The 72,089-nt window shown below is 29.2% G+C and overlaps 3 protein-coding genes across 7 annotated transcripts in view; all 3 read right to left on the bottom strand.

Moving 5' to 3' along the window:
• The window catches only part of LOC112597216 (neurogenic differentiation factor 1-like), a 19,988-nt gene extending 8,956 nt beyond the window's left edge, over positions 1-11,032 (bottom strand). The window contains exon 1 of one of the 5 annotated variants that reach the window (XM_025343174.1): positions 10,733-11,032. Coding sequence is in view for 2 of the 5 variants with exons in the window: in XM_025343170.1 (XP_025198955.1) it covers positions 4,134-4,150 (17 nt within the window). In the remaining 3 variants the exon portion in view is untranslated. Of the gene's footprint in view, positions 1-4,129; positions 4,258-4,917; positions 5,362-10,732 lie in introns of those variants that run through there. The other 4 variants (XM_025343172.1, XM_025343170.1, XM_025343171.1 and 1 more) reach the window with 4 other exon arrangements.
• Positions 11,033-17,395: 6,363 nt separating this feature from the next.
• On the bottom strand, positions 17,396-22,363 carry LOC112597240 (gastrula zinc finger protein XlCGF71.1-like). The gene is made up of 2 exons (XM_025343205.1): positions 21,526-22,363; positions 17,396-18,229 (listed from the first exon to the last, which is right to left on the bottom strand). The coding sequence occupies exon 2, from the start codon at positions 18,224-18,226 to the stop codon at positions 17,456-17,458; it is 771 nt and encodes a 256-aa protein (XP_025198990.1). The 5' UTR covers positions 18,227-18,229; positions 21,526-22,363; the 3' UTR covers positions 17,396-17,455.
• Positions 22,364-25,886: 3,523 nt separating this feature from the next.
• LOC112597238 lies at positions 25,887-26,963 on the bottom strand. The gene is made up of 2 exons (XM_025343203.1): positions 26,881-26,963; positions 25,887-26,385 (listed from the first exon to the last, which is right to left on the bottom strand). Exons 1-2 carry the CDS (start codon positions 26,890-26,892, stop codon positions 26,035-26,037), a joined length of 363 nt encoding a protein of 120 aa, XP_025198988.1. The 5' UTR covers positions 26,893-26,963; the 3' UTR covers positions 25,887-26,034.
• Between the last annotated feature and the right edge of the window lie 45,126 nt (positions 26,964-72,089).

A 72,089-nucleotide genomic window follows, 5' to 3' on the forward strand; every position in this document is an offset into this window, starting at 1 on the left:
ACTATAAAATATTGTTATTTCGATCACGAATGAAGTTTGTAGGTAGGTATAATAGAAGCATACTACCTAATACACCTATTACTATTTAAAGATAAAATAATAAGTACGCATTGTATGTAAATACAAATTTATCGCTGAGTATATACAAGTCTAAATTTTGATAGCTGTAATAGTTCAACATACTTGTTATAGATAAAATGAAAAACGAGGGAGTAAGGTATAAACCTATTTAGAATTAAAATATTTAAAATTATAATGAATAACCACAAAATAAATAATGTTAATTATATTAGTTTAAACTAATACTGAAGATATAAATATTCATATACACTTGATTGAAACAAGTATAATACTTATAAGTAGGGCCCGGAACTTGATGATCTAAAAATATATGAAAAATGCATAAAATGACGTAAAAATATTTAAAAAATGACACGAAAAAATGATATTAAAAATGTATATTTTACTGTAAAAATTAATAAATAGGTATTGTTTTGATACAAAAAATTAAAATATTAAAATAATTTTTATTTAACTAAATAAAAATATGTATAAAAAATACTACTATTGCGATTATTCGGTATCATTAACCGCGATAACTGATTTTAAGCATATGGATGTCCCGGGCCTAAAATAATATCTGCCTACAGTTTATTTAAAACAAGCTAATGGAAACTGCATGTGTTACAATAAAATGTAACTTTCAACAAGAAAAATGCAAATATTTGTAAAAAAAAAGTACAAAAATGAATAAAATGCACTAAAAATACTAAAAAATGACCGTAAAGTATAAAATTTCCTAAAAATGCAAAAAATGCAAAATAAAAATTGTACCATTAAATTCTATACTTCATGAATCAAATTTCTGTATAGACATGTATTAAATGTGAGCATTAGAAAAAAAGATGCGAATGCATCAAGTTCCGGGTCTTACTTATAAGTTATAATAATAATGATGATGATAGTAATATTTATTGTAACAACAAAATACACAATATAGAAAACAATATTTCAAATAAACATTAGTTGCAAGTTCATCTAATAAACATGTTTGCTTAAATATGGATGAACTGATGGACTAAGTTCGTGGTAAGAAATTATAAATAATTAATTATAAAGAAAATATCTCAACATCAGAGTACAATATTATAAAAAAATAATAAAAAATGAAATAAAGAAAATAATATTATTATTTTCATTTTTTTTGTAGTTGTTGAAAAATTATAAAAATTAGCTAAATGTGTATAGTATTTGCGTGATAAAAAAAAATACCTCTAATTATTGATCTCGAAGCTCGGAAATTAGTTTGATTTCCTAATAAGATTACTTAAGATGTATGTATGTTATATAAATTTTAATCTATAACCTGAACAATTCCAAATTAAAGAGGAAGGTATGCGTAGAATAATATACTATTTATTATTATTAAATTAACGACAATAAAATTGTACATGATAAATAGTCCTCGGTATTCTATAGTAATAGAATGTTTAAGCACATTTATAATTATTTGTATTCAATAAAATAAACAATTAATTTTTTATTGTTGATAAAAATCACAGTAATTATATTATGATAGTATATTCTAATTTAAGTTTGTGTTTTGTGGAAATCTATCAAATGGTACTGTATAATGTACTCGTATGTCTATTGTCTTTGATGTATAAAAAAATTGTACTATTTGAATATCATTTTGTCATTTAAATACCTACATAGAACTGCGTGCAAAATGTAAACCACATGTTATGTTAATATCATACTCGACATGTATAATAGAATTTAGATACCGTTGTTCTAATACATCCTAAGGCCATATACGACCATGCTTGAATAAAACAAAAATTATTACCTTTAAACATAATATTTACAAAATTGTTCATGTGTTTATTAACATCAATTATACTATTCCATATTATGGTTTGTGGAAGGTTGTAAAACAACGAAAGGTTATCAACTATGCTCATCAAGTTCAAAACAAAATTACATTTCGCTTGTGTGATTAAACATTAAACAATATATTATTATAGGCTGTATAGCTTGCATGTAAGTAAACAATACAGTAAACAAGATATAATAGATACCAAAATTTTCGCGTTCGTCAAAAGATAATAAAAATGTATGGCATAGTAAAAATAAACATTAAAATTTCTTTTTGAAAAACTTTTCATACTGCCTATTGATGACCTGGTTAAATTCCATAGTCATTTAAATATAATACTAACTTTTCAACAGATAACCGCACCTACACAAGACGTAGGTATATTAGACACCTATTACTCTAATTCGTAATTATAACAATAAAATCACATATTATGGTCACAATATTATTTGAGAATGTAAAAAATAATAAAGTTTTAACCTATAATATTGTTTCAATTTATATTAGGTATAGATAACTTGGTATTTGTTTACTTATACATAGTATATTAAGCGATTCACGTAACCGTGTGCCACGTGGTGTAATTAATCCACACATTTATCGACACGTGTGATTTAAACAAGATATTATATACAGATAATTTGTTGGAATAACACGATCTCGTTTGGTTTATAAGACCTATGACCTTAACCGTTTTGTTTCTGCTGTCCCTATCGGGTCATTTGAATCCAATGACCACGACACAGATACTTAGATAATATTATACGACTTACCGTATTTTAGTATAAACCTATATTTTACAATATTACATGGAATATTATAATATATTAGCAAGATAATTTACTAACAAGCTCACCCTATTATTTTTTTTTCCTTAATAATTATTTCATTTGTTAAAATCCAAATTTTTAGATTTGTTACCAACGTGATTTAAGAAGTGTCCATTGGTAAAACTTTTATTTTTAAACGAGATTCGTTCTTCTTTTTTTTATTATAATTTATTAAACAGATAATTCTATAGATTTAAATTTAAAATTCACACGAATAGTTTTTTTTTTGAACGTTGTGTACTAATGAGATAATATAATAAGAAATATAAAGACTACTGTGATTTGAAAATTATAATAATTAATATAAATTTATAATATAACTTGTAAAAAATTTTGGGTAGCTATAATAAATACTAGATTCAATAATACATGATATATTTTATATTTTTCTAAAACCATTTTTAAGAATCATTATCCTTAGTGAATACATTTGTGTGACTAATATTTTTCATTCGTTCACATTTCAATGAAATTATAGATATTTTAATTTTTAGAAAACTAGTAAAGTAATAATTCACAATGTCAAAGCGTGGTTCTCATTTAAAAGATAAAATTTGTATCATTATTGATACTCTTTATAAACGCAATTTGAGTATTTTAAAATATAGGCTTTAAGTGTAACTTTAAATTTCATCATTTCAATAAAATCATTATTAGAGGATCAATACGATTGATTATTAAGCATGCTTGGTGTATATATAATCACTATTATGATAAAATTATCATAATTTAATAATATTTACAATATAATGGCGAAAAGTCACGATTTTGCGCCAAATTGTATTTATATGCCTCCCACTGAACACTGCATATAAAACTAAGTAGTAAAAAATAATTACAAAAATTAATGGAAAATGGTTAGAGAATCATACTTCGCTGTTTCAAATGACTATTGTGTATTACATTATTATCATAACAATTTATATTATTATTATTTTTATATTGGTATATAGACTCAAGGTTGAGATATAAACGTAGTGTATAATTTTTTAGCCATTTATAACAACAAACTTAACGAGTCGTTTATTGTTGCAATAGTGTAATGTAATTTCGAATTTGTTGAAAAATAAATAGATTTATTTTCTTAACGTGTTTCAATCACTATTATCTAGATATTGAACAAATAACATTTTTTTTTAAATTACACCTAATATTAACTTGAAGGGTTTTCTCATCATAGGTATAATTATTGAATTTCCGTAGTAAATTTTCTTTGAAGATGCAAGACGTGTGAAAATTAAAATTAAAAATCTTAACTATTATAATCATACTCGTGCCTAACTTATAATTAATTATATTTAAAAACGTTTTATAACACTGCCACTATTATTTTATAATATATTATATGTATTATATCTGATGCAATAATAAACATTAAGTATTTATGTATGTATAAGTACTGCGTGCTATTTTTATATACCTACATAGCATGCACAATCATAATATGGCAAGGTCTGACGTTTCCTGGAAATGTCGGACATAGGTAATACACATTATTTATATTACTGCTGCGGTGGCGGCTTAAGCACCCCTTCTTCACTGGAGACTATAACTCTTGTCGTCCGTATCGTAAATCCTTCCGGTTTCCAAAAGAAATATGCAAATCCACGACCCGACCGGACGGCCGTGAGGCGTGGACGAGAGGACGTAACAGGTCGACCGGGCTTTGCAGCAGCAGATAAGTCTATACAGGCGTATTCGTTGGGATACTTCATTATTAGAGCTGCCCACGCGCTATTAAAATGGCTCTTAAAGTCTTAAATAGCCGACAGCGCATATTATTATCATAGCTTCATTACCTGCGTAATGGTTCAATGCGTGAGCTTTCCTCTTGCTACCTGCTATTTATACTCGTACTACTAGCAGCGAACCACTGCAAGGACGCGTTGTTATAATAAGAGTGCCTACGTTTGCGCATGACGCGAAAACTTACCCCGAACGATCGTCATAGAATATCGTGCGTACAACACAACGTAAATCATATTATAATTTAATCGATTTTTATTTTGTATTTTCACACGACCCGGCGTATTGTCTGCCTCACTAATCGACTGCCGGCAATCTCGTTGATCGCGCGATCCGATGGACAGAAATGCCGCGTCGAAAATACAATGTAAATAATATTACATCGAATCAAAAAAGTCGTCTAAACGCAATATTATCATACGATGAAATCGCTTATATAATAATATACAATAGGTTATATACCTCGTGATGCTAGTCGATGTATAGGTACTGCCTCAGTCGCTCTTCCGGTTCCGGTCAGCAATACCGTGATATTATTATGTAACTATTGCTGTTATCGTTACTCAGAGATATTTTAAACGATCGCAACTTATCGAAGGCGGACTCTTGTGCGACTTTCGTGTCCATGTGTGTGATCCACAGTGATAATATTATGATATTTCAACGTTCGTTTTCCAGGCGCGACCACACGTATACCGGCGTTATAATGTGCTCGTCCGTGTACAGCGCACCGTTGTTATATTGTTATACCAACACGCGAGATATGCAATTTTCCGAGTGCATATAAAATATGTAAAAAAACGAACAACAATAATTTTATACAGATAAACGAAACCGAACGGATGTAACGACAAAACCGCACTCGTGCACACTACACAAACGCGCTCGCAAATGGCTATGGGCAGACTTTTTAGTTTTCGGCATAATATTATTATTATTATTATTATTATTATTATCATCAACGGCGTCGTTGTCGCTGTCGTCGGTGGTGTATGAGGAGGAGGAGGAATCAAATAAACTGCAGGCGTCTATGATATACGCTACCGTGTGCCGATGGCTGTGCTCGCGGTGGTATAATACGCGAAACCGCTTGCGTTTAACACTTTCTTCAGACACCGCGTTTTTCCATTGTTATTATTGTTACTATTACTATATTGTTGTCATTATATTTTATGTATTACATTGGGTTATCATAGTGGGAGACTCTGTGGCAGTGGTTCGAAACGGATACGCCGAAATAAACAGCCACCGTTTTAGAACGCGTAACGTTATTCTACAACGCACTTACAATAATAACAATATAATATATTGTATATAAATTATCACTATAGGAGATTTAGTCAAATTTTAAGGGAGTTAATATTTAAATAATTAAATAAATTGACATAATCGTCCCCGTACACCTGTGACCTATCGATGTTTTGAATAGTTTCCCCCTTTTCATAAACATTATTACCTGCCCATAAAGTGATTATAATAGAGCAGTTATTAATAAAATAATAAGCTGCATAATACAACAGAAAAACTAAAAAATGTGATAAACTTTTCTATTTTTATTGAATATTTTTAATAAAATATACTATAAAGACGGTTGTGCTGTGACCTACTAACATAAAACAAAGTAAGACATAAGCCGCACCGCACTTCGTGGGCATGACGATTCTTTAACCCGTTCGTTTGCAATAAAATCATTATATAGCTAACATCAAATTATTCAAATTTATTTGTTAATGAAAAACAGGATGTGGAAAAACTGTTAAGTTAAAAAAGTTTAAGCAGATAAAATGTTTTTATATCCGGTATGAAACGGTTCGAACTAAAGATAAAAATTATTTACCACAAAAATAAACTAAAATAGATTTAAATTAAAAAAAAAAAAAATAATAATAATACGTCGAAGAATTGTTCAATTAGTGTATGTTTTTAGTTTTTTACTATATAATTTATAGATATTTCTCAAATATCAAACTCGTCAAATTTTTTGGGAGGCTTAAGAATTATTTTAGTAATTTTTTGTAAAAATAATATTATTTACTATTTATTACAATTAAATAAACAAATATTTTTAGTTGTCTCTGACGATTTTGCTAGTTACTATATTCATTTTTTATTATGTAATCATAATAAAATATGTCATAATTATGTTATATTTTTACGAAATAATAATAATATCACTTTCAGTATTGACTTCACGTGTACGTATTTGGTAGACGGGCACATTTAAATAAAGGATAGTGTAATGCTATAATATTACCATTACATATTGTGTGATGGTACTAGCGAAGAGACTGTCGGCTATAGCACGTATAGGTAGCCGGTACATAATAAAGGTAAAAGTCTCACTAAATTCGAAACCAAATATAATGCGATCACGGCCCCTTCTTCTCATTCAAACTAAAAAAAAAAAAAAATATACTATACATAATGATAAGTGACATCAATGTTCAGAAGCCACGATTTTTATTGTACAAATCGTATCCGTGTCAATAGAATTATGGCCTGGAAAAAAAGCGTGCACAGTGATCAAATCACAACTTAACTCTAAAACTCGTATGCCTATTATGTTTAATGAGTCTATTTCATTCGTACCTTCATAATGTGCTGTGTGACGTGTGTGTATTATTTCCAAACAATATATACCTATTTCAAATGAGATGTATACAGTTTAAAATATATTATAAAAATATATGTTACCTGTAAATTCACTGTAAGCGTGCTAGCAAATAGTACCGAGTGTGAATTTTGTTCACTATAAACTGTTAAGTCGACGTTTATCGTTTATTACTAATTTTTTTATTTAATCGATGATATAGTCGAATTCGCTTATAATGATGCCGTTTACAACGATATTTCGGGTAAAACGATTCTAAGAAATGTATTTGGTTGGTTTTTATCTTATGTGTTGTTACATTTTATAATCCGGATATAACGAAGTTTGGTTATAACGATCAGATTCTCTTGATCCCTTGAAGATCGTAACAAGCGAATTGACTGTACATTCAAATATCTACGCCACCTAAACGTGTCAATTAAAAGTTTTATGGACGTTTCAGGGTATAATCCAGGTATTTGGCAGTGTTTTTACCTCTGAAATCGAGTTAGATTTATTTCAGGAATCAATTCAGCGTAGAATTGCAATAATACAATTTTTAAATATGTCAATCATATATATATAGACAGGTATAGTATATACAAAAACCGTTCTTTGTATTTTTTCACTATTTCCTTACACCTGCTTGCATCATTTCTTGGACAAAAAAATAACTGAAAGCTTGAAATGAAAAATATAGGTACTAGGTAATAATTTTATCAACAAAAAAAATATTTATAATTAATAAATAGGTATACGAGTTTACCGTATACGCATTATTTTATAATAATAAACGTTCGTTACTTCGTGAAGCCCATTTCTCAGTTTAGTAAATACAATACAATTGAGAATGAATGAAAATGAAAATAAAATAATAACGAATTATATGAAACAAGAATCTTAGTTACATAATATATAGTAACTAAACATAAATCATAATAGATAAGTCTTCGATTAATTTAATAACTTGCACTCCTTAAAATATTATCTAACGTCTAAACCATTAACTTTTATAGGTTAGGTTAGTTTGTTCTACAAATATATAAGCAATCAACGTAAAACGTATTATTGTGCTTTTTCAGATGTTCTTAGATATTTCAGAGAACGGTTTAATGGGACTAGGTAAATTGGGTCATTGAAAATGTCTGTTTGTTTTGAAAGCAGAAAATTGAGTCTTGTGTATAAAAGGTAGGTAATAACTATTAGGTTAGTAACTGGGTCCCGACTATAAGCCCACTTAATTGCCTAGCTATTCAAACCTTTCATGCGTACTTCTATTTGAACATGCTGTAAAGAGTTGTGCGCAATATCAATTAACATTTTATCTTAATGTAGTATTTATTGACTTTGAGATTACTATATATACGGCTGCAAAACTTATTTAGCCTAAAATCGATATAGAAAGATGCTGTTTCCATTTAGGATGAAAGTGGTAAAAAAAAATTCAAAATCTTGGTTTAATAAACTCATAAAAAAGTTCTAAACACTGTAAAAAGCAATTAAAAAAAAAAAAATTTGGTTTGCATTCTTAAGATCTGAATGTTTTGTAGAAGATTTGATGACTATACAATCAAATGGTAAGAAAATACAGTTGTTTTTTGATTATAAACTAGACACTTATGCCTCACCTGATTTTAAATTTCCCCCAAATATTTGCTCTGAATTTGCAGCTACCATCGTGCGTTTAACAAATAGTTATGAATAATATCATTCTCGATTAAACTGGCGCTTTTACAGCCCTTATCCAAATATTTTTAATTTTATTGACGAACTATAAGAAGTACAGTTAATAGACGCATATAAAATTACAAAACACAAAACAAAAAGAAAAGTACGCTTGATAAAGAATAACACTTAAGGGAACAAACAAAAAAATACACTATTAATATGAAAATCCAATAAGACTGAATACTTAACATTGTTTTTACCGAATACATAATATTATTTTTAAAAAACACATGCATTTTAATTGAATTATTATAATAGAAATTACATTTATTTTTTAATTTATACTATAATTATAAAATTTTACTTCTAATAAAGATTATTAGATATTAAAAAAATAGAATAAAGTACTAACATTTTTATCCGAGACTATTAATTTGTACCTATAAATACCCTTTTTCCCCCGGAACTCAATTTATTAAAATAATTAATTTCACATTTGGGATCCGATTTGAAAATCCTAGGAATTTTCGGGATTGCCATCATTTTACATGGTTAGTATATTTATAATTAATAATTAGTTATTTTGTATTTTATAATTGTTATTGAAATTAGGTACATGTCTAGATAGTATGATATTATTGATAATTAGTATTTTTTTTCAATATTCATCAATTACGTTCGACTCTCTCTCTCTCTATATATATATATATATATATATATATATACAATATACATTATGTACAATATTAAGTATTATTATGCATCGCCCAAAACCTAATAAGCAACAACCATATTTTACTTAGGCACAGAAATTAAACCACAAATAAATAAATAGAACTTGGTCATTAAATATGCGTGAGTATATTATACACCTACAGCTGCGTTTAATAGATATGATCAATTAGTATGTGTAACATGGTCATGTACTGTGAAGAGTCTACCAGGTGTACCTGTTAAGTGTAGTGTGACATAAAATTTGTTTAAACAGATAATAGGATGAAATATTACTATATTATACCTATATGGCCATACATATTTAATATTTATATATAACAATTGCTTAATATCATAGTGTGTATGTCTCGTCGATTTCGCTAAAAATAAAAACTGGCTAAACATTACAATTCGTTTGACCTAATAAGTGTATACGTACACAGTTAAATTGTATGTAACGTACCTATGTATAAGTACTTTATAATTTACTGTTCTGTTAGTTTATTGGTTTACAAACTTCTGATAAGCTGGTAGGTATTATAAAAATGTTTTGATAAAAAAAAAAAAAAATACAAATAGCATTTTAACATTTATTTCTCGTTGACGGATAGATAACCCCTAAAATATATTAATTACATAGGCATTGAGTATAGGTATTACCCTACCTAGTTCAGTTCGAGAAAAAAATCGTTTGAAAAAAATGCCTGCAAATGTGATTCGAGGACATTAATTTAACGAAAAGGTGTCTGAACACACTGCACAAAACACGAATCCACGACGCCCCTGCTACAAAAAAAAAAAAAAAAAACACTGCGTTTTTACGTAACGACCACGCGCAAAATGTTATACGCTCCGTTGTTCCGACACATTGAACGTAATAAGGTCGCATACAAAAACGTTTCCACAGAATAAATATGTGCTTACATTATGCATACATCGACCGTCTTTATTAAAGGCCTTGAGCTATGGCACGACCGCCACGACCGCGCGACACGTTCGTTTACGCGTGTGATGTCGCAGTATACTATAACAGCACGTAAGTACTTACTGTCAAACAAGTGAAAATGTAATGTGTATATTACCCAAGTGTGTGATCAGACTTTTTTTTTAAGGGGGGGGGGGGGGGGGGGGGTCAGCATTTGTGTGCGCGAATAGACCACGCGGACTTCTATCTGATATGACGGACCGCATATTTTTCCGCGGACACTGTGCATGACCTAAACGTATAATGTACCTACGTACAATTTAATATTATTATATTATTACGCACAGCAATCTCGCGGACATCGCAGCCACCGTACTTACCTAATATATCGGTGCGGTGATCGATTTCGGACGTCTCCGCGAGTTCGACATTTTTTGTTCGCCGACGCCGGCGGAGCTACGTGTTTATATTATTAAATTACAATAACCGTTTCCCTAACACGCCGCGATCCGCATACATACATCGGTCGACATTTTTACACCGTACAGTCTCTTCTCGTTTTCAGCATTTTGCACTGTGTATCATACATTATACAACACATACGTGTAATATGTAGATATCTATTGGCCGCGGCGTACCTAATATACCGTTTATCTGCTATACGATGTTGTCGTAGTCACAAACACCTTTACACGTTATACATTAAGTCGTACTGCGTGTATACGAGTCGCTTGTCACGTAGGTACCTCCTACCTGTACGCGTGTAGTACTTCGGGCACGTCCGGAGTAAATGTGCGACGTGCGGCATTCCCGGATCAAAAGTCATTAAACATCCGCCTATAAACCCGTAGTATATATATATATATATAAATATAGGCGTTGTAATGATACAACATCCTTTCTCTCGTGCCTGCAAAATCTAACACGGAAAATCTGGTTTTCCTCTCCGAACTACACGGACAGATAATAAAGCACAAAGTAATATGTAGTGTGTATTTTAACATTAAAATAACATAAACAAATCGCCGTCATTATTTTAACGTCGAGTGTTGACTAATAAATAGGTAATAAGTAATAAGTATCATCTGCGAAAGATTTGATATAAACTGCAGTTAACAAACTTATTTATCCTTTTCATAACCATCGTTTTTGGTACGTCGCTTGGCAAATGCACTTACATTGATATTAGTATAAAAATATCACGCGTAAATCATTTAACTTAATACCTATCTGTTGGTTATTTATTTTTTTCTGAGAAAACTATAAATAAGTACATTTTCCCAACTAATAATGATTACAATTTAAAATTTAATGAAATATGTTCCATACTGCATACTTATTGAAATTAAATTACAGAACAAAGTTAATTAAGTCGTTTTTTGAAATGATAAACATATGTATTTACCTGCAGTGTTGGATGGGACATACGCCGTGTAACGGAATATGCTCGCGTGCGTAATGAGTGGTATTACTAAAATCACTTTTATTATTTTGTAATGTTGTAATATTATAATCTAAAATAAGAAATAACCTTGACCTTAAAACATGATTCCCCTTAGTGGCCGCGTATTATTTGGAATTAAAGCTAACCTGTCGAGTTGCGTCGTGATGCATGTATATTATACGGGTAGGTATAGGTAAGTAATTCGTATAATGTGAGGAGTAGAAAAACAATTATTAATTCCGTGGGACGACGAAATACGTCATTATCAATGTATATGCGCGTAGTTCGACTAGAGTTCGATGAAAAGTCTCTGTGGGAACTTAAACGAACTGCAGTTGACCTCACCTAACCTCGAACGGCTTATGACCGTCGATATAAAATCATAATAATAATAATAATAATAATACATTATTGTTTATCGATTCGTAAACTTAATTTTCTTGAAAGTCTTTTCGTTATTGTTTAAATAACATGGTTTAATGACAACGCGCGCGCGCGCACACACACATACAACTACCCATACGGCCATACGCGATGTTCGCACGCAAACGTTTACTTCCAAAGTCCAAACCATTTGTTTTAAAATAGGCACCCGGACCGTAATGCGTATAATGTATAGCTACGCGCGTTGCGATCGATTTTTTGCTGTTAAACATTTATATTCATCGTGTCCCCGGACACGCGGTAAATACCAGGGTTACCGGTCACGATCCCGAGCGCGTCGACCGCGTTCGATCGCCATAATATATTATCATCGCACGCGTATATATTTAGGTATAACGTTTATAACAATCGCAAAATAAAAATAAAATGGTGGTCACTGCAGGCCGCGCGTTCGTATAGGTACCTGTATGGTGTTCGTGAGGGATATCTATACGCCGTCCTCGGATCGCGCGCAGATGTGTCGCGGATTACAGTGTCCGACTTGTTCCGAGTTAATTGGCCGGTTACACCTGTGGTGAACGACTTCATCACGCCTGTACGCAGGTACACCCAATCACACGAGGGTTCGGTCAGAATTTTTCTGCGGAATGTTTTTTCTGGAGACGACTATAACGTTCACTTCTAAATTTCTTTTTGTTTTTGTTTTAAAATGTGTGCAAAAAATATAATTTTGAGAGAGGTTTCTGGTAGAAAATTGGATCATCTAAATTCAAAAAAAAAAAAAAAAAATTAATATTATTATCATCATAATAATTGTTGAGCAACCGCGGTGTTCACCAAAAATTTTGACTTTCACCACTTACAGTCTCATTTTTCATTGTGTATAACGGTTATTATCATTGACCATCAAGTTTAACCACACTCATTACATCGGAAACCTACTCAATAATCAAGTACACTGGCCATTAACGACAAATAACTACTGTACAGCAGAACGATTACCGATTTTGTAGTACATTTTCCTGTAATTATACATTTTTATATATTTTTTTAATTAATCAAAATTTTAAAAACGTGTAGAATTTTTTGCACACCATGTGCAAACGTCTAATACATGCACACACAAACTATATGAATGATGCATCGGTGTACAGCACGAATTATTATACTGGCAGTATGTGTAAGCCGTGCACGGACACGCAAAAGTTATTCAAACACGCGGAAAAACAGCAACAATTGAAATCGGTGGAAAATTATATTATTATACGCGGTGACGAGATCACGCGCACTAAATAAGTATAACATTAATATATGTGTATCCAACTGCGGTGCGCCGAGACAGCCATCTCGAAAACTACACTTCGTGACCCGTCGCGTAGCCACTGGCCAATGTAGGTGTGTGACTATGTCGTAGGTATAGATAAACCGAACTTTAAAAAAAAAAAAAAACATTTAAAGCAAAAAACCATTGTTTCGTATTGATTTGAAAATTTGATGAGATGTCATCGAGTTTAGTAAGTATTTTTATGAGTATGGAAATCATATTTAAATAGGTATAGTTTAAAAAATAAATATTCAATGAAATTCTGCAGCTGCGACAATTGAGTAGGTATTAGTAGTTGGAATTGTGGTTTTAAGTAAGTATAATATCACAATTCTTCATAATATGTAATGATTTTCCATTGCTAACAAAACACGTATTGAACACCCAAACTAAAAAATTATCAAAGCCTGTTAATAAAATAAATTATTAGAAGCCTTAATGTATAGTAGATGGTATAGTAGGTATATAGATTATTTCATAATATTCTGAAAAAGGTTGGTAAATGTAAGATTAAATATTTAACAATAATAAAATTAGTTATATATGAATAATCAATAAATAACATGTTTACATAACGAAAATAGAAATGACTAAAAAACCAATGGCGTACACTGGGTTAGGAATTTACACCCCTCCCCCACACACCTCAAAATTTCTTTCCACTAAAATTAATCTTATTAGCGATTATATAAAATACATAGAGTAAATTAATGTTAGACACAGTATAAAATAAATTGCAAAATTGCAATTAAATAGAAAATCTTAGTTTTTGTTTTTTTTTTATTAAAATAATGAAAGAATATTGATAATTTACATCACGAATATGATAAAATTGATAACTATAGATGATTTTAGTTTTTACCATAAACTACTTTTCTACGTTAAAGCGAATGAAGTGCAAGCTATATCAACTAACCCGTTTATCGTTTAGTGATCACTTTATTATTTAAAAAAAAACTTGTGTTGCGGCGTAACGTATAGGCAATATAGGTACATTATCATACTTAAAAATATATTTTTTAAATATTCAATTATACTTTTTGATACTATAATTCAATTCTTGCTGAATTTGACAGTCCTTTTAACAAAAATAGTTGTTTACACTTACTGGAAATGAATGCATTAATTCGTATAATCGATAATAATTTATTATATTATATTAGTTAAGTATATATAAATATACTTAACCATACATAGGCAACTGTATACCGTTTTCAATGATTTTCATAGGTCTAAACTAATAAAACTAAAATTTAAAATTCAATAATATAGAGTTCAAATAAAATGAAAACTAATTTCATAAATGCTTTTATATTTCAAAGAATATTAATATAATAGTACCTACAATCGTATAAATTATCAACCGACGTCCACATTTCGGGGCTATATAAATACAAAAACTGTATTGTTTGAAGTAAAACCGAACAGTGATAATAGTTTCTGAGTATATAAAAATAAACGTTAAATACTGAAGTATATATAAATATATGTAATGATATGCTCACACATCATAATTTATTGTATATTTTATTATTTCATTAAATAAATAACGATGAAGTTGTCGCACGCAGGTAGTCCTCAATAAAAACCAATAATCCCTATTGATTATTATTAACCTAACCCTATTGTTTTAGAGAAACGATTTACATTGTTTGGTCTCATAAGAACTCACACGTTATTGCGACAATATGGTGCAAAGCGTGTGATCTATTTTCGTGTGCCGCCAGAGACAAAGGGATGGTCCAATGAGGCTTTCCGTCGTCAGGGAAAAAGCCAATTTTTCTAAGGACGCGGAGGCTTTTGTTGGAGCCTCATGCGACTCTGGCTGTCTTGACCACGTCGTCTTCTCTCAACAGACAAGCGAGCAGGAGCTCTACCTAAAAACCATCACACACCATACCCACAAGATTCTGCGAGCGACAGCTGAACTTCTTTTTTTATAAGTTAAATCAGAGTTGTTTTTTCTTATTTAAACTTAAGTTTTTCTTAATTCGTATCGTAATTTGTGTCACCTTACATCTTTCTCCAAGGAACGTACTTTAAGTATTCACTGCGGCAAATCAGGTAAGGTGCAAATCTAAAATACTTATTGTTAGTACAGATTCTTAATTTGCATAACGGTGTATTTGATCATATTCTCGAATCACGATCTCGAGAGCCCTCCGAAGAACACGAGGAAAGTAATAGCACGAGAATAAGTTTATTCAATAATTATTAATACTGGACTTACATACAAGGCGTGTGTACTTTTAGTCAGTCCGGCCGCATCTCCTCCCCTTTTTTGGCCTTAATTTTAACTTAAATATTTTTAACCTATTTTATCTTGTTTTTCTCGTTATTACATATATTTTGAATACTTCTCATTCTTGAAACAAAAATTATACAATAATTTCAAAAACGTAGGTTCATATTTAAATTAAATTAAAAATTGCCAAACATTTCATGTTTTATCATTTTTTTTTAATAGCAGAATAATAGATTGTATTAATTGGTCGTTCTTGAATTTTTTAGCAGTCTTTGATTGCATTGCAGTAAGAAACTAATATGAACAAACAAATCAGATGACAGTAGATATAAAATAAAATGTTGTTACCTAAAGAAAACTATTTGAAGACTTTTTTTTTATACCTGTTGTCACGTCTTTATAATATTAAAAATAATAATAATAACACATCATTGTAAAACCAATACATTTCTCATTCAGCTTGAATCTAAAATTATAAAATTAAAAATCTAAAAGGGTAGAATTTTAAATGATAGGTACATTTTTAATTGACATCTATATAATTTAATCAAAAATGATCATAAATATTAAATACCATTAACACATTGAGTAATTCTGATTCACAATAAAATGGGATATATTTATTTTAGATCTTAGATTTTTAAGAAAATATATTATTACATTGATGTTAAAAAAAAAATATATATACAACATTACGTATAATCCATTAAAAACAAAATATTTTTGACGTATTTCACTAATGTTGAAAAATTGATTATGGTACACTTACTCCAATTATTTTTGATGACATCACATATCACTTTGATTTTACTACAATAATATAAAAAATACTAACCATTATAATTACCATGAATTCAATATTTTCTCTGGATATTTTTACAGTAATATATTCTATTTAAAATAATGCGTTCCAAAATCAGTTATTACTAAATTAATAGATTTACGTGGTGGTTAACTTAATAATAATAGATACAATACATCTTAGATCATATAATAAAAGTATTATTAAAGACCAAAGCAATAAGTACGCCATGTTAAATATAATCCATACAGTTCATATTGGTCTAATGACTGCTCACTAAGAATGAATTACTCTTGACATGAATCAAACTAGAATTATTTCAGAATAGAATAGTAGTTATTTAAATATTATCAAAAACATGGTAGTTCATACGTATAAATATTTAATGACAACATTTGAATAAAAATGAGAAAATTGTCAAGTAAATTTAAATACTTATTTATCTTCAAAATATTTTATTCAAATAAGGTAGGTACATTAGCGCATATTATATATCCAAGAATTATCTCTCACAAATAGCATAATCCAAAGACCAAGATGAACTGTGATTATTACACTTTTAGGTTATATAAACCCAGTGTAGGACATAGGTTACTAAGTATTTAATATAATTTTATAATTACAAGTCAATAAAAATGCATTCACGCCATATAACTCTAACTCAAAAAATATAATATCAATAGTATTAAATTGTGTAAGCAAATAGTTCCAATAAAAAAAAGAAAATAAATGTAAAAATAATATAATGTATTGAGTATAACAATATTGTTATCATAGATTATTTGCACTAGCAAATTATTTTAAATTAATAAATAAATATAAACATACATTTAAGCATCAAAAATTATTTTTATTAGATGTTGAAAACTTATATTTAAGACAATTTATTGTTTTGAACAGTCAATTAATAAATATTACTGTTTAAATTAAAGGACTTTTTATAAGTCGACATCATACAATTAGCATTATCCTCAAGCATTCTTGGGTCTTCCTGAATTCTTGTATGTGATACAAGCTGACCGTTTTGGGGAAAACATTTTTTACATGGATCACAAGAAAACGGCTTCTTATCTGCATGGACTCTCATGTGTTTGATTAATGAACCGTTAACAGGAAATGATTTTAGACATACCTCACATGAAAACGATTTCTCTCCCGTGTGTGACTTCATGTGAGTAATTAGTTGCTGGTTAAGAGTAAATGATTTTAGACAGACCTCACATGAAAATGGTTTTTCTCCTGTGTGGGATCTCATATGAACTTTCAAATTGCCATTTGTAGAAAAGCATTTTAGACAGACCTCACAGGAAAATGGCTTCTCTCCAGTGTGAGACCTTTTGTGAGTAATTAGTTGCTGATTTAGCGTAAACGTTTTTAAGCAGACATCACATGAGAACGGTTTCTCTCCTGTGTGAGACCTCATGTGTATTTTTAAATTGCCATTTGTAGAGAAAGGTTTTAAACAAACCTCACATGAAAAAGGCTTCTCTCCTGTATGAGACCTCATATGAGTAATGAGTTGCTGGTTTAAAGTAAATGATTTAGAGCAAACTTCACATGTATATGGTTTCTCTCCCGTGCGAGAACTCATGTGTACATTTAAATTTGACATTAACCATGAAAAATTTGAATGGATCTTACATGGAAATGGCTTCTTTCCAGTTTGAGACCTCATGCACTGTAAAAAGAAAAAAATAATACTATATTAACATTGATCAACTCAACCTCAAGATAAATAAACTTTAAACAACATTTTATTAGGAATAATATAAATATTAATCAACATAAAAAACAAATATTATATTAATAAAATGTATTTTTTTAGATAACAAAATTTAATAAATATGAGCTACATTCTAAAAGCATATAGGTACTAATATATATTTTAAAATCAATATTTTTTAATTATTTTAATTTCAGCCTTTTAGTTTCAACATCATAGTACCTACTAGGGTACTACCTATATTTAATATGTAAGACAAAAAACAAATATTCCTTTATAAACACTATTTATTAAGTAAACAATAGCAAATTAGTATGTTGGGTATAATTTTTAAGTCATGAAAATTTCATGTTCTAATTGTTCTCATGTATATTGTTGTTTTTCATACCTAAGCATAATATAAAAAACATAATTTTTTGATTCATTTTTATTAATTTCAAAAGTTACTAATTAAATAAATAAGTACCATAAATAAATTATATCTCATATTATAAACATCTACATGTATGGGTTTGTAAAAATGGCACATTCAATTTAAATTACATTGGTCAATTTTTAGAATATAATAAATGCTCGAATAAATGTATTAGTTTCTATTTTTTTTTTTTTTTATGGTAAAATATAAGGTATTTGCCGGTTATCTTGACTACTGAAATATTTCAAGACTACATTGTATTTTTAAATAAAAAAATACACCTATATTTATATTATATTTTTGACATTTGATTAACATTCATAAATATATATGGTATAAGACTTATTGTATTTGCATATTCTTTAATAATGACTAGGTATTGAATAATCTAAGTAAGATATAAATTTGTTTTAAGATATAACGGATTAAAATACGAACTAGAAAAATTTTAGCAATATAATTGTTTTTTAGAACATATTTACATTTTATGTTAAATAAATTTATTTTAAAGGTTAATATTTTTTTTTACAGTCATGCGACAGTCAATATACCTATTCATAAAACAAGTCTTCGCATCATCATACGGAATACTAAAATAATATTTAATTGTTCCTATATATACTATCGTTTTGAGCATGTAAAAGGAAAATACGTGAAAAAAAAATTGTCTTAATTTAAATCGAATAAATTAGACTTTTGTAATCACTAATAAAAAAAATTTAGTTGCATATTTTTGCGCATACTTCAGGTATTTTAAGTGTATAATATGTGCATCCATATTTCCTACAATTTGTATGCAACAAGTCCTGAACCCTAGTTATATATTAAACTTTATATTTATCAGTTAAAAATAAAAAGTATACAAAATGTTTTTTCAATTCTAAACAAAAATTAAGTTATTAATTTTTCGTAATTTTTAGCTAATATTACTTATTATTCTCTTACCATAAAACAAAAATAGTTATCATTATTAATAATTTACAAATAAATCATTCTACTAACTAATAATTTGAATGTTTAAAAAAAATCAATAAATTTCAGTAATAAAAATGAAAAGAAAAAAATTAATAACCATTGAAATAATATTATTTATTTCCATAGGTACCTAGGCAGTTAAAAATTTGCTACAAGTACAATTGACTTTAATTATACAATGAGATATGAAATAACTAAGTGCACAAAATTATGAAATGCTTATTGAAATTGAATAGCTAAATAGTTATTAATAATTATTAAATGGATATATACCTATTTAAATCCAAATAATTATCATAGTCAAAGTAATGAAATTTCCGTGTGTTTATCATGATTTTGAAGCATATCAATTATATGAGAAATGAGAATGAATGTATAATAGTAAATAATGTATTTATAAAATAAATAATTTTAATGATCATCAAAAAATGTCATAGACACCAATTAAATAAATTAATGTTTAAAATAAAAGATATTTTATTTTAATTACTTATTAACGAATACATTATACAAGATATTAAATATATAAACTAACATACTGTACATACAGTTCTATTAATATGAAACTGCATTTAAATGTTTATTTAATAAAATTATACAATATGGTTTTAATGTGGGTATTGCAAAAAGTATTGTAAACAAATATTATAATTTAATTAGATATCTACCTACATAATATAATTATAAATAGTTAAATTTATATTAACCCAAAGTTGAATCAAACCTAATTTCTAAAAGTTTGGTAATTTGCCCGGTAATTTGTTTATTTTAAATAAAAATTTAGTACCTGCTTAAAGTTGATTAATACTTTTAAATGTAGAACATAAATTCAAAACATTTCATAAATAAATAGAAATTTATTAAAATTCTTTAACTGTTAAACATAAAAAATAAAACACTCATGACCCACTAAGAATTTATTTGTGACCCACTTTTGGCAATGAGTCGTGACCCACTATTAGTGCACTTCTAGATTTAGTTATTACATTATATTATTTAAATATCTTCATAATATATATTAAAATTGTAAAAAAGTATCTAGATTGTTATTTAATGTAAACATGCAGTCTAAACCTTTTAATTGTATTTGTTCAGGTAGGTAATATCATTAAGTATACTTTCTGTAGATGGGTTACCACTAGGTACTTGGATTATTTTTATTTACAGTTGTCAGTTTGTTTGTATAAATATAATATCTATCTAAATAGAAAATTTTTCTAAAAATGAAATCGTTTATACTGAAATTAAAATTTTAGTTTTTTTATTTGAACACATATTAACCAGTCATTTTAGCATACAGATAGTTAAATAAAAAATACTTTATTACAAGACAAGTATTAATTATTAGTTAAAAAATAAAACTAGGTATTAAGACAAAATATACTCGTTGTAATTACCAAATCGTAAGAATTTAAATTAAAAGTAACTGGTTGACAAATGCATATTTTGCGAATAAACATAAGATCATAATCGATTATACATGTCACAGTCATTGTTGATATGAGACAGATTAAATAGAACCCTTAGAGCTGGGTACGACCAAAGAGACAAATAAGGAGCGTCAATCAAAACTACCAATCCATACATACATAGCCAGAACTGGAAAGAACCAACAGAGATAGGACAAGACATAATCGCTTCACAACAACGGAGCAAAAGAGAAACATGCACTCCAAGGAACACAAAGTCAAATGTTCTCGACAGATTTTACTGTCGCTCATGATATCGTTGTGCCCAGGCCTTTATTAAGCTAATTTTTAGCTTATTAGGTGAGTGTCTGGGTCGACATCGCAACGACAATAGGTAATTACAATACGATGGGGGGGGCAAGTACGTTACTAAAAAAAATATAATGTCTAACCGTGTTTCGCGAGAGTATCTGGTCTGCGCACCGGAAGTCGGCCACTTGTTGTGTACGTGCCGCCCCCAACGAGAACGGTTTGCTGTAGACTGCCGAAGATCGTCGAGGTGACGACGCCGTCCGCGGCGGCCCCAACGACGGACGCCACTGATGAACGCAACACCCAAGACGTGGACCACTTCGTAGCGCACAGCGCCGATGACCGGAACACGGACGTGACGACGTAGAGTACGGGCGCGCGACGGATAACCGGAGACACCGCAGAACGTAAGATATTATTACGCCAGACGGACGCGGCGACAACGACAATAATAATTACAAGACACGGGCTTTGTGCTACGGTAGGACAACAACAACAACACCGCTGCGACACAATCGTAATGGACACGACGGACGATGATAACCGTTATCGTGGAACTTAAACCATGTGATCCGCGCAACCCGCACAACGATAATAATAATAATAATAATAATAATAATAATAATAATAATGTTAATAACGCACTGTATTAATAATAATAATAATACCGCGGATCGGTCTACGGGAGACGACGATATTGGAAAACATCAATCGGAATGATTAATAACAATATCATTATTACTATTATTAATCGATGGCTGGGGCGACTGTGGCGCGGCGGCGGACAATCGGACGCCGTTCGATAGCTGCCGCGGCTCTGCCGGTATAGCGCCGCCGCCGCGGTGAACAGAATATCGCCGCGATTCTGGACGTGCGCGATGGCGGCGGTCCGTGACGTGTCCCAGCGTCCTGGCGTCCGTCCGCTATCAACCACCTATCACCGACCGAATAGGGCAATAACAATATCAGTTCGTCGTGCAGTGTGCACGGTTGTCTCGCGGTCGGGGAAAAAAAAAAAAATTACGATCGCGGACGGCGGCGGCGGCGTTCGTTTCGCAAACGTTTTCGCCGTTTCCCGGCGGGCGACGGTAAAATATTTTGATGAGATGACGTGATATCTATATAATCCGCGTGTTTGAGACGAGACGTATTATTATTATTTCAATCGATCATGGTTTGGGCGCGGACCCGATGGCGTGGGCTGTGGGGATTCGAGGAACGGCGTTCCCGATCGCCGCGAACACTGCTGCGATGACCGTGTTCGGAACGTTCGGACACCGCCGGTCGAAACGATTTCCCTCGATTTCGAATCGACATCTCATCGAGAAGTGTATTTCGTTGTCAACGAAACGTTCGAATTTTTCGAAACGTGTCCCAGCGCTTATGACGATCGGTTTTGCGGTTCTAGCCGTTCAAACGGCGAGTCTGCGGTGTCAATCGTGTTGAAAGTTTCGGCCGCTATCGAGTTTTTTATTCGATAGTTTTTTCGATGGCGCCGTTCCGATCACTTTCTTGATATCTAATTTTGCAACACTGTACAATCAGTCAATGACGTTATTTTGTCGTTGTTTTTAGGGTGGGAGAAGACAACTCGATTTTTGTATCCGTCCGTCCATATAGGTAGCGTTGTAAGCATCATCATCATCATCATCATCATCGTTCCGAATTCGGGTTTCATCGGTTACCGGTTAACCACTCGTTTTGTTCACGTACCGTGGTCGGACGAGTGGAAGACTGCGGAGAAAAAAGTATCCGAGTCTTTAATTCCCGATAGGTAAGGTAGGAGGTATGTTATCCGTCGTGCGGTAAAACAACCCCGCTGGCCACTGTAATAGCCTTCGGTTGCAACAAGTATACGTAAACGAAATACGAACGACGTGTCGAATTTTTTATTTCAACAACTCGTAAATTGTCGATTAGATATCCAATTTTGTCAAAAATTAGAATTTCGATCGCTCATAAAAATGGATGTGGCCTTACACTAAATCTTTTTTTTTAATTTCTACTATTTATAAAATCGAAATTCTCGTTTTCTTTATTATTATTTTTTTTAATTGTTATTTTCGTTTATTCTGAAAATGCGTTGGTACCAAAGCATTTTTACTTTTGACATTCTTGTTCCTCCCACAAAATACTAAAAGATAGTTACTTTGAAGACTACAGTTAAGACTTAAATTAGAGTAAATATTATAAGGCTTTAAATTTTAGTTTTTTTTTTATTACATATTTCATGGCAAATAAATCGCGTATTTACTATTTTACTTTTAAAGTGCTATATATTCCAGTTTTCTGATGACTTTCTTTTTGATAATCTAGTTCTATAATACTTCAACTAAATTATAAAGTATAAGTAAAATATACGATTATTTGGTATAGTTAATATAAATATCAAAAAAATATTCAGATGTAATATTTGCTGCATATGCTGCCCCTGTACGTACTGTATAAGAGGGTATTATGAATTAACTTAAAACATATAATAATAATTATTAATTTAACTATTAGTCTATACTCTATATCATAATATTTCAAAATATTTTTCAAAAAATTATTTGAATTATGAAAAAAATTTAAAATGCATTTAGTGATATATATATATTACATAGTGTTCTTTTAAATTAAAAAAAAAAGTTAAATTTGAATAAAATATTGCTGTTTAGTGTCTACATAAAATACCGTGTGTCTATAGAAAAAGGGTCTACTTTAATTCAGCTCTCTGAATTTATTTTCAATTTTGTTTGCGGAAAATTAAACTAGACTACTGGATCATAGACTTCTTTGATTCACAATTTTTCTAACTCATATTTTGCGCATGTGCAGCACAAATATTTATTGATTTTATGGTAACCCCAATTTTAATTTTTAAGAACCATTTTTGAATTAATTGATTTTTTTAAGCCATTTTGATGTATCAACTTGTGTTCTGAAATCAAAATTGACAGAATGAGAGGTATGATAAAAATAAAACATAGTCAAATATGAATTTTTGAGTAATTTTTTTCTAACTGTACGAATTTTTTCCTTCTTAAGAGGACGCCATACCCCCATGTGTTATCTTCGTCTTACATACATAAACATTATCTAGACAACATAACAAATTTTTGTTCAGAAGAATCCATTTTATATTGTTAGCTTTAGTATTAGAGTAAATTTATCTATTATCAAACTTAAAGATAAGAATTTTATCTAGACCATCTCATGGGGCTTACATTAGTATTTTAATCTTAAGCTAAGTTATAGCTATGTAAAATATTAAAACTTTAATAAAATTATTATATTAATAAAAGCCTATGTGATAGCCTAAATAAAATATTTACCTTTAAGTTTGATAATGATTAAATTACTAAACAAAAGTAATACATTATACAAAAATATCAAAAATGTAGTTTATCTATTATGTGTATTTCGGAATGTAAACTTATACCTTTGAAATTTGATTTTGTAAAAGAACATTTTTTTTAAAAAACATTTTATACTTCATAGAAAGTGAAAAAAATATTGGTTTTTAAAGTGAAAATAGGACGTCTGATGGAATCACAATTTTCATTATTGCAAGTTTACCATCTAATAAGCTGTATAAATTATTGTTATAGTGTTATATTTTATTAATCACAAAATATAGATACTGACAATAAGTAGATAAAATATATTAAGATTTAAATATATAAGCAGATTTAATTTAAGCATATTTTTTTTTTATATCTATAAGTTACAATAAAATTGTTAAAATTATTATTCTTTTTTCAGATGTTATTAATTTCAAGATTTATAAGAAATTTAATTAATCTTAATTAACTATATGCTTCTTTTCTGTGAGGTATTCGTAAGAGCGCAATATAAATAGTATATACTAGACCAATACTGCAATGTCCTCTATAGACTATACTTATCTTATCCGTCATCCACTTAAAATATAATTTATTTATAGTTATAAGATAGGTATAATTTTTAACTTATAATTTAAAATTAAAATTTTATATATCGTAAAAATATAGGTTATATCCATTATTATCAATCAAAAAAGTAAATTAATGAAAAACGATGATCATAAAAAAAAAAAAAATAGAATTTTTTTTTAAATTCAAGTTTTTATTTTTTTATTATACAAAATATGAACCGACATATTGTGAATAGTATTTTTGGTTATTGTATATGTTACATGATGAAATATTTTTTCAAAGAACAATAAACTTTTATCACATTTAATAATTTGAAATGGTGTTATATGTTTATTTGTTTATATTTTATTAATATTTAGGTAGAACAAACTCGTTATCTAGTGGCTAACTAAGAAAAGTATGCTCAATATTGTATTTTGCTGTAATTTTTACATGGGTGCACCACTAGGATTATTCAATGTTTTCATATCACATACTTACTCTATCGTTATTGGTCGATGAATGTAAAACAATTAATAAACCACAAAAATTGTTTGATAAATTAAATTTTTATTTACACTTAAAAAAAAAAAAAAAACAACAATTTCGAGTACATTAAAATATTTTTTATTAATTTTTTAAAGAGTTACATAAAATATTGTACAGGGTATAATATTACAATAAATAAAATAATAAGTGATCGTCTTGGTCAAAGTAAATTGAAGTTAGTCGCATTAAATATAGATTTTGGTGTCTGATCTAGAGGACCTATTAAACGTAGTAAGCAGCTGTGTACGGGGAAGTCGTCAAGGTCTTGGCCACGTACGGGTAGGCGGAATAAGCGGAGTAAGCGGAGACGTACGGTGAAGGTACTGCAGCATATGGGGCGGCGACATAAGGGGCGGCCGCGTACCGTGCGGCCACGTAAGGCGATGCGGCCACGTAAGGCGATGCGGCTACGTAAGGCGAGGCAGCGGCGTATGTTGCAGCCACATAAGGTGAGGCGGCCAACGGGACTACCACTCCTCGTTTGCTGCGGTCGGTGTCTGATTGGGCAGACGACGGCGTCTTGGTTTCGGCGGCGGCGAAGCACACGACCATGGCGAGCAAAACGAAAGATGCCTGCAAATTGAATGACAAACGGTTTAATTTTAATGTTTTCTAGGTTATTAAATCACATACCCGCCTTTTAAAATGCTCGTATACTACGGTTATTTATCATCTACTCGAATAGATAACTACGGGAGGGCTGTACTTACCATTGGTTTTATAATAATTAATAGCGTACAATTTACAATATATGTTATATTTCGACGGTTATCAAAAACATGATTGAAAAAATAATTTCAAACGAATAATATATTACCCAAACGAATTGTTGTTGATAAATCGATCATTGAGATTCGCTCTCTCTCTCTCTCTCTCTCTTTACATTGAGAAAATCTTGTACAAAAATGCTCGTGGAAATAAATCACCATGTACTATAATACTGTTGATATACTCTGCTCTCTCAGTGTGTTAAATAAATAATAATATATTGTGATGTATTGCATACATCGTATATATACGTAAAATTTGTGTCAGTTACTTAAGCTTAAAATATGACTTAAGACTTACTTGGAATTGCATGGTGATTTCGTTGGTAGGTTGACTTTTGAATGTCTGTAGATGTACGACTGAAGACGGACGAAAGACTGATACTAACCACCGAACGGAAAGTCCGTTTTATACCGTCCGTTTGGCCTAGAGACACCCAATTAACGTTTTGCATACAATATGATATTCAATTACAAAACGGACATCGGTGCCAAAATATTAACAAACGATAATCATATAATGTTACATAGTATAATTGAAATTATATCTTTTAAACTGTCACACTCGTTTGCAATGCGCTTTACGTTCACATCGTGTTGGCCGACTGCACTGTTTCGAAATGTCACAGAAGTAATAGGTTTGTTACCAACTATAGCTATTAGTTGAAAATTTGATACATATGATTTTTTATCATTTTAAATCTATAAAACAATAATTTCGGGCTATATAATACTGTATTCTTATTTTATTTATTTAACTTTGTATTGGTTCGTTCAATTGAGTTTACCGATGTATTCATTGATATAAGCTATAACTTATAATACGTAGTAAATCAAATATAAATACCGATAAATAGATAAATATTGTTATCATTATTTTAAACTTACAAATCATTAAAATATAGAGAATCTTGTTGTTTATTTTATTTCAGAATAGATAAGGATTTTGTTCTGAATTTCTGAGATTATTATTTTATAACCTATATAAAATTAATACTGTGTATTACAACTGCGTGGTATTATTGAATCGTATTTTGTATTTCAATTTTAACAAATTAAGTATAGATAATTGCTACAAAATAGCTTATTATTTAAAATTATAAAAATATTTCATCACAGAAGAAATTTATCATTAAAATTACGTGTAACCATTAAATTTTATAATAATTTTATGAAAAATAAAATATTAATATGCTAGATTGCGTGTATATTTTTTAAATATAATTTATACCTTGAAATTTAATTAATTTTAAGATTAATTTTATTACATTGCACTATTATATGTTATTCTAATCTTACAAATTAAAATATCTACTCCCGAAATAAAAACAAGTGTAGAATGTTATTTTGACAATAGCGAACAGGTTAAATGTGTAAACACACTTAATTCATAGGAAAAATATTTGACATTTTCAACGGTATTAAAAAATTATATTGAAAAAATGTAAAAATATGAGGCTGTGAGAGTATTAAAACAAATAATATGACGAACTCCCCCGCAGAAAATCATTAAAAATATTTTTTTTGACATAAAATTAAATGGGTTCTCGTAGTAATATTAATATATTGGCAATAAAATTTAATTTCGAGTATAATATAGGTAAATACAATGTTATGTAAGATGTAATAGTTCGAGAATTATTTGCTATTTCGACAGATTACTCCGGATTTTTAAGGTTACCGATATGACGGAGGCTTTTTGAATCCGAAATTGTTTTTAAGTTCAGAACCCGATAGCTAATATGGTACGAAACTTGTATTAAATCTGTCCACTGAAAACGTTTTTAAATATTTTGCAAACTGAAAACAATAACGGTCGAAGATTATAGATGGTAATGCGTATAATAACAATCGAGGCCGGGATAAAGGGTGCTATAAGTTCTAGTAATATATAATATAATGTAATTATAAATTTTAGCCAAAGTCATTCGATAATAATAATATTGTTCCGTTTATCGTATAACGTGCACTGCACACTTCCGTGCAGAATCATGTGCAGTTATGTATATCATATTATACATCATAAATTCATAACTACATATATTTAATTAGTATATACAGTACTTATATACAATTGTTGAAATCGTATATTGTAACGTCAACGTATACCCCTCGCGTGGTGCGTATTTTTATAGTACTTTGCTGTACGCCCTGACCGTTTCTCATCCGTTACGCACAATTCATAAATCGTATATAAATCGTGTTAAACGCTTTAATATTATTATATTATTGCTATGATGCGTACTATGATATTCACATTACCCGCAACTACTTCAAAACGCGAGAGACGTCTTGTGCAACGTCCGCGCTCGTCGTTCACCTAATCCTTTTGCGATTCGGCACGCCTTTATACTATACATATAATACGATGGATATATATGAATATCGAAATACACACATTTCTATATTTATTGCGTGTACCGTATATAAGTATAATATATTGTACATCGTATAATGTCGAAATACAATATGTACCTAATAACATAATATTATGTGCACGCTATACGTTATGTATATACCTATATAGACGTTAGATATTAAACAAATAGTTCGCCGACCGCCCGCCCGCCCACCCACTAGGGTTGGACCACCGCTGTCTCTGCACTGTACACACGCTACCCCGTTATTCCCACGTATTTATGTGTTTGTGCGGCTAAGTCATTTTTATCGGAGGGCTGCGCGCATAGGCATTGTGAATGAAGATGTGCGAATTGCAAAAAAGTTGGAAAAAAATTCACCTCGCAGACGTTTATAATACGGCGTGGTAGGTATATATACCTGCACCGGTATTATGTACGATCGAGCGATTGCTCGGAAATATAAAAAAAAAACCATCTTAACCCCTCGTCAGACAAATGCATGCGCATATTTAGTCTCGGGTACCGTTTTTAAGAAGTATATCGCCCCTCGGCGTACATCCATTATCCGTATATATGATGTATATGCACACTATACCAGCAGTCCGCACAGTATTATATTATTATTATTACAATGAAAAGTCTCAGTACAACGAGTTTTGCATACTCTCGTATAATAATATACCTGATCGTTTATTATAATATCGCGAAATAACAATAATTACAACGATAGTAATTATTAATTAGTTATATAATGTATTGCGTGATGGCTATTTGGGAGTTCGTAATTTGCACCACTTCACAGGCAGCCAAAAATAGTGTTTATAATTTGCACCAAAATTAAAATCTATTATTATAAGATAGATACTATCGAAAGAATAATCGTACAAGTTTCGATATTTGAGAAAATTTTTTACTTTATTAAAGTTCTCACTGACTTTCAAACAAATACGTACATAAAACTATTGAGTTTACATAAACTTAACCGAATGATTTCTTAAACAAGTGAATGAACAAATCAAATTCAAGTTGCTTTGGACCATTATAATAATATAAATTGATATCAAAAACTTCATTTATTTAATTATTAGTTGCATTCAATTCATTCAAATAAAAAAAACCTGCTAGTATTAAAACATAAGTTGCAATCTAACTAATCTAACAATCAATGCAACATCAGTTTGTTTTATTATTTTTATATTTTTATTTTTTTTAAATATATTATACTCAAATATTGAAAATTGTACGATTATGCTTCCGATAGTATCTATCTTATATTAAACGATTTTGATTTTTATGCTAATTAAATTTCCTATTTATTATTACCTGAGATGGTGTAAATTACATATATTTATTTTGATGAAAATTATTAACGAAGTTTAAAAGCTTTGGTGCAAGTTACACATGTTGTAAATGTTTAGGGTCAATTTTGGTGCAAATTGATTACACATGAGAATTGAGATTTTTAGGACTGTAAATGAAGCTTGTATATTATACAATAAATATTTATACGGTGTTTCAAATAAAAATACATACTAATTATTGTATACTATTGGAATTATGTAAAAATCGAATAAGATTACAATTAAACAAAAGACGATTAAGTTTTATATAATAATAAAAAAAAAAAAAATTGTTACCGAATTTTTGCCCTACGTACACGGGCGTACAGTTGTTTTGTTTATTTGAAGTGTTTTAATTTTGTACGATAACTTTCGTCACGTTTTTTTTTTTACCATTATTAGCAAGTGAATACCTGTACGCAACGGTATTATGTGTACAAATAACTGGGAATACCTGAGATATATAGCTTAAAAGCGCTTATTGTGCTGCAATCGGTTAAACTAATAGGTATTAATTAATTATTACTTGAGTTTTTTAAACCATTAAAATATGGGCACATACCACACGAGTAAAACATTGAAATCGATGGAACATGAGCTGCGACAAGGTTGTACGGTCGTCAAATTTGACTTGAGGAAATGAAACTATCATAATTTATTATATTTTAATGAACTTAGGTATGCATTAATTTAGATGACACGCGTGTCAATGAAAAATACCCATCAAAAACCATACGAGTACATGTATTATTAGCCCACAGAGCGTGCTCAGGTTTACTATGTATCATTGAACCGTGGTATATATTATATACCATTATGCACATAATACGTCCGGTCAAGGCCTGAACATATTAATATAAAACAGAAGACAATACTCATATTATAATATGATCGGGAGCTAGCGTGATGCGAATCGGCAATGATGTGACTGTGTGTGTCGTGTACCTACATAATATTATGCAGTGTTACGCGCAGGCACGTCGAGGGCGTTATACGCGTTCGACTTGAATTCAAAAAATCACTTTTTCGACAATTTAAAAAATAAAAGACGTGAAAATAAAAATTATATTTTGTGTATTTCCATTACCTCTGTCGGTTCATTTGCTCGGATTTATAAGTAAAGCTTTTTTATTTGATCGGTCCATGAACCAGGGCGCCGTAATTTGTGTCATTATTGTGATTAATGCTGTCTTAAATGTACGTTATAAACAATAATACACACTTATCTGCTGTGCAAAATATTTATTTGGATATTGTTTTGGTTGCCAATCGAATTGAATAATATGCGCACGCACCTGCACCATATCGCGTCGAGGTGAGCTCTAAGTCTACAATCTTATTATGGTCGGTCTGAATTTCTTGTTGATTTTAGATTCACTCCTAATTCACAGAATATTATTACCATTAACCGCTGGGATCTCGTGTATAATCATTCCGAAATAATCAAATTATAATATATCTATAACTTATCGTACGACATTTAAACCGCAAATAAATTATTAACTAAGTATATCAATAACAAAGAATAGTTGGTTTTATAGGTAGTCTTTAGCTTTAAATTTTGTCATAAATGTTTTTATTATATATTCTGTAATAACTTTAAATATCTGTAATCTATACCCACCCTGTGGTTTATAAATAAATAATAAAATAAATTTTAAGGTGGATTAATATTGTACCCGATAAGACAGCAAAGGATATAATAATAATTATTATTTTAAAAAATTTTAACATTTTTATAAAAATATCGCGCTCGGTTAAACGACTGGCATTTTTACTGGATCTTTTTAAGGTTGAAAGTAAAAAAAAAAATTATTTTGTTCACAATATAATAACATATATATTTTTTTTCTATTTAATAACGCATAAATATTCAAATTCTGACTTTTGGAAATTTTAAATACCTATACTTAATGTTATATTTTTTATACCATTTGAAAAGTTTCATTACAGATACAGCTCCTTCTTTCAAATAATTTTTTACTGTTTTTACTGCTCATTTTTTAAGTAAATGGATTTTTTTTGAAAATGTTTAACATGTTTATTAAAATTCGTATAGTCGCCTCTGAGTTATTAAACTATAAGCACTATGTATAAGTATAGCGGTTCTTCAATCCCTCATTGTGGTCTTACATACCAATATATAAATACATTAAATAATATGTATAAAATATACGTAATAACTGCTAAGTAATATATTTAAGATTATTACTTAACTATAGTAATTGGAAATTTTTACAAATTTAATAATAAAACGTTATTATATTAATTTTGACATTGCTGTATTTTTCAAATTAAATCATCATAGCTGTATGTCTTTTGAAAATCTTAATCTATTTTCATACTCTATTAATTTATTATACTCTATTATCATTATTCATCAGTAGATACTTAAAGACCACAACTCGTACCTTATGTTAGTGTTATTTTAAATTTCAATATTTAAATACGAATTGAATTCATCAGTTTTACTAACAAGACGCGCAACGTAAAATATATGACTAATATACATTATATGAATAGAATAGATAAGATTATATAGAGAAGAAGACGATAAGATATATTAATTAAAATAATAAATGGGGAGAGTCGCCCCGGGTCGTGAATCACTTGTATAAGTACAGACTACAGTTTCTGGTCACCCAAAGAACATTTTTAACCGGCGGTGGCAGTATATGGTATGTCGTTTTCCGTCGCATATTACAATAATAATATATAGGTGCTACTGGTGCTGTCTGCTACTATTTTATAATACCGCGCTCGTAATCCGGCGAGGTCGGCTGTGCCGTTTGAACGATTATTATTATTATTGTACGCACTTCGCCTTTGTCTTGCGGTCAGATTAACAATAAATGCGCGTAAACCGACCGCAGTCGTCGCTTGCTCCCATTGTGGACCATCGTGACGCGCATGTTGTCACCATCGCGAGAATATTATGTTTGCTGCAGTGACCAAGAATTTCAACATGATTATAATAATATATAAATAATAATGCCCCTGCAAAAAAACATGTCTATAATATAATCTTATAAATACACACGTGTATTTGTGTGTGCGTGTTGCGATGGAGGATAATATTATTCTGTTGCACAAAAAAAAATGACTAACCGTTGTCAATAATTAGAACAATTGTCATTTTTTTTTTCAAAACTATGAAAAAAAGCTTTTTCTTCAAACATTGTACCGATACGATATGTTATATTTGTAGTGATTCGAAGTACCGAATATTATTTTTTGAGCTTCAACAATATAACAAAAATCATTTGAGGAGAAATCGCACATTTATTCTTCGTTATTTTACTCTTAAATATCCAATTCCGTCATAATATGGTTTCTACGGTAAACTTAGCTTTTGTTTAATTTTGATAAAAAATGTTTACGAGAAACCTTGTTTTAAGTATTCAAGATTTAGGTATATTACATATAAATTTTTTCTTTATCATTATTATCAAAAGAGAAATATTTTACAATCAGTTTAATAGAAAGCAATAAGTAAATATGATAAAAAATAATATAATAAATTGACGTGAGGGACATAATAGGGAAAGAGGTCCATAAGCAACAGTCTCTTGGATTATTTAAAAATTGTATAAATTATTTTTAACTATATAAATTCATTCGAGATTTTGACGATTTTTGTCAAAATGCTAACTTCATTATCGCTCTTCATAATGATGTAGATTTGCGCTCAAATTTTTGTTCCAGTAAGAAAAACTTATCAGAAAAATGTTATACAATTTTAATAGTTTTTGAAAAATTTATAGAAATAAAACCCTTAATAAAGTCAAATACTTCAATTGTCTATATATTTTATTAAAATTATGTGTTTAGTAAATAATTAAAACCTAACTGTGATTTTTTTTCTTTTTTTGCTTATCCCGATTACTTAAGAAAATTATGGAGAATTATGAAATTTTGAAAGTTAAAAATAGTACTCCTAAATTATCAATAAAAAATCAATTTTTAAGACTAATAACTTCATTCATCACTTCGTTCAATTCATTCAGAATGTTGTAATACTATTTAGCATTTTCAAATTATAATTAAGTATAATTTTCATATATTACACCTTTTTGACTTTTTAGTGTGTAGTGTGTACCTACCCATATTGACATTAGATTTTTTTGTACGTTATTTAAGTACACATCTAATAGAAAATCAAATTATAAGGTCAATTTGTTAAAATAATAAATCTCTATGTATGTGACAGGTGGGTATCTAAAATTTAAATAATTTCTTATAAGAAATCGTATGGATACCTAATTTGGTTTTGATAAAGATTTATTGAACATATTATGTATAATAAACATATATATTATTTAAACAAAATAATATTTTTGGTACACACAATACTACGTAATTATAGTTAATGATATACCTTCAGTCGTTAGAAGTGGTTTATATAAAATCACATATTGTTCTTATCAATTCAATTAAGCGTATTTTTTTTTTTTGAAACTGCACCCGTTGGCGTTAGTTCATACTAGCGTATAGTCACCGGTCAGTCCATATTTGGTTAATATGTACAATATACAAATATACCTACCTATAATTATGAGTGCTATTAAATCGAGCGAGTTTTGTATTATGATGTATTGTTTATTATTAAAAAACACGCATAGTCATACACATCAGACGAAATAAGATATAAATCATTAACAAAAAAAAATATAATAATAATAATATTAGAACATATGAAATAAAAATCAATGATAAACATAATTTGTACATCTCGTAATATCAAAACACATAGTCATGGTTATACGCTTATAAATATAGCTTGGCATCGTGGGTATAAAATAATTTTTTTCGTGTGAATAGCCTGCATAAAAACAAGTTCATATATAATATTGTTGGAATACCATAATACCTAGCAAAAAATAAAGCACTTGGTATATTATGTTTACACGTTGTTTAAACTATACCATTTAAAATTTTCTAACATCTCTAATAATCTGTGTCATTTTCGTCAAAATTGATAAAGTAGTTTTGAGTACCTACATTAGTTATAAACATACATTAATTTATATAAGTATACGAGTATTATATAAAATTTCCTTTTGTTTCTGTAACAAATTTGCATCTTTTTGCATATAGTTGAAGGTATTCGATTTTCGTGATCCAAGACGAAATTCTTATTTGAGCCATTCTATAACAACCTATACGTGAGTTGTAAAACGAAGCTATAAATACTTCCCCAATCTCAAGGGATATGTAAGCAAAATTTGGTGGGAATCGGATAAGTGGTTTTGTAGATTAGCGAGTATTAACAAACACAATAGTTTGTTCTTATAATATTGTTTAAAATTTACAAAATAGACTACATTAGTTATTGGTATAATAACATAAACGCGTATTATTAATTAATTTAACGAAATAAATTATTACATACAATAAGCTAACATCATAGAAAACATGCGTTCAGTGTGGATCCGATTTTGTGTTGTTAGATTTGATATTGGAATAAATTGGTCTATTATCAAATTTGAATGTAAGGATATTATCTAATATGTCTCGAACTCTCGTCGGTTACCTTATTCAATTGTTAGTCATGAGAATTTTTATACTTTAGTGTTTTACATACCAGCTATACTCATAACTCGTTTAAAAATTAAAATATCGCGAAAAACCGACCAGAGATAAAAGATCATATGTTTTTATCATCAAGTATGGCCATACGTAGATCAATTATTCGCCATTAAAGCCAACGACATACAATCGGTTCTTTACAGCAAGTACGCAAATTCACCTGGTCGTACGAGTTCGTAAGACGGAGACAACACGTGCGGGTGTAGCGTCTCTTTCGACGGTATAAATAATATTATATTATACGACCACCCGAAATGGCCAGGAACACGCGCACCGTTATAGAAACAGGTCGACTGGCCGTTGGACTGGACGTATAGTGAACGTTTTCCGGGTCGTTACACCATTTCAAACGGCGGTGGCGGCAGTGGTAGGTACACAAAGATAACATAAAAATGTAGGATATAAAAATAAAAGGTAAATACGTTGTAATATTAAAGTTGGATAAATACGTATGGGTACTGTATAGGTATGTAGCGCATTACTTGTACACGGTGCGCGTACGCAATAGAATAAAATCTGTCATTAATATTTTTCCAATTATTATTATTATTATTATTGGCCATATAGGACCCGGGGGCTATCACGATCGTTCCTGACAATTATTATTATTCTCTCGGCTATTTCCGATCTGGATCGTTCGATAGCGCAGTCAGACCGGTGGTGGTTGTGAAGTAGATACGTGTATTATACTCACACACACACACACACATATATATATTATGAAACGCGTTTGAAAAATATTTTTCCTTTTTTTCATTGGCTGCTGCTAGGCCTGCTGCACGCGCGTACACGTACATACGAGTATAATAACTGTAACGACATTTCTTTTTTTTCTTTTTTTTCTTTCTTTCTTTTCGTGTTTGTGACCTGCCACTAGATCTTAATTATGCTAAACAGTTCGCATTGTGCATACGAGTAAAAAGCCTTCGAGGCCGCGCGCAGACGATCAGAGAAGTATCCGACCGCCTATTGCCACCACCGCCGTCGATTCCCAGCGCCGTTCGACCGGGACTGTAGTTGCTGTGCCACCGCCGTCGCCACTGAGGTAATTAAAAACCCCGCCCTGCCAGCTGCATAATCGGATACACCTCACACGATTGTTATAGACGATATGCTTAAGCACTCTACAAGTAGGCGCAGGGACGATCGAAGCCATTCGCACGGGGATATTCAATAAATAGAAACAAAAAATTAATGATATTATCATACAGTCGCGTACATTACGCATGCAATGATTCAAAATTATTAAAAGATCCATACACCGTATACGGGAGTTTATAGACGAATTTACATCCTTCATCCGCATATACATCGTAATAATAGACATATATACATACCTAATATGTTTATTAATGAATGACGAACAGTGCAATGTAGTACGCGTATGGAAATATGAAGCAACGGTGTCACTATCCGTTGATCGTTAAAATGTAAAATTTTGTCAATCTACGAACCCGTCTGTGTATATAATTTTTGTCAAGCTGCAATGGTAAACGTTAAAAATAATTCGAAGTGGGGCGAGTTAAATGGAAAAATTAACTTAAGTTAGTCCAAGTTAAGACAATGTTTAGAATTGTAAGCCATAATAGTTATAAGCAAACAAATATAATGAACTCTAAAAGCTTAAAGTCGGTATGGAGAAATTATTAATTTAACTCAGTTGAAAATGAGTTTATTTATTTTTAATTACCACTGAAGTCGAACATACAATGGAAGTGAATCTTTCAATTGTTTTGCTTAAAAAAATAACTAAATAATTTAATCAAAAAATGCATCTTATCCTTTGATTCCTTATTACATACTAGTCATAGTGATTTAATTAGTAAAATACAGTTGTTGATCTATATGTTAAGCTATTATTTTTCGAACTAGAAAAAACTAACTTATTTTAATGGATACTTTACTAGTTAAGTTTTTAGATAATAATATTATAAAAGGTTAAATAAAAAAAGTTAAAAATATGTATTGCAAGCCTTTGGCTACGTATTGCACACAGTTCCTACCTACTAATTAAATCACACTTGCAGCGTTTATCAACAAACGCAGAGGTGTCACAAAATAGCAACATATCCCAAAACATATATTCAACATTTATACTACTAAAAAAAAAAATTGAAAGCCTATAAGCAATACGTATTAAGCATGTAAAATTATATAGTTTTAAGAACAGTGTACGGTGTTTACCAAGACGAGCACAGCGATATACGATATACATAGTATTATAGTATTATAGGTACTCGTACAATAGTATTTTAATATAGACACATGTAAACGATTGAGTACTGTATACATTTAGCAAACATAATACGTCAAAAGATCGTATAGTTATGTCTTATTATGTATACGTACCTATAAGCAGGATGTATTTGATACTATGTCTGCTAGCGGTTGAGCGATCGTGGTAGGAGGGTCGAGTCGAAATGAGAACTTTTTTTTTACAACGCGCACATCATTATGCGTAGCGTACTTTTCTGAATGTGTGGGAAATATTGTAGACACGATTGACGTGCAAGGTCCGATTCAATGGGAGCTTTTTTTGTCTTCACTCTACATGTGTGTCGTCTTTACACTATTGTATTGTACAATTATTGCATTTACACGATCTCCTGCAAATTTTTGGAACAAATAGATCAAAACAACAGGTCGTCACTTTTCAACAAATATAAAAATATTAACGTAAATTTGAAAGTCTATAGGCAACGCGTGCGTACATATAGTGTAGAGCAGTGGGGACTCCGAACTACGGTTTGTGAATAAGTTTTCACTTTTCACCGATCCGCCAAATGACGACAAATATTCAAAAAAAAAGTTTCCAGAGTCATTATCGTGCGCACGTGCAATTATCAGCTGTATCGGCTGTAATTTATAAACCATATGTGCTCATACACATCTTTGCCCGCTAAGAGCTTTTTTTTTTTATTTTATGCGGCCCTCGGATAAAAAGATTTTGGAGACCCTTGGTATAAAGACTATTTATAACACGCGTGCAGACATTATAAGCGGGAAATATATTGTAATCGATTGAACGGCGTGTACGTATATACCGTCGCCAGGACGGCGAGTCGTCTGAATCGCTGGCGCAACAGACAACAGTAGTCAGTACTCTCGTATACCGTAGGACCGTATAGCATTATAATATTATATTATATAAACGCGCACGTAAACGACCAAGTATTGTATTATATACATAAAATACGCCATAAGCCCGTGTCACTATTATATTATGTATAGATGATGTTATTATATGCACAAGTACCTATATATATACACGAGCATAATGCGTGTCCGCCGACGGTTATGAGTAGTGATGGGCTGTGTGTGTGGGGGGGGGAGGAAGGGGTTGAGGTCGAACGAGAACTTTTTTTTTACAGCGAACGTCAATAGGCACGGCATATACTTTTCCGAACGTGTGGGAAAGTCTGGACGACGACCGTGCAAGGCCCGTTTCAATGGGAGCTTTTTTTCTCCGGCGTACATACCTACTTATAACTACTATACAGTGCGTATGGCCTTTATATTATGATATTGCGTGGTGTATAATAATAATAATAATGCTATCCCGTCGTAGGGTCACAACGGCCCCCGCCACCGCCGCCAACGTTTTTTCCGGCGCGTTATGCGTTCGGGGTGATTTTTTGTTTCTTTCCCCCGTCCGCGTCACAATAATAGGGGTACCTACGCGTATTATTAGCCGCCGGACCGACGTCTTGCGTATAACATTATATCGGTGTATATCATCTGTCTCTTTTTCTATAAAGAGAGCCTATTCATTGGACGTATAGGTATACGATATTGGTTTTTATTTTCTTCGCACGTCGCGCAACGAACGTGAGAACGGTTTCGAGTCCACATACAACATATACGCGTATGTAATACATATATATATATATATAAGATGTACGATTATTGTACATTATATTTATTTTGTTCGATACGTGCGTGCTATACGCGCACTGCTGCAGACATTGAGAATAATAATAATAATAATAATAATAATAATAATATATATGTATATTGTATATAATATCGTTACATTGCGTTTTAACGGTCATTGCGAATTATTGCTTTATTACGACGTGTCTTACAGGTAATGTAAAGTTTTGTACATAAATACGTAATACATTTTATTACTGGTGTAATATTTTAATAAAATTTAATGTATATAATATGTCGCATCCACATAGTGAAACCACTCGTTTCGTGAACTGGATATCCAGATTGTGAAATTCGTCTAGATCGTGAATTCTAGCGAAAATACATTATGTGGACATCCATTTCACGAAATGGACAATACCTATATAGTGTAATTTGTGTAAATATTATAAAACAATTATTTTTGTTTTTTTACCAATAAATTATATTACATTATATTTTTATTTATTTTTTATATATTATACATTTATTATATTTTTACTTGTTTTTCACGAAAAAAAAAAACAACAAAAAATATAGTAAACTTTAATATATAATATTATTATAATATACGATTATAATTGTATATTATATTTTATAAATGGCAGTGTTACCAATTAAGTATAAAAGTTACAAATCATTATCAATATATTTTATATCAACACTTTCTGAATCTTTTTTCGTTTTGGTTAAGGTACAAGTTCTTACTGTACAAATACATGCGCGCGAATAAAAAATATAGACAAATATAACAAATAATAACAATTCTTACCGTTTAAATATGTTAAATGAGAAACACAATATTATAATAGGTATTGAAAAACAAATAAACAATTTGGTTCAATAAGTTATATTTAACTAAATTAACTTGCATTAAAATATGACATATAAATTAATATTTTTAAGACAATTTCAAGATTAAAAAATATTAATGTGCTTATCATAACGTACAATTATATTATACATATCCACACTGCAATATTATACGATTATGCGTCTGACTCTGACTTAATGTTCAGGTTAATATGATTTGTTAAAACTTGCGTTTACGTATTATAGTATAAGTGTAATGTGTATAAGTAAACAAGCTATGTTTTAAAAGATAATTTTCAAATGTGAGTAATAACTGTTTTTGAAAGAGATTTTTTAATAGAGTTTCAAACACACGTTAATATTTTAATTCTTGATGAAAAGTAAAAATAATAAATGTTTAAAATATTTTTATCTGTTCCGTAAATTTGCAGGCTTTCACAATTATTAATTTTTTCTCTTAATCTCAAGAGTCATATTTTATATTATATTTTCTTAACCAAATTAATAGTTTTAATTCTAATTTTGTTTATGTATTACAACAAGTATATAACAGTATATGTGTGCCCTGACTTCATACATATATTAATTTACATTTATGTACATCGTGTTTGATACCGTAGTACCTAGTTTTTATTAAACCATCAAATATTATAGATTGATAATATAGTAATCGCAGCATCAGTGATAGTATTATACAATAATAATTATTTCTAAAAGCCCTACATTATTATAATTTATAATAAAAATTATAAAATTGTACCCCATTGCCGACACGCCTACGAGATACGCTGAATTTATAACAATATATATGGTTTATAACTCATCGCGTAATGCTATAAATTGGCCATTAGGCTATACAACACAATATGTCTAGCCGTCTTGAGCGTAAACGCACTTACTAGAGAATAAAAGAATTAAAACCATTAATAAAAACCTTTAGATTTTTTTTTTGTTATATTTTCCGAAGGGTGAAGACTGTTAGAATCGACGATGAGGGTGGTGCGTGGTCAGCCAATCAGCGGGTGTGCTCGGTCCGACGGACCCTCGTAGCAGGCACTAAAGGGCGTGTGCAGGGGCGACGGCCTTTAAATGGGGTGGGGAGAGGTTAAAAAAAAAATGTCGGCTTGCGATGAAAATCAAACGAGACTTTTGTGTACGTAACACTAGGTGCACACGCGCATAATATATATTTTTGCTGTAGGTATTATACATTTAAACATATATCACAACGAACGCTTTTGTACGGAAATGTTGCGAATCCGTTAAAACGGCCTATTATATTATACAGCTAAAGAATATCGTATTGTATTATAGTTAGATCGCCAAATACTGCTGCAGCAATATAATAATATACACTCGCTCTCTGTATACATTTACGTCCACGCTGTACGTATATTATAAACGGGTGTAACGGATAAAGTCTATAATAATATATAAATGCATAATGTACATACATAATATTTTATTATATTAAGTACGTTATGAAGATACGATTACGCAAACCGAGAAATGTGTTTGTTAGAGCCAGTGTGTAGGTATATAGTGAATAAGACGTGCGTAATGCGCATGATACAATTGGAAAATGTTATACACATACGGGTTTAGTATTGCGAAAACGGTTCTAGCGATTATTATAATCGCTATTTATCAACTCGAATATTACTCATATAGATTTAAATATTTAATATCATAATACCTTTCCGCCACCGCAATTTACTTGTGATGAAATGGACACTAAAGGCGACGTGGCGGCAGACGCAAAAGACAAAGCACCCAGTGCGGCTAACTTCAAACCGTTCCTTATTATTCATTAAGTCATACATGTACATAATATATATTATTAATTGTACACGGAAAACGATAATTTTTATTTTTTACGACGATATATAATTACATAGTATCATAAATAATAATATACTCGTGGAGGGAGGTGGAGGGGTTGTCGTCACCCCGGTCGTCTGAAAGTTTGGGAAAATTATATAATGTGCATTATTTATGCACTTTAATTTGATGGTTTAAAATTAATTTGTAAGAAAAATTAACTTTTCTATTTCAATTTGTGAACATAATCGTTATTAATTAGTAATTACCTAATAATTGTACCATGGTATAAAAGCAACAGAATGCATGGCACACGTTACTATTAATACATGTGTTCTTACTTCAATTTCTCCCATAGACATGACACCTCATTTCTTTTAATCATTTATAAATTTTCCATTTCATTTATTATTCATTTTATATTTAAGCAAGAGTCCTTGTAGTTTGTATCCCGTACGTCATGTTGATATAATCGAAATTATAACGAATATTGTTAAGAACAACTAAGAGTCACAGTCAATAGTCATAGTTGAATTGCGTGGACATACATGTATATATTTTTTATGTTGCACATCAAACTATCATACTCATTGACAAACTACCACTTAAGCTTTGAAAACAAACAAAAATCAATTTTAAATCGGTCTATTGATTTTGATATTTCAATACTTAATCATCATTCAATAATTTCAATTGGTGCGGTCATTCCGAGCATTTAACTATAAATAATAAAGAAAATAATTCATACCTAAATTTTAAATAAATAATGAGTGAAAAATAAAAATTAGATTTTATAAGACATTGACACTATTAATGTTGTGCATTTTATTGTCACGTCAAGTCACTTTGCCGCTTTGTGCTTACTTACCATAATTCAATTTACGAATATGAGAGCATGAACATATTTTAACAATTTAATGATTTTATGAATTATGTAACAAAGTTAAGCTACAAAATATTTAAAAAAAATTGTATACAAAAAAAGTTTCAGAATATTACATTATTCCCATAACAATAGAATATTTTTTAATAAAATAGAGAATAGTGGTATAACCAGAATTTTTCAAGAGGAATGTCCATACTTTTTTAATGTGTGGAACGTCATGAAAAGTATTGCATAGTTGTTTTATCGTTTTTGTAATTATACTACGAAACCATTACAAAATGATTTTTGGATAATAATAATTTATCCATTTATTAATATTATATTAATATTTATTATTATTATTTTATTATTATTATTATTATTATTATTCTATATTGAATTAATTATTTTCTATAGTAAAGTGAAAGGTCTGGACCCGTGTCTCACCGTGATTTCATCATGGTTAGAAATTATCATAAATACATTCAGTTAAAATGTAGTAAGAAAGCATTCAAGTCATTGAATGTAATATCATTGATATTATTTTAAAAGTTGCTTATTATTTTGCCTACTCTAAGTGCCGTAAACACAATATAAAATATATAATAATAAAATATATTATAAAATATTATTATCATTATTAATTCGAATAGTTCATACTAATGAAGTTCAACCATAAACAAAGATTTTATCAGATTATATGTATTTTATTAATATTGCCATACTAACATGTATAATATTATGCATATTAGTGAGGCTAAATGTTTACAAGAAAAAAAAAATGTTAAAATATATTATATTTAATACTCGAATATACTCTTAGTTCGTAAAGAAATGAAAATAATCATTCAATGAAATTGATTTAATATTAAGTAGGCAAGTATTTATAATAATTTAAATTTAATAATCACTAATAAACTTTTCCATTTGTTTTTGTCAAACATATTTTCATTTGGCATAAATACAAAATAATAACATACTATTATATATGAATCGTAATAAAAATTAAAAGTAAGTACGATTTTAATAAGTCGTTTCTGCATTTCTAAAACTTGAACTTATACAGAATTGTCTGAGCTAACCTAAAGCAAAGAGTCGAGTGTTTTTCGGCTACCTAGCAATCATTGTTCAACGAAGTTCCGCTAACAAATAGGACGGAATCTCATAATATATTTTATATAACTCAATGGGTCTATATTAACATATATATACTTACTTAACTGAAATCGTGACATAAATTTCACGAATCGAAAATATATAATAAAAAAAAACTAAGTGTTAGATTAGGTTAAATGAATAGTTTAACTAATTTTAAATCACCTGCGTTATGAATATAATGCATAACAATTGACATAAGAAATCACTGCACACCATAGGCTTGCAATGTATTCAATAACAGACTTGATAAGTTTCAAAGATTTCGGATTGAATGAAAACTTAATGATTTCTAAGCTTTATATTGTTTCAATAATTTTTTAATGCAGATACGAGAAATAAATATGCAAAAATAAAGATACTTGAATGTTAACTTGAGATAAATCTAAGTACTAATTTGTAACCCTCCTAGATCATAGCACTTAATAATTATAATATGCTAATTAGTAAAGTATATTATATTAGTGTACTATTAAATTGCTAATTCAATTCAAACTTCTACATTTTCCTTCGACATCATAACAAATGCAAATTTTGCGTATTAATTAGATACCTAACACTTGGGTTAAATCATAAAATATGTCGGAGAGAAGATTTGCGATAAAATTGTTTTTCACACGGGAAATTTAACGTGAGACTTTCGCGGTCTGAAGTTTACAGAAACAAATCGTCCAAACATACCCGCCAGCAATTAGAACAATAGTATCATTTAAACAGTCGAATTTCGATAAGTTTCTATGTGCTGTAAGGCCGTTTACCGTTTATTTATTATATGTTTTATCTTTAGTGAAAAATCAAATTACACGAGAACGAAGTCACGGGTATACAAAACTATACATACACACGACTCTAATACATTGCATCGCCCAATATTTTGATAAATGTTTCCTAACGCTTAGTCGTAATCGTAAAAGTCATTTCAATTTATTTATATTTTGACCATAAATTGCATATGCGTATACCATAATACAAATAAATATATAATATTGTATTTTATTAGTCAATACATTATTATACGTTTTAATCAAAATAAAAAAAAAATATGAACCTACATATATTTATGTTTTTTATTGGGTTAAATTATAACTTACATAGTTATATTTATTATGTATAAATAAAATAATACTTATTTTTGTTAAACACTTATACTACTTATGATGAGTGTAAACTGGGTTTTATTGAACTGGAATTTTAATTATGCCAAACCTTCAACTAATACCTACGCTATACAACAGTAAATTATATTAATTATAATAAAATTAAAATAAAAAGACGATTTACATCTGTTTAGTGGTGGGGTGAAATGTCTTTATTTTGTTACTAGGAAATATTTTTGATATAAAGAAAATGCCCATCAATGGTAGCTATGAACGGAGCGAGGGACACGTCCAAATTCTGTTATTCATATACCTAATAATAAAACGATTAACACAATTATATTAACTAATCATGGGCAATATTCGTTCAAAAATTAGATAATATCATTTCTCGAATACCATCATTAGTTTTTAAATAATGATTGGTCAGGTACTAAACTTTTGAATGTACATCGTAATCATAAAGCTCAACCGTTTACTCCTATGTAGGCATATTTCTATCGTAAACAGAAATCTGTTTTTCTTTTCTTAGCTTATAAACCATTATATTAAATATTAATTTATGCACTTAATCGATTGCATTGAATTACAATAAACAACGACAGTCTTAGACATGTACGGTTTGCAGTATTGCGTTTGCAGCATTAGTGTTGGTATCGTTACAGTGTTTATTACTTAATAGACGTTTATCCGCGGACCGCGATTGTTATTTCACTGTACGACTGACACGACTATCCACGGTATATAGCTGTTTGAAGTTCAGATCGTACGTCAATCTCTCAATCTAAATATATCTTAACATGGAATCTATTATTCTCAATGGCTTGTCTAGCGTCAAACGTTGTGCGATTCAGCTGCTCGGTTTATCTACGGATAACATCATCAGAAAATGTCGGTGTAACTAGGTTGATGATAATACAAGTAGTCTTACAATAAAGAAAAGGCGACATTTGAGTGTGCGTGCAATCGATCAATGTCTACCTATCGTGATGGACGATGGTTCAGAAAATTGGTACATGGGTAATCCTATACCCAAGGATGCGCACCTCGGAGGCAATTTTTTAAAATTTATTGGCTTATTGAAAACTAATGGGTTGTTTGTTTTTTTAAGGTCATCATTGATTGTAGAAAATAAAACAGTCATTATTATTGGATATAATAGGAAATATTATTAGAAACATTTAAACATATCATCACATGCACATGCGTAACTTTAGTATACATACACACCATGAATATATAGTAATAATTTAAAACAGCTATATATTATTAGGTAAATAACTTATGATGAACCTCTCATTATTTTAAAAGTAATTATTAACGTTTTTGAAAATATTTCTTTTACATATTAACTATAACTTATAAGTAATAAAAACACGAAAACGCTCTAAAAATTATATTTCTTAAGTTTTTCACTTTTTTTTTATAGTAACAGAATACTATTTCAAAGTATTTCTATATGACATTTATGAAATAAATTTATTTCTTACGATTATGTAAAAAAAATGTTTTCAAAAACGTTAATATTTCTTAAATAATGAATGGTTTGTGATAAAAAAAAAAAATCAACCTGTATAGTGTGATCGTATAGACGTAAGACATCTTATAAAGTCCTCCAGGCTTCAAATCGAAAATATAAACAAAACCGCAAGTCTTTATAGTTGTTGTACAGACAAACATTTACATCGTCGATTCGTTCGATTTACGGCAGTGACGGTTATTGTAGGTATGTTCGACCACAATATATTAATTATTAAAATAGCTATAGATGTGCGTAATGTATTTAATATTTATATATATATATATATATATATATATATATACGTATACACAGTATTATCATGACTATCGTGTGAATTAATTTGTTATTCGAATTATAGATGGCCACCGCCGTGTAGTGTAGTTACTTTTATAGAACAATATTATAATTTATTAACCACACTATACGTTCAGCAAACATGTTCCTATTATATTATAATACCTGGCTATGTTATTTCACGCGCGTGAAACAATCAATAAAAATGATCTTAACGGCACTGTAAATTATAATAAACACAATAATTTAAATGGGCATATAGACGCAGAGTGTTTGTTATTATAATATTAAAATATATAACATAAAATATCTCGAAATTGTAGTTTTGTTTATGATATTGCTTCTGTAGTTACGGGTTGAAGATTTTCTGCGTTCGTTGCAGCTATTTCAGTATAATTAAAAGGTGTTTCATAATATGCGCAATTTTTGAAATGTGTGGGATTTTTTTGTATGAAGGTTGTTAACTATATTTTAATTATTTTTGTCATCTATTATCACTCCAATTAGAAGGTATAATTCGTTTTTATTGAAATTAATTGCCGTGGAACGATTTAGTAACCATATCAGCGTATACTAATACTAAATACCCAATCCAAGAACGGCAAGTGCTCAGCCGTGATTTTCCGTAAATTTCGCTTGACTTTTGGACGTACGGAAGCTTCTACTGCATCAACGATTCTGAGGTTAGTACAAAAATTTTAACAAACTGGTTCAGTTGAACACACAAAAAAGTCTAGGTTGAAACCGTACAATTCATACACAGCCAAACATTGCGGTATATAGTGCAAAATAGAGTAAATATGAGTCCTGGAAATGTGGCCTGTAGACACAGTGAAGGTGGACATGTGGTGGATATAATTCTTAAACATTCAATCGAAATTTATTTTAAGTGTAATAAAATAAAAAGTTTGAATTTATTTATGATTTTGGCTGATGTATTCCATGTTTGAAAATTGCACACTTTATGAAACACTCTAGCCTACATGAGCACATTCGGACGGTTAGTAAAAATAGAATTAAAAACCGTTTTAATTCACAATATTACATTTTAATATTACATTATTAATCTACGCGTCATATTTCTGTAAATATTCTATTGTACAGAGTGAGCTGCTGTTTTTTTTTCGCGAAAGGTTAACGAGCAGACGGGAAATCACCGTGGCCCATCCTGTACACTGTAACTTCGGTTTACCTACAACCTACATAGGTACCTATATGATAATGCCAAATCGATATTATTTGTCCCGATATATATATATTAGATACTAACACTGACGGTGGAGTACATATTATAACTGTACTATTTGTTTCTCATAACGGCTTATTTTGCAATCGAATAATTATTAATAATGTTATAGTATTATCGTACGGCTTCCGATTAAAAATAAAAAAAAAACCATTCCAATGAGTGTTTTTTAAAAATAATTATGTGAATATTATTATAATGTGTTTTATGATATAGTAAGTAAATTTGATTGAGAATAAATAATTTTGATTTTTTACACAAGGTGATGGAAACCTAACCTGCTAACCTTTACTAAACGATAAAACTCATGTGACTTTTTTTAAATTTAAATAAAATACTTTATTATTGACTGCATGAGATAAACGTAGCACAGCTATACCATCGTAAATTATACCGTCAATGTTATTCTTTACTGATCTGGTGGACACGGTATAATTTAACTTTTATACGTATATATATATATTATAATATGTCTTGCAACCGAGGCAATATAAAATTCTTAAAATAATTACAATAAACATCACAATTTACAAACAAATGAAGTTATGGGTACACGATACATAACGTCTCAAAACACGCATAGTTCATTAACACCAAGTAATAAATATAATATAATTATATTTCTTATTTCATTTCATCTTTTCTAAGTCGTGTATACAGTTTTTATTAGCTATAATCACTATTTAAATTATTTGTTTTTATTCAACAGTGGTTGTTCTTAACATTTATAATATTTTAAATTAATTTGTTATAATTGAAGTACCTATTACTTTGTCTGTTGCGTACTTCAATTTGTGATCCTATCATTACGCATAGTTGTTGGTCGGAAATGTATTGTTTTATTTTGTTTGCACTTTATGTTGATAAGGCATTCATTCAAATAATATTTTTTATTATTAATCGTGCTCCACAGATTAAACATATTATAGGATATTATTCCTCGGCCATTAAGTAGCCATATGTGTTTAATTTTGAACAACCAATTCTTAATCTATTTTAAAGTTTTATATTTTCTGTTGTAACAATGTATAGGTCTTAGTAATTAAAAAGGTTTTTGTATCTCAATAATCAACAAGTCTCTCAAAACTCACGATGGAGTAAACTAAAACGCTAGCTGTTAATAGAAATTAAAAAAAAAAATTAGTAAATGGTTTACTCGTATTAAGTTAAGTTTATATCTTACTAGGCAGCAATGTCCTACTATTTACGTAACCACATTATTTGAGTTCAAAAAAAGCAAAATAAAATTAATTTAAACAGCCTATTATATAGTTAATAGGAATAAATATAAACATGCAATTGATATAATTTAACAATCCCATACTATGTAGGTAATTGTTTATACATGATATATATCTACTAACCAAAATAATTTATACTAAACATATAACTTCTGTATAATAGCAGTTTTCTATTTATTAATAGTCAAACTCAAAACGTCATTGTTGTACAGTTTTATAAATTTATAATATTATTCATACATGTAATACCTACATATCTACAGCAGTTTAACACTTCAACACAAAAATAAATAATAAACTACACAAATAAATAAAACATTAATACAATATGTTACAATATGTGATGATTTATGATATATACCGTATAATGTATAATTTTCAACATTAATACATAAACAAATCTTGTCAGTGCCCAATTTCTTAAAATAAATGTATCAACCAATCGATCTATCAATCAATCGGAGATTCGAATACTTGTATTAAAAAGAAAACTGATTCTCGCAGTACTTACGTATACGTATAAGGTAAAATTATACAATGACATTCATTGAATTCATCGATAAACATTAATGGAATCTTAACAAGAGCAGTTTTGCTAAAAATAATTTTTCAAATACAATGATTATTAATGCATTGAAGAGGGAGGGGGATAATAAAATTCGCAAACTGACATTTAAATATAGAAAAAAAGATACATGTTAAAATCATATAGGTACCGTTCTCACAAAAAAATATGTAAATTTTATAACATATTTTTTATTGAATGCAATTATTATAAGCAGCCAAGCAGGTATTCACTAACTCGACTTATGTTTAAACTATATAGTTGTGAGTGGAAATCGAATTATTTATTATATGGAAACTTTCATAAAGGTTTTGAAGAGAAAATGCATTATAGACACATGGTTTTTGTTAAAGCATCGACCTATAAATCGGGCACGAAGGCCTGAAATGATTTAATACTTTGGTTTATAGATCCGAGATACAATATTTGATAAGTATATTATATTTATACAGTTATGTACAGCGTTTATTATTAATGACTAGATTCGCTAGCGCTATTAGTTCACTCTTCACTCTACATTTTTTAATTAACTTCCGTCTTAAAAATCAACTCATCATCTATCGTTACACTCTTTAGCCACACACTGACCGCATTGAAGGTTAAGTCACACTATATATTATTATAGCATCATCAGCATACAGTTTTCGCTTATTTTATAGTAAGTTATTATGCTGTTCTTCTACCCGGTGTCTACACTAATAAACAAACCGGAACACCTTGTATGATGCATACAATAATTATTCGATGATGTGACGTAGGAATAGTGAAACGGTTCAATATGGTTTTTAATGATCGGGACGACAAGTCCCTATGTCGTCTTTGATCGCGACGGTTATTATCTCAATATTGCCAATGGAACAGAGTCCATTATCGGGTTTTCAGACGGTGGCACGGCTCTTGCATAAAATCGGACCGAAACAAAATAGCGGCGGAGAGCGGGCGACCGATCGAGAGAGGCGGAGAACGAGACAGAGGGAGAAATGGCCCACGGTATAAAATGAATACAAAGTGGAAAGAGAAAGACATTATATTGGTCCAGACGTCGCGGAGTGTAAACACCAAAGACACCGCGGAGAAGGCGATATATATCTCTCACAATGTTACGGCGAGTGAGACGCGCACGAGGGCGGAGGGGCGGGCAAAATACACGTACTTAAACGATACGAGATAATATAAATGATATAATATTGTTATTAACACGTACACGGTTCACCTACACCTCGTTATACGGTTGTAACAAGCGACGCGGATTGTGTCGATATATGTGATACACACTCAAACACACACACATACACGCGCGCACACAATATTATACTGCAGAATATAAATATATACGTGCACTGTGCACACACACGCGTTTCGTGCATACACACGCGTACCTATATAAATATGTATATATGTAAACACGTAGGTATAGGTACTTACGTGCGCAAGATTAATAGCAGTCGTGGTATGTGTATATTATATACTCAGCATCGTTCATAAATTCGTTGGCCGGTTTTTATTTTATTTTTTATGTATATATATATATATATATATATGAATTATATGTCGTAGTAATAAAACACTCGGGTTTTGAACTATCGACTATTCAATAATATCGAGCGAAAATTCACGTAGTATATTATATATCTGTGTACGAGAAATATGATCCAGCTGCCAGGTTAGAAATTATAATATATTATTATTATTATTTTATACGCACCGCGGTAAACGTGCGCACTACTGCAGTTTAAATATTAAAATAATATGCACAATAAACGCGTACTGGATATTCGATATTATATTGTACGGATAACGTGGTGGTTGAGCACTATTTTCACGAGGTACAAGTGGTGATATCCGTTACGGCACGACTATACACTTTTGACTTTTTATACCTGCGAAAAAGACGACACAATCAAAAAAGGTATTTATTGGTACTATATTTGTTATATTGGGTACTGCTGTTTTAACAATTATTTATTTAGATAAAGATTATATACGATATGTGATGCGTACTGTCTTAATCGCGAAGGTAGGTTATACGTTTATATATTTTTAGTGAGATCACTGAGATAGTAACATTTATTGAGACGACTCAATTAATAATTTTTTTGATTAAGTCAGCACAGAAATATTGCCAACGGCTGTATAATAATTATCGACTGACAAAAAATAATAACTTTTAAACAGTCAAATACGTGTATTATATTACATTTCGATACCGTAGTTAGGGGCACGCTCCTACTCACAACAGAATGTATTTTAAATTATTGGTTATTGATACATAATTATCATATCAACAGCGATTTTAGATAATATTTGCACGTCGACTGTTATTTAAAACAGTTTAAAGTTTAAGAAATGAAGTTGAATTCAAACAAATATTTGATTATGCCAGTTAAGTAGTAGACAAGGCGTGTCTTCTACAGTTCTAAGAATAACGGGACTTATTCAAAAATACAGAGCTAATTATCATATTCTAAGTAATGATTTTTTGTTTTTTTTATTAGCTAAAGCTTCAACTACAATGACTATTGGCAGAATTAAATTACATAGGTAATATAATGTTTACACTTAATCCTAAACTACATTGTGTGCATACGACATACTGAGTACAATTGATTAATTAACTTAAATTTGCCCAATAATGACTGTTTTATTATTACTACAGAGTACAGGATTACAATTTATCATCCATAATGGTAAAAAAATTACATAGATGAATGATTTTCTTTTAATGAAAAGCTTAATTAAATTTAAACATTAAAAAATTTCGAGTGGTATTCTTGAATGATGCTTATATCAATAAATGCTATTGTTATAATATAATGTCCTCTAACTAACTTATACATTGTAAAACGTATAGATAAAAATTAACTTAAAATTATTATTATATATTATTTTAAATGATAATTATAATAATAATAAAATGTGTAACTTTAATTTCACGTTTTCCCTTATTAGGTACTTTCTAAATAATGTATTAATGATGTTAAATTAGCTTATGATCTTTATAAAGATGATTTAAATTAAATTACTTAAGTAATTCTCCATGAGAATTTGAGTTGACAAAATATAATTAGAAAAAAGTAGCATCAACTAACTCACTGGATGCATTAATTTATTTTTTCGGAGATTTCTTACTTGTAATGTTAAAACATTATTAAAAATATATATTATGTAATATAACCCATGAACATAACTTCAGTTTAAAAAGCTTCTCAAGCCTAAAACGTGTGTAAGAACATAATATTTCGGAAATTCTATTAATGAAATTCGACTAAATGGTTTGGCATTATTCATATAGAGGCAACGTAATAAATGTTAAAAATATTATTTGATTCATTTGCTTATAAAAAAACATTGGCATTTAGGTTTCAACATTTTACTTGATTATCATTATTATCCTTATTAGATATAATTTTAATAATTTTTTTGTGCTGAGCTACCTATTTATTTTATACACACTATTATAACAATTTTGATTATCATTTTACTTATTTAAACGTGTGTTTTATAATCTAAAAAATAGTAATAATAAAATTAGTACCGCCTCGCAACGAAAAAAAGACTGATGGCTATAATAATGGAAGATTAAAATACCTATTGAATTGTAATAAAACTAATTTAAACAGGTTTTACAGTATAAAAATAAAATAAAACGTATAGTAAGGCTAATAGCCGCATCTTATACTTAACTTTCGGGTTATATAAATTATATCATTATTGTTATTATTATTAATACCTAAACTTATTCAGTTTTCACAATCATACCTTATTATGAATGCAGTGAAAATTCTATTAATGGATACCTCTCAATAGTGAACACTTTTGAGTACCCTCGTGAAAAGATAATATGTAGGTACATTATAGGGGTTATAACCTTTTAATAGTGGATGTAGACACTAAAAATTGGTACCAAAATTAAAAATTACTTCTCATAATTTAACACAATACACATTCGTGACAAAAATGTTTAAGTAATAAAAATACTATACTTATCTTTTATAAATACAATTTTCTATAGTAGACATTTCTTAATTCCTTATAGCTAACTACTATAAATAAGTTTCATTGTACTCGTACCTATAATCTATTACGGACCAAATTTTTTATAAGTCATCCCATTGATACGTCTGAAGATACGAATATAAAAGAGTATTATAATTTATAAGAAAAATATCATAATATTGTATTATTTATATTTGTTGTATACAAAAAATATATGCAATCAAGTCTTGTAAGTATTAAATCTACCATTATAAAGAAAAACAAATCAGAAATGCGAAATATTAAAGTAGAATACATAAAAAAAAAAATTAAACAAAAAACTTATTTTTATGCCTGGAAGCAGAGTAGTCAAAATTATTAAACTTTAATTCGTTGCTTAGTAGTTTTTCAGTTAATATAATATGAAATATAATAATATAAATTAATCATCGGCCGAGTATATTAATAGATCCTAGATAGATATTAATATTTTTTATTTTAAACCAATTTAATAAGTGTAAACAACTTCAACATAAAATCGCATATTCTTATTTCCCATTATTAAATAAATTGACTTCGGTAAAATTATCTTTAGTCCAGTCTTCAAATTCTCAATCTTTTCTAACTCCACGGTATGCAAGAACTTTTTGCTTCAGTTCCATTAAAATTATGAACTATAAGTTATTGTATATACAATCATTTTTATAGAGACTTAAACAAATAAATACTATACCGTTACAATACTTGCAAATTGTAATTAAAAAAACAATCTCGTGTAAAATACTAAAATATAAACTTAATAACAAGTTAACTTCTATTTTAACTGCCATCACTCATTAATAATATAACCATGTAAGATGTAAGTATTATTATAGCTTTAAACGTATTATACAATATAACTTACATAATATCTACGATTTATATACAATCGTTCCATCTATAGCTACAGATAATCTAAATAATAGTAGGCACGTATTATAATATGAATGCTAAGCATTTCAGTAATGATTAAAAAAGCAAATATTTTTTTTTTTTTTGCCGACAGTAAAAATAGAAACATTTATTTTGTTCAATAACAATTTCGTTTGTCTTTATTAAATTATAACTTTATATAATAGTTGTTAAATACAAAATATACGTATGTGGTATGTACTTTCAGGTGCACAAGGCCTATAAAAAACCTCCGTGCATTTAATCGGCGTCAATTATTTCGTTAATACACGCGTATACATTATTATTGTGTGGTATTTTTAAAACTGTTACTGTGTTATGGTAATTTTGTTACGCCTTTACTAGGGATTCTATTATATAAAAAAAAAAAAAATAATAAAGAAACAAGATTAATGGTTTACATAGGTATATGCAATTAATACACTGTACAATTATGACCCCTTTTATTTACTTTGTTTGTTCTGTGTACAACATAAATAGGTCAACAAATTCGCATTTTTCACTGTGCACAGCGGCGTGGCTCTTGTCCGGCTCTTTCTCCTTTTAACGAATTTCTCCCACTATTCTAATATGATATCAAACCCTCGTAACTGCCAAACGGACAATAATTAATGTTTATTAAATACTCGTTCTCGCTTCAGCTATAATATCGTATTTATTTGCTGCAGGGCAAGTTCAATCGAGGAATTGTCAGAAAAGAAAACAGTGGAAACAAATGATTACCACGTGTGTACGTGAGATTAATCTCGCGTAGATATATATTGAAATCATGTACATATATAAATATTAAAAAATATAATAGTGTTGTTGAAAATTTATCATTCTATCAATAACAATTTAGATACCTGCAGATTCGAATAATGGATGTGGAGTAAGAAATTGAAACGTTCAGATTCCCACGTCACCGAATTTTAATAACGTAAAAACACCGTTGTAATCATGGGCTTAAGTCACCATTTAATAGATTATTAATCTATTGTAATGAGGTAAAAGACTTTTATTTTTACTATGATTCTGATGCAAAGTTGAGTTCAAAAATGTAATTTGTATTTTTGTTAATTTCCTTTATTATTATATACACATATTTATTTTTTTTACTCTACGGTTTTTCTTAGGCGTTATATATATATATATATATAAATATTATCCTGGGTGATTCGCCAAATACACTTGCTCCCATTTTTTTCTTTAATAATAAATTTATTCTAATTTTTAATTTTGCAAGTTTTGAATACATTTAAAAACCATAATTTCAAATTCTTGAAATTTTCTTTACTACTCAAGAAGTGTTTTATGACAGCACAAGTTTCTGTTTTACAAATAATATCCCCATTTTCTACAATAAATAATTTAGTAATATTAAGTATATTTAAAAATTTCAAAAATTATATTTTGAATAACTGCATTATTGAAAAAGAAAAAAAAAAGAGAGATATTATAAAGTAAAGATATTATAATTTCATACAAAACATATAAATATTATAGCCCCGGGGATCAATTTTTACTTGTATTGTTGGACCGCGCGATATACAAAAATTAATTATTATGATCATTATATTTGTTGTATCTTTCTGCAATAATCACAGTCTAAGGAATAGGTTAATCACGGACAGTTACTGTTTTCGAGTGTAGGTACATATTTTTAAGAATATCAAGCCAGTCAATGGACATTACGTGTATATTATTTTTCGGTATGTCTTTTGATTACAAGTTACTGTACGAGTATGAGCGCGCGATCAGTATTCGAGATGAAATACCGCTGCTGGATTGATTAAAAATATATTTATTATAATTATATAGTTTGGGCGAACTATCAAGAGGGTAAATAAAATCACCATTGAATTCGGAAAATGTAATTATTATACAACTACTCTTGCCCGGTTGCTTATCTCATAAGAAAACATCCAATTTCAAAAGTCATAAATAATAATAATAATTATTATAATTATAAATACACTCCATAGTCATTAATTTAGTAATAGTTTGTGTTAAATAGGACTATTCCTTACAAACTGTAGCTAGGTTTTTGTATTTGGCAGAATTTTATAATCAAATCAGTAAGTCCTATACTGAAAGTCTATGTGACACTCGTAGAAATAGGTATTGATTTATTGTATGTAATTAAACACTATAGTGGCATATTCATAAATAATTGCAAAATTTTTATAAGAGTAATATATTTTAGAAGCTGTATAACAATTAGATATTTAAATCAAATTTAAGCTGAAAATGATTTTCGTTTCGATTAAGTTCGACGAAATTCAGATATGTATTAAAGTAATAAAATATTTTTAAAATGTATTGTTATGTTCTTATTATAACATAAAATCGTAAATTTGATTTATTCAAATAAAAATATATTTTTTTGATAAAGAATTTATTTTAAAACTGTATAATTATACTTAAATAAATAATATTCGTAAGTGATTTGAAAATGCAGTGACATAATTTATTAATTATTGATATGTTAATTATATTATATTATATATTATATACAATATATGAGTATATTGTTTTTGTATTTTAAAGATAACCTATATTGAAAATGAATAAAATACTAAAATTCCAGACAGATTTTTTTAAATATAATTATTACATAATGTATTTTTTGTTTTAATTTTTATGGATATTAGATCTCCTTCAGCCTCCAGAATATCGATGACTAAAAATCGATCATGAATAATAATTAATGTAATATTAGAAAATTAAAACTTTATTGTAATCGTAAAATATTAAAAGAATGAATAAGGATACCAATAACACATCACATTATTATATATGGTTATTAACTAACTGAATAGTGGATACCTACCATTTTTATCTGCATGTTTAATTTTAGGTTGAACGAACAATCACTAATCATTTAATAAATCAATTTATTTATTATCAATAGTAAGTTAATGGTCCCATAAACATGATTTAGTAGCCCATGGTTGGACTATTAAATTTTATTGAATCATTAAATTAATCAATTTTTTATGAAACCTGATATAAATATGTTAAACAAAAAAATTTAAATTCATATAAAAACGTAGATTAAAATTAAATTATTAATTGCACGTACGTACGCGGTAAGCAAAATAGTTTTATATTTATAATATTTACAAAAGATTTTATAAAAAAAAAAACTATCTTTCCATTAAAATCCTTTTATAAAAAATGTATTAACCTTATAACCTTATTCGTTCCAGGAAGTTTTCCAAGACATCAAAAGTGAAGGAGATGTCGTGATCTATAAAATAATTAATTAACTTTAATTTTGCACGTTTAATCAACAAAAACTTCAAAATATGTAAGTTTCACTTGTATCTCATTTGCTTATTGTCCAAAAACAAAATAGATAAAAATATCTTATACAATAATGTTTTGATAAAAAATTTATTAGGCCAAGTTGAACGTAAACATTTTCAAAATGGATATAGGCGATACACGAATATAAAAATAATAATAATCACTATCTTAAAAAATGGATAAAAAAAAAAAATAAATATTTATAATATGAATTATGAAGACATTATAAGTGTGTGTTATTTTATTATATTTTCTTAAAAAATTGTTCGTACAAATTAAACGAATAGACACAAATTTTAAGAATATTTGTATTCTAATATTACTTACACACAAGAACATTGTCAATATTATATTGATATCTACACGGAAGCAATGCCCGAAGGTGTATTGTCTAAAATTATTATTAATGGTTAACAAGACATATTATGATATAAACTCGTTATATACCTCAATCCAGTGGCCTCGCATGTATATAACCACTGTAAGTGTTTTTACGTTTTTAATTTGAAACTAAACATTATAATTCTTCTGATTTTTAGTAGAGGTATTTACTTATTTCAGTTCAAAAACCAATTTATGTTCAAGAAATTGAAAAAGTTAATATTATTTGATTTAAAACGGACCTATACTTTACCGCTAACAAATTAATAAACCATTAATTATCGTTCATAGCTAAATGGTTAAAAATTTTGATAGGCTCAACCTGTAATCCATGTAAAAAAATCATTTAATAATTCCAATTTAACGGACAACTATATTGAATAAATTTTAAGTGTGTATATACTGTATAATATGTATAATATCAAGAAATTAAGTTATATTAGTTGGTTCGATTTTTATTTCAAGTTAATGCGTTCACCACCTAAGCTGAACTTCTAGTAGTCTATAAACAAAAATATCAAAATCCAAATTAAAAATGTCGATAATAACTTTAATTGGAATCAACATTTTAATTCAATTGAATCTACCATGGCTATATGTACGAATAGTGCACGGTATGGGTTTGTTTAAAAAGAATCCGATGTTACTTTGTGAAATTAAACCATGAACGTTTTTATAAGTCATTCATTATTGATTTTATTCTAAAAAATTTATAAGTTTTTAGCCATATTCGTTTTAGTGTGTCATTTTTATGCAATTTTTTTTTTTTTTTTTTGGTCTGAAAATATCATATTTTTTATTCTAAATACTTCAGTGTTTGAAATCGAGTTTAATCAAATAAATAAGTTAAATTTTTTCATTTCTTTACAACACGATATATCTTGTAAGACGTGACACTCATATAATGTAATATGCATACAGTCGCCGATCGTGTTCGTAATACTATACCAAAGCTTTTATGTTTACCTATTTATATCGGTTGTATAGAATAGTGTCAGTTATGATATTAATATGAGTTGACTCTGTAAAAAAAACAAAATCTGACAACATACACGCGCGTGTATATTAGCCGTTTAATTGCTGCAGTCTGAAGAACTACGGATATATCGTTATTATTTATTGATTACTACAGTCATTGCGCGTGCGCTTTCAAATAAATCAACAAAAAAAAGGTGTAATTTGTTTACTTTGGGCGAGTTTCGACACAGCTTTGCCCACCCGTTTACGCATCGGTTCCGTCGCGGAGGAGACCGACACGTGACAGGCGGGTTGGCTACAAAACGATGTCTCTCTCGGGATAAATGCAGCTGAAATACTCGAGGGCGTGCGCGCACACCCAGACAAATTCAAACTCGAAAAAAACACCTCTCGGTGCGGGGGTGTATCCCGCGAGAAACGTAGGTACGTGGTGAAAATATCGAACACAATGTCACAATAAAATAGTAGTAATACGTTATAGCTGAACCAGTTGTACCCTCAGACACGCACACACTTTAAGACGTGTGGACTTCCACTGAGTTCAGTGTATACGTGTGAAACTCCATCTTTATGCTGTAGATACGTCTTTGCGTTTAGTATAAGTACACTCGCACACGCATTATTGGACAATCGCGCGATCGGGCGGGAGAAAGAGTGAGTGGTATATAAAAAAAAAATAGTCGTCTCTCTGTGTTCCGGTGCAATAAATCACTAGTCGTGTTTGTGAGGTGTGCGCGTGTGTACGCCGTGCACGGAAAAAATTGTACGGTTGTTGTAAATACCATTTAAATGGTTACCCCGAACAAATTCAATGGTAGGTATTAACCGTTTAACATAGTTCAGAATACCAAGCTCATTTGGTTGTCGCATCGCAATGCAACTGATGTAACCGACAATTTGGTCAGGACTTCTACCGAGCAACATATGGTTTCGTTAACCATACGCTAATACTTATGAATATATAATTATGAATAAAATATAATAAATAAAATATGTTTAATACGTTTTAGTTTAAATGAACAATTTACCGTATATAGGTAGTATAATATCATTATAACCATTTATTTTTTAGGATATAAAATATAATATACTCTAAAATCAATGCTATAACAAATTATTTTTTTCTGTGCGTGCATTGATCGCGATTTAGTGGTTAAGGTTAAAATTGACTTTTTACGTAATGCGCATAATTCGTTGAACACTAATTTCGGTGTATGTAGATGGGCACATTGTCTACTAGGCGTTCTATAAAACGTTTTATGATTTTATCGATAACTTTATAATATATATGTAAAATATTAGTTTATATTTACAGTAGTAGGTACACAAAAAAGAAAAAGCAATTTATCGATCTGTCTCTAACATGGTATATAATTTTCAAAACGCATTACCAGTTTTTTTATTCGTGTGCAATTTTCATGATATATAGTCATATATTGTGCAGGCTACAGAATAATTCGATTATTTGATTATATAGTTTTTCAAATATTATTAATATGTTTGTGGTATTAATTATTGCGTAGGTAATATGATGTTATTATTGAGATCATATATCATAAAAGCACTCTTTGGATATGTTCATTTATACTTGCCTATAAACAGTATGCTTATAAATCATAAGCTCACAGTAGTAGGTAGGTACTAGGTAGAATAATAATTATTATAACGATATTATGTCAACGGTTTATTATACGGGTATCGAACAACATTAAATCGAACACCACCGTAAATATTTTTCAACTAAAACAACATATAATTTAAATAGTAGTTAATTTAGCGTATTAATCAAATATATTTTACGTACTAAAAGTTATAATTTACATTAATTTATAAAAGATTTTAACTTTATAAATAGGTAAATACGATTTTCCAAATGTCTAATAAAAATCAATCATTGTTAGCATTCCTTACGTTATAAATGTTATTTTTTAGTAACTTTTATTATAAGTATTACTGTTTATTAGTTACGTATTTATACTTAATTTTGACTAGTGTATTTATGCATTAAATATTATAATTGCGTGCATTTATAATACGTTTAATTATTACAAATTTGATAATATTTTTTAATAATTATAAAAATGATGAAGATTTAACAATAAGAAATTGACATTAGTGAATATTATTATTATTTTCCAACTTTATAATAAATACTTGTTCTAATTTAAACACACGCTGATACAATTTACACATAATACAATATACTATATAATTTATTTAAATTGCTAATCGAGTGTAAAAAAAAAAATATTGTGGTTTTTATGTACACATGTGTAGTGTATACACTACATAGAACTGTTATGCACATGAACACCTTCCCTATTGCTATTATAATGCACCCAGTAGGCAAATTGTTAAAAAATAATAACACAATATTATCAGTCATTATTTCACCAAACCGGGTTTTAAATTAAAATAAATCATTGGTTCACTATTGGTTCACGGTTCAGCTAATAATGTGTTTTATTTTATAATTTATCGTGAGTTGATTAATTCAAAGATAGTTAGTAAAAGTTGTTTTTTTTTTAAATCGATATTTTTATTTTATAAAGCATAAATGAATTAAATTTCTAGACATACACAATGACGTTCATTATATACTGTATTATACTATATTGATTGGATTGTCAAACGAATAACGGGTGAATGATTTTGATTTTTAAAAAAACCCAACGTTGACGAAAAGAATTATTATTTTTTTTATGTTATACTGCAATATAATTTGATAGAAGTTTGATTTTGTTTTTGTTTTATTAAAGAGCTATGGACTTTTATACAAAAATATAATAATGGAAATAAAAATTATAGCTAAAACAATAATCGTATTTTTTATGTCAGTGTAAAATCAAAATCAAATTATAGTGTATAATAATTAATATTATATAGTTCCACAATCCAATACCTATGTGAATGAATTTCGGATAAGTACTAGAGTTCAAACATTCGACAATCAATATTTATTCAAGATCATTTCGTACCTACATAATAGTACCACAGTCTACAAAACATTTTTTCGCGTACCTATACATTTCAAACTCAATTTTTTTTTATCAAACATTGATCATTGAAACAAAAGTAATTGGAACATTTAATAACAATAATCGTGAGGATTTGTTGATAACAAAAAAAAAATCTTAAAAGTAAATTTATAATATATCTATATCACCTGTAGCAATGTTTGAAGAATTTAGATCTATTAAACGTACTATACGGCACCCTTGTACCTCGATAAATTCACTGACCGATACAAATGCGCAACCCTCTTATGTGCTGTTTGACCCTTTTTGTGTCAACCGAACCCTTTGATCTTATAAAAAAAAAAGGTAATTCTAGCGTTATTTCTATGTCCTAGCGGGTCACCGCTACTGATATAGTCCTGAACGAATTGAAGGTGGTGGATGATTTCACATTACGCATAATCCCTATGTATTTGACCTTCGTTTGAAAAGACCTAAGAAAAAAAAACAATATATCAGGACGATTGTGTACAAGAGGTATTGCTACAATAGGACCACATATAAAATTAATATTACATTTTGCACGTCTCAGCTGGTCCTTCCGGCAGCTCCTCAGCTGGTTAGTCCCACGATGCGGCCGTGGGGTAACTTTTTGAAATTATTATTTTTTTAAAAATAACATAATGCAAGATTCTGTAACACCTTTTATGGAAAGGGTGGACAAAGTGAATAGATAACAACGAACAATACAAACAATAATCGAAGGGTTTAACGTATTACGGTTAAAATATCGTTTTCATCGTTGCGCAATGTATAATATAAATTATAATATAACATAGCACAATATCATTCTATAAATGTACAATAGATAAAATATAGTATATACAATACATGTAGATATTTTTACTTAGTTGTTTTATTGGTTCTTATTTCCATAATTGTATAATATGTATATTAAAGGCTAAGTAGGAAATCTCTTGTATCTGGTCACTGGTGAACAATGTTCAATAATAAACATGATGTTGACATGCCGAATTAAAATATATATATATCTGTCATCTCTAGCTGTGCATTTATTGTACACAATGCCGAGTTGTCAATAAGGTAAAGCAAAAGGCATATGAAGGTACCTATTTAAATTTAAATTGAATTACAATTCAACAAAATAATATAATGTATATTAAACTTGATCTGTCCACTGTGGCAGTAGTCATGTGATCAATGAGTGTGATAAAATCAAACGGCCATTTCATTCAATTGTTTTTATAAATCACACTTAAAACTGTATCAGTCGTAAAGTCGATTGATTTGAAGTATTTTATCGACGATAATATGATTGTGAAAACTCAATGGTAGGTATATTGTATACGTTTGATGACTAAACCATAAATTTCCAACAATGTTTCATAAACAAGAATTACCTACATATATATAACTTATACTTATTGTCTGTAAACGATTTTACAGTATTACTTTTAACTATATTTTTTCATTTATTTTGTCCATAATACTGAAAAATATTAAAAGACTTAAAAGTACATCAACCTACAGTATTTATTGATCAACTTCAATTCAATTTTAAAAGCATCAAGTTATAAGACAACAAAATCAAAATTATAAACGATTCTATCACGTAAATACGAGTCTGCTAGTTTTATAGTAAACACTGTACGTATTTAAATGGCCCAATTTTTGTATTTGGCACATTACATATAAATAATTATTAGTTTTGTGATTAAACAAATCTTGTATTCAGTAATTAATAAAAATACCTTTTTTTTTTTTATTAAATAAATATATATTTTCAATCAGTAGTATAATTAAACAAAAGGTAAATTTTATAATTTTTTTGAACAAGGTTTGGAGGCTTTAATGGACGTCCATCAATTCTACTTCAAAATAAAAATTGCTAAATTTAAAATACTAAAGGTTATGAAGTTATTATATTATTTTATATAATATTGATTATAATTAAAAATATGGAAAATATTGCATTTTTGGTGTAAATAATTACTTTAAAATAATCGCCGTTACGCTGAATATGGTATTGGTTATTGGGTTACACAATTTACTAAATTTTATAGTGATTTGGTAATAATAAAAACAAATACACAGATCCTCTTAAATGCATATTTTAATGATAGACTTAATGAAGTAATAATAATAGCCTCGTTGTATGAAGATAATACATTTTGTGCTATCTTAATAAATAATAATATATTGGTATCAAAAATATTAATATGTGCACATAATTTGATTAAATAATGTATTGTTCTTGAATACTTAGGTTATGCGGATTTCCAAAAATCATGCATTTAAAAATAATTCACTCACGTGTTATATTTTTAAAGTTAATAGTAATTGCTAGGTACCCTCATTTCTCTTAAAATTATAAGCTATTAAAAAATCGTTAAAATCTAAAAATCATTAGCATTTGACTTCACAATTAACACAACTATAGGATTTTAATGTACCACTTGATTTTTTTTACTTAGTTTGATTGTTTGTTAAAAATGTATAATTTTCTGTATCGTTTAATTTATTTTTCTACTAATATGGTAATATACCTTATACATGTATTATAAATAAATAATAATTCACTTTAACAAAACACATTTTGATATATATTATTAATATTAGTTATCATAGTACTTATAAACTATACTCTGTAATACATATTTATTTCATATACATACTATTACATACTGCCTTTAAAAGTGTCTTTCCTAAACTTTATAACTTACATAATATAACATAAATATAACAAAATACGATATTAACTAAACTCTGATTAAAATCACGTATTAAAATTAAAAAATTAAATTTATAACTATAATATATTAATATACTGCACCGATGTGAGTGAAGTTTGGCGAGCGTTGAAGTGCTTATAACATCCCCTAACATGCTGCTTGAATATTGTTTTAAAATTTCACTTACAAAACATTAATCATGTTTAACAAAAAATAATTAGTTGAAAACAATAATTGTTCTTCAATCCATTATAGCAGTTGTTAGTACAATTTTTTAGATAACATCATATACTCGTACTATGTAATTGAATAGTTTTAAAACGGTATAATATTATATTAATTTTATCTAAAAACACTTAGGTATGGAAGCATGTTTGTATTAAGTATGTGTTATCCCGAATTTATGAAATCTACTCATTTCATGAAATCCGTAACGCTGTTGCAGAAAACATGAAATCGGCAACTTGAAGTACAGAATATTGCTAATTATGTGAAATCAGCAAGACCCTAATTAAAAAAAAATATGAAATATAATTCAATATAAATTATGTGTTATAATATTCATGATATTACATTAATCATTGGAAGTATTACAGTAAAATCTAATTGTAATAATAAATTATGTGGACAAAAAAGTTTAAAAAAAAAGTCTAAAGTTATGAAAATATATTTAGTGTTTTAGATTATATATTTATATTTATACATTTTGGTAACTATGGCCAGGGCGACACGTAAAATTACACATCATGTCATTTTTCCTGCATGTGCATTTTTTTACGGCAAGTACTGAAGTACAACGTCGCCACGTCGGTATCCCAACTGATCCTAACCAAACGAGTTCCCGTAAAAAACATTAATTTGATTGAACGTCTGGAATCGTTAGCGAACAGTACTTTGTAGCAGCCAAACTGTTCCGCTTCAGCCATGTGCTTAGGATCTCTTCTTTAAATGAGGAAATATCATAATCAGATGATTTTTTTAGTAACAGCGACATAGATAAAAATTAAAACGCGGTCGAAGAGATCGCGTGCGATCAACGCCGAATTAAAGATATAATGTCGTAATACTATGTCAATGAACATGATGCATACAATTATTGGTTATTTCTATAGGTAGGTACCACTAATTTGTGATTATGTCATAATAATGTGTCATCGAATTTATGCAATCGGCAAGTAAAGGTCCATCTAATTTATGAGATCAGCAATCAACATTTTCCGATTTCAAGTTATCGGCAACAGTGTTATTGATTTCATGAAATCAGCAATTTTATAAACTCAAATCAGTATAACACAGACATACATTTTTACTGTTGTCTGCTGTAATACATTAATACGTTTCATATAATATTAACAAGACAGAATACATTAATATTAAGATCGAAGTGTACTAACTAGTCTTAAGTAACAGTATTAAATCACACCAAAATTTTGAAATGTTTAATCTCACTGTAGCATGCAGATGTTCTAAACATTAATGTGCTTATTCGTTTGTGACTTTCATGCCTAATAATATATAGACTTAAATATAATGAAGTAAAAAGAAAATATAATATAATATATATATTATATATATATATAATGTATTATTTATTAATTACCATTTTTTTTTCACGACTTCACAAATCAATAATTGAATGACCTAAAGGAAATGGATTTTAAATTAGCGATACAAAATGAATAAAATATAATAAACAATATAAATGTCGAATTGATTAAATAATAATATTATATTAATTTACTTATATCTATTCTCTTTGTATGTACAATTATTTATTCTTTTGTTTAACGACATCTTGTGTATGTGCTATGTAAAAAAGTGACGATTTTTGCATGATTACGATGAGTATTAAAATATCTGAGAAAACATTATACGCTACCCATATGATTATTTATCAGTATAGCGCGCCGAAGGGAACTGTGAGCTAAGAGTTCAAACTTCCGTACTTTGCAGCATAGTACTTTGTTCTTCTTAAATCAATCACATTTATTTTAACAACGTGGGTAATAAAATATTATGATTAAATAATGTTTTATCAAAATTTGTACTGTAATAATTTAAATGTGTGTAAAAAAAAAAATTATTATAATAACAATAAAGGAAACACATTTTTCAATTGGATTCACCCCCGCCCACGGTTAAAAAAATACTCACAAAATACTAATTTTGGCTGAGCCACTGAATCTCATTAAAACTACCACCATGCGCGTGATGCGATTACGTGGATCTTTCGCGAAATAGTCAATGATTATTGATATTACACCGTGGTGTTAAATTGACGCCAATTGCTTACTACAGTAAGTAATATTATGTACATTGTATATTATATTAATCAAAAAACCTGTACAGCGTGTTGTATGCTACACATATGTTACTGTACGATGATAGTATACTTGTCATTATGTCCATTATGTAACACTGCATGCCGTATAATTCAGTATGCACACACTTGTATATACATACTTATATCATATATCTATATCTATATGTAAACCTTCAAAGCTATATTGCATCTAATATAGTAATATATGTACCTATAAGATTAGGGATGATACCTACTCGTCGATGCTCAGATAGAAACTTATTTTTTTTTCGATTCTGCAGATAAATATAGTTAAGTTTAATATGTTTTACTAAATACCTAATATCGTATACATTTAGTATACGCAAATATGATTTATAAACACGAAATAATTTACCCACAATGCGTTTACGGTGCTTCAGAAGGTTGGAGGCTAAATCTTCCCAAACATAAAATTAAATTCCATACTACCCGCACCTTTCGCACCTATTTGAATATGCGGGCATTTTTTTTTACACGTGTTTGTAATTTTTTATAAAACGAAATGCATATTAATTAATGATCAAATTGAAGTTATTCCGTGGAACGTTTGTGATTTTAATTTAATTGTCCATGTTATGTTTTGGATAATTATTCCTAGTCAAAAAAGTTAGGTAAACATTTTGAATACCTATAAAACTTTGGCTATAGTGGTCTTACAGTTTTATCTTCTTCGTGGGTTAAACTATTTTCGCACAAATACATATCTTAAATAGTAGTTAAAATATTTTATCTTTACAATATTAATAATAATAAAGCGTAATATTATAAAATAGAACAAAGGATTCAGTTTCTTAAAATTAGTTTATCTAGCTTTTCTTTTACGAATACAAAAATTAATATACCATCATAATTACTATCGTACACCGGTATGGTTATGAAAATAATAATTTTTTTTTTCATCATTACAGTAAAAATTCCTGAGGATAATATTTCATGTATATTTAAATATTGTTATATTTAACTATATTTCAAACAAATTAAAAAATTCTAGAAAAACCACTAGGATTATAGTTTTTTTTATTGAAATTACTTCGAATCTTGAATGATATTGGTTTTTGAAAATGAGTGAAACGTGACTAGTACCTAACATACCACAAAATACGAGTGTCTTGTCCGGTTTTTTCAGATTAGTTTATTTTTTATAATTACGAGTATACTTAAGAATAATTTGTATCTATTGATAATAGTTGTTGTTATCTAATTTTTACCGTATGCCTGTCACTTTATTTAAAACATATTAAATAATATTATAGTACCTACTTTTTGTATTATTACTAATTAATTCTACCATTTATGATTTATAGATACACTATACAGATACTATATTGATTTTACACTACCTATCTATTGTAAAGAACCAAATTAGGAACATAATAGTTGTCAATGAAATGTAAGTTTTCATTATAGTGTATTGATAAGTATAGTGATAATTAAACCTACCTAAACAATATAATGTACCTATGTTAAAAAAAGAATTGATTTAGCACCTCTCGGTGCTGAGACGATAACGTTGTAGTCTCTATATAATTCTATGTTTCTAAATCCATTATTTTTGGTTCAACTTTGCACACCACGCCAACTATTATTCCCGTAATCGAATAATTTATAATATTATGATGATGTACGATGTTGGCTACGAGGACCCGTCATTTCTATGTGAATTAATTGACGTTTCATTCCGTGCACACGCGTGTCATGTGTAATTTGTATATTCTTATTGAATATACCTTTAATAATATTATATATAGGTACGTGCAAGTTATCCATACTTTGAGTCCCGGCCCGTTTGGCAATAAAATAAAATATTATTTATGGACATAAACCTTATAGGTAGATAGGTACTTTACTTCATATCAATTCTCTCTCACTATCTCTCTCTCTCTCTCTTGCACACACTGCAGACACACGTCATATTTTCATATACTAAACGCGACACACGCGGACGCAAATACACATTACTGTAGGTACATTATACGATATAAGTATATAAAGCATGCGGCAGCTCTCGAAACCCGTTAGAGGGCGTCCGGTACGGATTTATTGCCATTTTTTTTCTCTTCTTGCACACACACACATACGCGCGTACATAAACTCACTCACGACATAATGTGCATTATTCGTAAATGTGCCCGCCACGCGATATCCCCACCCCGAAATACCGCCCTTCAGCCTCGCCCCACCGCAGCCGGATCCGTTTTTCCCGCGGCTGTGTGGCTCGGTACTCTTGCGACGGCGGGGAGGGGGAGGGCGGTACTGCCGGCTGCAGTGCCGTTTAACTGATATAACACACATACTACACATATAGGTAAAAATAAGTATACAAATAGCATATGTGTATATATAAATGTATGTGCGTGTGCAAGTATATATAAGTTTATACGTACGGTTTGTCCGTCGGTCGTCGTGCACACACGGATGCAGACACTATCGGAGAAGGACGCCGGCCGGCCGGTCGCCGCCGTCGCTGCAGACGGCGACGGCACCGACGACAACGACGACGTTCAGTCCGCTTCGACAACGCGACGGTTCGCGTACCCTCCATACGCGAGCACGCAACTCTCGCACACGGTGCCTTTACCATTCGTATACTACTATAATCACGCCGCTACTTAGACGTTATAAAATGTACACGTACTATACACATACGTATTCCGGCGAGCTCGAGACATGAGTAAAACCGAATACGCGCTCGTGGCCGCCGCACGCCGTTAAAATATATAGTTTAATATTATATAATACGCAAAATAATAATATATTGTTGTAACTTATAAGTATGTATTTAATACTTATTATACAGCGACGACGACAAGACATAAAATTATCATTTTTTTACCATCTTCATCAGGCACATTATACACTGTACAGTATAATAACATCATACAAATTTATTAATATATAAATAACAATAATAATATATACGATTTAACGGGCACATTCGAGTTTTCTTTACGATTTTTTTTTTTTTTTAACGTCCGTCGTCACCGAAAAATGCCATATCGACGTGTGTATTATTAATATTGCTGTACCTACTTATATTAGATATAATATCATTTTTCAAACGGCTTTAATCGGGCGTTCAAGTCTCTGCGCGAGAAAAACAGATGACAGGCCGTCAATACTACGCACCTTACAGAAGCCCACAGCCCGTGTACCAAATCGACGTGAGTATATATTTTTATCTCTTCGATATTCTTCTTACAATTAAGTTAATATATTTTGAAAAGCTTTAACCGCGGTCATTTCATGTGTATTATATGGGACGTGTATAACAACTCTCAAATATATTAATTGAGATTTAAGGTACAATATACACTTTAACATTCACTTTAAATATGGTATCTATATGTTTATGACTTGGTATATTATTATTATTACAAAATTCTAATAATTAATTAACTTGTACTTTACATGCAATCATAACACTAAAAACACAGGACAGTAAGAAAATTTAGTATAAAAAAAATTTAAAATACAAAAAATGTCTTCTAATTGCACCCGCTGATCGAATCGAATACCTCACTATTCGTTTACTACATTAGTAAATACGATTTCGGTAGATCGACTTCATACATCAATATTGAAGATTATCATTTAACTCAGCATATTATTCATGTAAAATGCATATTATGCTGTTCAGCTTGTATATCACAGCTTATTTTTTAATAGTTCCAAATTATATTTTATGTGTTTGTCACACATAAACGATTTACATTAATAAATCTATGGTTATAATTTATAAATAAATATTAATAAATATTGTACGAATAATTTATAGTATAACTATAATAATTCTGTATCTGATATTATATTATATTATAGTAAATAAAAAACATTTTCATTTAAAATACATTGGCTTGCATTAATTGCATTTATTTACTATAACGTCGTTAATCTGCTGGATAATCGTTATTAAATAACATATTATACGTATCATTCGTGTTTTAAATTACGTGATGTACTTTTCTATAGGTTTATTTTTATTCAATCATTAATTTTCAAATAAAAGTCGATTAAACATTAAATAGTCAATGAAATGTATATTTTGTACTCACGTGAGTAC

This window comes from Melanaphis sacchari, unplaced genomic scaffold (genome assembly GCF_002803265.2).
Source record: "Melanaphis sacchari strain LSU unplaced genomic scaffold, SCAv2.0 Contig395_pilon_pilon, whole genome shotgun sequence".
Classification (NCBI taxonomy): domain Eukaryota; kingdom Metazoa; phylum Arthropoda; class Insecta; order Hemiptera; family Aphididae; genus Melanaphis; species Melanaphis sacchari.

Bases quoted from the DNA above. Each gene is read 5' to 3' on its own strand.
- LOC112597240 (XM_025343205.1), bottom strand. From the start codon at position 18,226: ATGAGGTCTCAAACTGGAAAGAAGCCATTTCCATGTAAGATCCATTCA.